This window comes from Panthera onca, chromosome A1, assembly GCF_046562875.1.
Source record: "Panthera onca isolate mPanOnc1 chromosome A1, mPanOnc1 haplotype 2, whole genome shotgun sequence".
NCBI lineage: Eukaryota > Metazoa > Chordata > Mammalia > Carnivora > Felidae > Panthera > Panthera onca.
The window spans coordinates 131251454-131323542 of NC_138339.1; the positions used below are offsets into that span (position 1 = coordinate 131251454).

The window sequence follows — 72089 nt, forward strand, 5'->3', positions numbered from 1 at the left end:
TAAGGCATCCTTAAAAGATACATAACTTACTTTCAAGCCAGGCAACGTAAATTAAATTAGACCTCTGTCCTACCTATTAGCTAAATATTTTTTATAAATTACTAAGCCTCTGCTAAATTCCCTCTTATCAAATGGAGCTTATAACACCTCATTAGGTGATTGTAAGTATAAAATGAGATAATGTCTTTAAAGTACTTAGTATAATACTTGTTACTTAGTGCAAATTTTAAATGTGGTTGGTTGGTAAGTATATGCTTGTATTGGTATATAAAATTCAGCATCATTGGCAAAATGAAAAAGGATGCCTTTGCCATCGAAACTAAGAATTTGTATGCCTGGGTAAGTTTGAGAAATAAAGGTTTACACAAGTGAAACAGATTTTTTTACTAAAGATTTCACAAAATTTGTATTATGCTAATATGCATTAGGAACCTACTAGAGAAAGCTATAATAAAAGTAATAATTAAAAAACATGGAGCTTCACAAATGCCAACCAGTCAGCTGAAAAGAGACACCGAAATGTTAAATCAACACTCAGAAAAACTGTCACACAGAGGGTTTCAAGAGAGGCCAGGCCAATTCTCATCTTCACCTGAAAGAAAAAGACCAAAAAGTCAGCAGAAAAAGCCCATGAGAAAGAAGACACAACAGATTCAGAGAAAAAGTATTCTAGGGCTGATTATCTAAACTGAAGTTGATGCCTAGCCCTGCACACTCAGTCCTTTCGGAAAACATCGGGTACACATATATGAGACAGGAAAATTAAGACTGAGAATTGTCTGGGGTATGCTACTGGGTACTGGAGCTCACTTTTCTCAGCGTAGAAACCAACTATTCAAATCCACTGGTGTGACACAGTGATAATTAAATAAGATATCGTCTTTCTTTAAACACCAAACTATTAGACATTTTTATATTGAACAAAAGCTGTGACCACTTAGCAAGAAACTGGTGAAGATAAGGCCAAGAATCACTCCCCAAACTACTGAAATAATAGAATGGGACCTTCTAGGGTCTCCTGGGTGGCTCAGTCAGTTAAGCATCCAATTTCAGCTCAGGTCATGATCTCATGACTTGTGGGTTTGAGCCCCGCAGTGGGCTCTGTGCTGAGCCTAAAGCCTGCTTCGAATTGTGTGTCTCCCTTTCTCACTGCTCCCTACTCACACTCTGTCTCTCTCTCTCAAAAATAAACATTAAAAAATAAATTTTAGAATGAGACCTATTCAAAGTGTTGTCTATGGACCAGAAGTCTCAGCATAACAGCATTATCTGAGAAACTCCTAGAAAGTTATCTAGACCTATTGAAAAACGATCTGCATTTTTAACAAGACATCTAGGTGATTTGGATACACGTTAAACTTTGGGGAGTATTGGCAGAGTAAGTTGATAGAAGTTAGCACTGAAACCCTGGTAGAACCTGAGCATAAGGAAATAAAGCTAAAAGTAAAAGAAAACATGGAAACTCAAAAAAAATCTATGACAGAATTTTAAAAACTCTCTTAAATTCCTCTCTTATCAAAGAGGAAATACAAATATACATTGCAGAGTATTTAGAAAAAGATTAAGCATCATGTAGGCAGACCCTCTGAAATACAGGTGAAGTGATAAAAAAAAAAACCAACATGCTTAAAACTGATAAAAGATAAATATGAGGGGCGCCTGGGTGGCGCAGTCGGTTAAGCGTCCGACTTCAGCCAGGTCACGATCTCGTGGTCCGTGAGTTCGAGCCCCGCGTCAGGCTCTGGGCTGATGGCTCGGAGCCTGGAGCCTGTTTCCGATTCTGTGTCTCCCTCTCTCTCTGCCCCTCCCCCGTTCATGCTCTGTCTCTCTCTGTCCCAAAAATAAATAAAAAAACGTTGAAAAAAAAAATAAAGATAAATATGAATCTTAACTCGGTTAAAAAAATTCTAGGACTTCAGCTTCTGCTTGGTTAAAAAACTATAACCTTAGGGATAGAAGATAACTCCAAACATCTTTTCAAGTTGAGATTAAGTGTGTGTCCCCTAGATGATTCAGGGGCACCAAGGAGGTATATCCTTTGTAAAAGGTTGAATGAAAAATAAATTCTAGCTCAGAAAAGAACAAGGAAAATTTCCTCCATCAGTCTCAACATAGGATGAAAGAACAACAAAATAAACAGAAATGAGAAATATAAAGTAGAAAGAGCTAAAAACCTGTCAGTAATCATTTTGAATATAAATTGACCTTCTGCTTATCTAAAATGCAAAGAATACTGGATTGGATATTTTATAAAATATCAAAATATATGCATGTGATGTTAAAATTACATGACTAAAACATTAAGACCACAAACGATAAAAAATAAATATCTTAGAGACAGGTATTTTTTCACAGAGACTAAGTGATAGGGGTGGTATCTTTCTTGATGATTATGTTTTAAAAGGATGGCTCCCAGGTCCTTGAGAAAGACATTCTTTGGTTGTAAAACTGGCAAGAAGCTTAAAAACTTTTACATCTGAAAGGGGCAGAGAAATAAATTACAATGACAAGATTTCTAAAGTAAATGCTCTAGGCAAAAGGATGTTAGGGTCCCAGAGTTAGGAAGAATTCTATCTAGAGGTCAGCCATGCTGAGGGGAACATTAAAGCCTTCTCAGTCAATGGTAAGAGAGTGAGAGCTAGAGTAACCAAAAATAGTCATTAAAGACATAGAATACTTAAACAATAGGATTAACAAGTTTAATTTAATGATTATATAAAAATTGCATGGGCCAATTAGAGAATAAATCTTTCCAAGCACTCTCAACACAGTAATATAATTATATATTTTTTTCTAAGGCCATAATGCAAATCTCAAAACATATCAAAGGAATGGTAAAACATATGGTAAATGGTAAACTGTAAAACAACAGATTCTCTGACCACACATAATGAACATAGATATCAATAACCCAATGACAACTAGAAGAACCCAAATATCAAAAATTTTTAAATACATTTCTAAATAACTCATGAATTAAAATGAAGTCATAATAGGAAGTAAAAAGTGTTTAGAAAGGGATTAAAATGATATTAAACTGTGGGAAAGAGCTAAATATTTAGGGGAAACGTATCCTTGAAAGCTTACATGATTAAAGAATAAAGGCTTAACATTAATGAAAGCACTATATAACTTAAGAAATTAGAAATAAATAAAAAGTAAACCAAATAAAGAAGAAGAAAAAAGGTAATAGAGTAAAATATAGACTTAATAAAATAGAAAACCAACAAAACACAGAAATAAAACAAAGAATGAAGGCTGCTTTTTTTTGAAAAGGCAATTAAAATGTTTAAAAAATCTAGCCAGGTTAATAAAAAGAGAGAGAGAAATTACAAAGAAGCAATGAAAAAGGGATGTGACCACAGATGCCACAGAGGTCAGACAGATGCAAAGATATATTAGGACCAAATTTGTTCCATTTCAGACTCACCAAATTGTCAAAAATTAAAATTTTATACCATAGTGTGTTCAAATATATGAAGCAATGGAAACTCTTAATACTTGTGTAAATGTAAACTTTTTCAGCCATATTGCCAAATAGTTTTAGTATTAAGCCTGTAAATGGTATGTGGTATACCCTTAGTGGTTTAAAATAAAAATAAAAAATGAAAACATTTGGGGTGCCTGGGTGGCTCAGTTGGTTAAGTGTTTGACTTCGGTCAGGTCATGATCTCACAGTTTGTGAGTTTGAGCCCCGCATTGGGCTCTGTGCTGACAACTTGGAGCCTGGAGCCTGCTTCGGATTCTGTGTCTCCCTCTCTCTGCCCCTCACCCGTTCACACTCCATCTCTCTCTCTCTCTCTCTCTCTCTCAAAAATAAATAAACATTAACATTTTTTTTTTAAAAAATGAAAACATTTGAACTTACACAAAGAGACATGTACAAGAATGCTCATAGGAAGATTGTCCCAAATAGCAAGAAATAGGGATTTAATCCAAATGTTCATTCAGGGTAGAATGGCCACATTTTGGTATATTTCTCAAAAAAATTTCTTTTTGAGAACTCAGAAATGGACCCACAAATGTATAGCCAACTCATCTTTGACAAAGCAGGAAAGAATATCCAGTGGAAAAAAGGCAGTCACTTCAGCAAATGGTGTCAGGAAAACTGGACAGCAATAGGCAGAAGAATAAACCTGGACCATTTTCTTATACCATACACAAAAACAAAATGGATGAAAGACCTAAATGTAAGACAGGAAGCCAACAAAATCCTAGAGAAGAAAACAGGCAACAACCTCTTTGACCTTGGCCACAGCAACTTCTTACTAGACATATCTGTGGAGGCAAAGGAAATAAAAGCAAAAATGAACTACTGGGCCCTCATAAAGATAACAAGCTTCTGCACAGCAAACAATCAACAAAACTAAAAGGCAACAGATGGAACAGCAGATATTTACAAATGACATTTCCGAAAAAGGGTTAGTATTCGGAATCTATAAAGAACTTATCAAACTCAACCCGCAAAACAAACAAACAAACAAACAAACAAACAAACAAATCCAGTAAAGAAATGGGCAAAAGACATGAACAGACACTTTTCCAAAGAAGACATCCAGATGGCTAATAGACATATGAAAAGATGCTCAACATTGCTCATCATCAGGGAAGTACAAATCAAAACCACAATGAAATACAGCCTCACAACTGTCAGAATGGCTAAAATCAACAACACAAAAAACAACAGATGTTTATGAGGATGTGGAGAAAGGGAACACTTTTGGGGCACCAGAGTGGCTCAGTTGGTTGGGTGTTGGACTCTTGATTTTGGCTCGGGTCATGGTCTCGCAGTTCATAGCATTGAGCCCCAAACTGGACTCTGCACTGACAGCACGGAGCCCGCCTCGGGATTCTCTCTCTCCCTCTCTCTCTCTGCCCCTCCCCGACTCTTATGCACATTCTCTCTTTCTCTCAAAATAAATAAGTGTAAAAAGATTTTTAAAAAGGGAACACTCTCACACAGTTGGTGGGAATGCAAACAGTCACTCTAGAACACAGTATGGAGATTCCTTAAAAAATTAAAAATAGAGCTACTCTATGACACAGTAATTGTACCTCTAGGCATTTATCCAAAGGATACAAAAATGCTGGTTCAAAGGGGAACATGCACCCCGATGTTTACAGCAGTGCTATCAACATAGCTAAATTACGGAAAGAGCCCAAATATTAATCGATGGATGAATGGATAAGGAAAATGTGGTTTATATATTCAGTGGAATATTACTTGGCAATTAAAAGGAACGAAATCTTGCAATTTGCAACAACGTGGATGGAACTAGAATGTATTATGCTAAGCAAAATAAATTATTCAGAGAAAGATAAATATCTTATGATTTCACTCATGTGGAATTTAAGAAACAAAACAAATGAACATAGGGGAAGGGAAGGAAAAATAGGATAAAAACAGAGAGAAGCAAACCATAAGAGACTCCTAAGTATAGAGAACAAACCGAGGGTCTCCGGGGGGAGGGGGGGGGATGGGCTAAATGGGTGATAGGCATTAAGGAGGGCATTTTTGGGATGATAACACTGGGTGTTATATGTAAGTGATGAATCACTAAATTCTACTCCTGAAACCATTCTTAAACTATAAGTTAACTAACTTGGATTTAAATAAAATAAAAATAAATAAATTAAAGATCAAAAATATTTTTTTGCCCATTAGGAATGGTGTTCCTAATAGTTAAAATGGGAAAGAATGTGACTTTACTCACAGTTAAATGTGTCAAGGTGGACAAATTTTCTTATACCCTCCTAGGTTCTTTGGCATACTAATTAAATTGATTTTAGAACAGATTAATATGAGAAAAACAAATTTAATTTCATAGGCATGGAAGCCCCATAAAAATATGAGACCCAAAGACAATCAGGCAACTGAGGCTTGTAAGCCATCCTGAGCTAAGAAATGAGACAGGGTCCAGGGCTAGAAGGCGAACAGAACAATCCATAGGGAGATAAAGAGAACAGACAGGTAATGAGATGTTTGCCCTGCCATGCAGGTATGTCTTTCAGATAAAAAATTCTCTGGTAAAACTTCTCTTTCTGGGCTAGGCCCCCTATCTAAATTCTTTCAGGCAGTTAAGAGAGAGGTAAAAGTTTTTGAGTCTGCTGGGTCTTGATTGCTTCCAGCTCAAAATAATCCACATATAAAAGTGGCACATTTTGGGGTCGCTTATTCTGCTCCTATTCAAATGAATACATTCTGGTATACTCATTCTTTGGAAAATATATAGCTGTGAAAACAAGTGAACTCAAAAATATAATACTAAACAAACGAAGCTAGTCTTAGAAAAATACAGCATAATTTCATTCCTATTATGTATAAATGGTGGCAAAATTTACCAGTATATTACTTAAGGATAAATATACAGGTAGTAAAACTATCAAGCAAAGCTAAGTAATGAGTACCATAAACTTCAGGACTGTGGATTTTGTTAGGGGAAAAGAAGGAGAAAAGCACCAGAGAGGTTTATTCAGTGCCTTTCTAAGATATTAATAAAATTAGGGGCACCTGGGTGGCTCAGTCAGTTGGGCTTCCGACTTCAGCTCAGGTCATGGTCTCCCAGCTTGTGAGTTTGAGCCCCGCACTGGGCTTTGTGCTGACAGCTCAGAGCCTGGCACCTGCCTCGGATTCTGTGTCTTCCTCTCTCTCTGCCCCTTCCCCGCTCACACTCTGTCTCTCTCTGTCTCTCAACAATAAATAAGCCATAATAAAAAAGAAGGTATTAGTAAAATTCTATTTCTTATCCTGTGCAATAAATACATGTGTGTTTATTATTACTACTTAAATTTTTCATGTACATTTATATTATTTATGCATATATGTTTAGCAGATAAAAAGTAAAACATAGTTTTACATACAAAGAGGAAAATAAAGATGTGTGAATCCTTTTTCCAGAAAAAAAATTATGAATCTAATAACACTGAAAAAAATAAAGATAAAAGTTGAGAATATTTATGAAGAATAAAACAATACAACCTTATATTTTGTAAATCAATAAAACATGTTACAACCTAATCCCAATGAAAAAAAGGGAAAGATCAAGTACACAAATTTTTAAATAAAAAGAGAACGGGAAAATTGCTAATGAGAAAGTTTAGTTAAGGGTTTTCCTAGATGTCACCAAAACTCTACCATGGCCAAAATCCCCACCATCATCTTTCTTATATATGAGATTCAAGTATACATGTATTGGAAGGTAATGGAGATAGTCACAAAGTAGGATCGGTAGAAGACTTCATCTAGATGTTCCTCTTAGTTCTCATTTGGATCTACTCACTTAACATAAACAAGGCAGCTTTCATCACCACAGAAAAAGAAGAAAAGCATTCTTGCACGACAGCGATCACTCACATCGACAGAAACAACATACAGTGGTGGGTACGCTGGAGGTACCTTAACGGTCAATTGGCAATTCTGGAGCTCAACAAGGACAGTATTATTTTCTTGTTTAGTTTTACAGTATCTGCAGAACCAGAAAATTAACACTCAAAGTGGTACCTGGATTCTTTTTAAAATAACGGTGGAAACATCTCATTGTATATTTGTCAAGAAACATATACAACACAACAAACACAACACAAAAGTGAACACTGATGTAAACCATAGACTTTAGTTAATGATGATGTCTCAGCATTGTCTCATCAACTGTAACAAATGTATTGCACTAACAGTGGGTAACAAAAGGGGACACTGAGGAAAGTGGTGAGGCAGTATATGGGAACTCACTCTCCTTTTGTTCATTTTTTTGTAAATTTCAAACTGCTCCAACAAAGTCCATTTATTATTTTTTAAATTGTATTGAATAAATTAACCAGAGCTGGAGATGGGGAGAAAAATGCAAAAGGATGCTCAGAAAAAGATGCTATATATCATAATGATAGATATGGAGGCTTAAACACAAGGCTGATTTAGGAGGTCATCATAGGTCTTGTTCCCTTTATTTAATATTTACAAAGAAATAAGTATTTCATAAATATTTTTATTTTTTAAAAAGTGTATTTATTTTGAGAGAGAGAGAGAGACAGAGAGAGAGAGTGTGTGTGCATGGCAGAGGCACAAGGAGAGAGAGAGTGAAAGTGAATCCCAAACTCCACGCTGCCAGTACAGAGCCTAATGGGAGCTCAAACTCATGAACTGTGAGATCATAAACTGAGCTGAAACCAAGAGTCGGACACTTAACCGACTGAGCTACCCAGGTGCCCCTCATTAATATTATTAAGGAAAGACAATTATTTGCATCCAATGTAAACATGCATACTTTGTAGTTACAGTCCAAGAGTACAGACTGAAATTTATTCCATAATTTGTTCTGATTCAAGCAGTTGCAGCAGTGATAGAAAATAAATAAATGAAGTCATTTCCAACACTGTTAGCTCATGGAACTAGCCAAGGATGGCAAGCAACAGAAGAAAAGGCTAGTTAAAATTATACATTAAAAACCCAGTCAGTGCTGGTTTCATGTGCTATGTGCTAGAGCACTAATTCCTCCTGGCTGAAGGAGTACAGGGACATCACAGGGATTGGTTGGCAAAGAACTTTACCTGCTGCAAACTGCAGTGAATTCAGTCCAGATTAGCTGACCTATTTACTTCATAGGTTACTAGAGAGGCTCAGGTCTTTGTCTCTGCTAATGTACCACACACTGCAAGGAAACAGAGTGACTTGTGAAAAGCTCTCCAATAACAAAAGGGGACTTGTTTCTAAAGATTTTGTTCCGCTCCATTAGCTCTGCTTGGTGTAGGGTAATTTCTGATTACGGTATAATGTGTTATCAGATGCCAGGCTTTGGGAAGTGCTGTATCTTTTTCCTATGGCAGAGAAAGGCAGTGTCACAGGATCACTTGGGTTGCTATTTTTCTAATGAGAGAGTAACAAGGTACTCAGGCCAGCAACTTTTTTCAAGATCCTAACAGTGAATGAATGTGAAACATGGCTCCTAATGTGTCCTCGCATGTTTTAACCCAGGTGACTACAGACTGAAAAAACCTTGCAGTACTAGAAACAAGTGACCTACTGCTTTGCCTTTAAGCGACTCCCTCAAATTCTTGGGCTGATGATCTGGAATCATTCCTAAGCACTTTTTCTCCCCTCCCTCAAAAGATTTTCTGAGCAGTTGCTGTCATTCTGCGCTGCCCTTTGGGGCATTAGATTTTGGAAGATTTTTGCCACTTCTTGGCAAGAAATGGAACTGAAAAGAAAGAAGAGCAGACATCCACCTATAAACTTTGCCTGGCCACTCCATTTGCTAGCTTTTCTCATGAGCAACCTCACGACACATGGAGAAGATTCTTCTCAACTCCATGCCATTACTATAAGTTTCTAAAACGAAGCATAATATTTATCCTGACTAATCTAAACCAATTAATTACAGAGATTTGTTTAATCTTGTATCTTCAGAAATTCACTGGCCCTTAAAATGATATAAAGGTCAGAGCAAATTCAATTTCTTTGAATCCTTTATTCCTTTATGGAAAAAAAAAATTTTAACACACAAAATGAAATAAAAACCAAAATAAGCAAATATTCATTTTTATTAAATAAATAATGTTACAGAGGGATTGCTAATCTTCCAATGGATTTTGAGTAGAAGAGCACAGATTAAACATAAAAACGAAAGGGTGGGGTACCAAATGTTTTGAATGGTTCTTTCCGAAGCACAGACATCTTCTTTCTTGTTTATGATTGCTAAGACATTGTGTACATATCAACCTTTCCAACATCTATCTTAGATTTGCCTGAAGTGCTAATTAGAAAATTATTAAGACATTTATTTTTGTTTCCTTCAATAACAGCAAGTTACTTTGAGTGGAAAAAGCCAGGTGAGACCATTGGAAATATAATTATAGAAATGAGGATATCAGTCTTTCATAGAAGAACAACCAGTTTGTCATAGTTACCAGCTTCAAATGCCATCATTTAATAAATAGAAAATATTGCTATAATATTTGAAAAACTAGTCAATAGCCATAGGCAAAATGTTCTAAAACTAAGCAATGAGGAAACAGTCTTAAAAAACTAGCTCAAGAATGGCTCTTCTCAGGTCTTTAAAATAATGGACTAGACATAGGCAAATGGGATAGTCACAATGATCAAATATTTTCCAAAATGCTCTAAGTTATTGTGATATTTTTCTTTAGAAGCCTGGCTAGATATCTTCCTGCCCTAACCAAACATCTGAAAGAGGTCTTGATTAGTTTTTGATTGCTGTGGAACAAATTACCACAAAGATAGTGGTTTAAAAACAATACAAATTTACTGCCTCACTTTCCTTGGGTCACGAGTCTGGGCATGGCTTAATTGTGTCTCCTGCTCTGGATGTCACAAGCCTCCAATCAAGGTATTGGCTAGCATGCATTCTCATCTGGAGCTCAGAGCCCTCTTCCAAGTTTATCTAGACAGTTGGTAGAATTCAGTTCCTTGTGCCTCTAGGACTGACGCCCTCTGCTCCCAGAACTTGCCCATTTCCCTAGGTGGTTCATGACATGGCTTTTTACTTCTTCAAGGGTAGCAGGAGAGCTTTTGCTTTCAAAGGGATCAACTGATAAAGTCAGCCTTATTTGCAAAATCCCTCCACCTTTTCCATATACTTTTCCTTTTCCATTTACTACAACATAACTACTGGAGTGATAACCCATCATACATAGTTTCCATGCACATTCAAAGAGAGGGGATCTCCACTTATAGGACATGGTCATTTGGGGTTATCTTAGGTCTATGTCAGGCCCCTGCTAATGAACTTACTACTGATTTCTATCCCCTTCCTCGAACATAAGACTTCAACATACTATAGACCTCCTTTCTTCTGAGCCACACATCTTTTTAGCCAGGTGAATCTGTCACAGAGAGACTATATATCCTTCTCCTACCCTCCTACTTTCTCTGGTTCCCAACTCAAGTCCTTCAAAATTTACTGACTCTGGACTTTCATACACTTCTCTGTTGTTCTACTCACCTCCTGAAATAACAATCCACCTCTCTTAAATTGCTATCCATTCTGTTTCCACCAGTTTCCCACATGAGTATTGCTATGGCCAGGCCACATGTGTTCATGCTGAGCAGAATTTGCTACGTTGGGAATGAGAGACATGCACATTAATACTCCATAGTGTTTTATCAGGGCACTGTAACACTAGGAAACCAGAATCAACATTCCCTGAAACACTTGACAATGTAGATGTGATTACCAATTAATGACGGTAGGATTTCATGTCACTTCAGATATTTTTATATAACAATGAAGTAATTACTTCTAAGTTACCAATGATAAACTTTAAGGCTACTTTCTGCCAATATTCTTGCCTTTAATGGTGTTCTTTCAAACAAGAGCTAAATTTATTTATGAAATATGCTGTCTTTAAAAAAAATTTTTTTTAAATGTTTATTTATTTTTGAGACAGCACAAGCAGGAGAAAGTCAGAGAGAGAGGGAGACACAGAATCAGAAGCAGGCTTCAGGCTCTGAGCTGTCAGCACAGAGCCTGACACGGGGCTCGAACTCACAAACCACAAGATCATGACCTTAGCCAAAGTCAGACGCTTAATCAACTGAGCCACCCAGGCACCCTGCTCACTGTCTTAATATTTATCTTATTGTATACTTGAATGAATCATGTTTTCTGTTTCAGAATATACATATGAAATAAATTATAAAAATATGATAGAAACGTGGAACAGTAAATTCAAGATAATGGTTATTTATGGAGAAAGAGAGGGAAATGGGTTAGAAGAATATAGGAAGTAGAATACAGAGGGCTATGATTGCTTCTATGATATTTTATTTCTTAGGCTTCTTAGGGAATACATAGTATTCAATAAATTATTGAAGTCATTTTTTAAAACCATTTGAAGTCTCTAGAAATAATTCTAAAGATATAAAGCAAGGGAAAAAACACTTCTTTAAGAAAATCTATTAAAAGTAAGAACAGCAGTAATTTGTGCCTTTGATCCACAACCCATTCCCTTCTCCCTGCTTCCTTGGCCAATGTGACAGAAATTGCAATCCAAAGAACACAGGGCTCCCTTTTGGTCAAGCACGCCATCAAAAGCTACAATGTCTTCTCAAGAGGGGCAGAACATCCACATTTCTCATTGTACCCCACAGCTACTACTTGCATAACTAAGTTCCTATTAAGTGCTGCCAAGAGTTTGTGGCCTCCCTTTTTCTGCCCAGCCCCCATGTGTGGAAAGAAATGTTACATTTATGTGTGTATGACCCTAAGAACACTGGGGCCCCAGCCCCAGCTCATTCATAGGTCTGAGGTTGCAGGCCAGGAGAGGCAAGCGAAGAAGACCAGAGGCAACCACTCCCATCCTGTGCACAGTAACAAAAGCAGGAATCACTCAGACAAAAGCATACTACTATTCCCAGCCCCAGCTCTAGCCCCTTGTCTTACAGATTGTGCCCAGGGGAAGAGGCAGCCATAAATTAGGGAGCTCTGAAGTTCTATCCAAGAGAACTGACTATTTGAAACAAAATGTAAGCATGTTCAGGCCTGAGGGCACTCAAAAACAATGGAGGTTCTGGTGCAAGGTAATTAAGAGCAGGACAGTAGCTTCATTACAGATAGAAACTAATCCAGAGACCAGCTAGTTTACCAGAGGGAACCAGGGAAAAGAAAAGCTAAGAAGAGTCATTCTAGAGTCAGAACAAATCTCAAACACTGGCCTCAAATACTATCTCTGCAAGGGATCCTGATTAAGTAGATCAGTCTAGGACACAATTTATACCACAGAGCCTCATTGAAAACAATGGAGCAATCACCCAGCAATTATTGGAGCTTAACAGATTGATGCAGTCAGGGAAAGAAAGAGTCAAAAAGAACCTTGTCCAAACTATCTACTATAAGCATGCCCAAGGCTATATACTCTGAAGAGGAATGCCTGAGACCTTAAAGGGGTGGGGGAGGAGGGGGAAATAGAAAAAAATAATCCAACCAGTCACTAAACAAATAAACAATAACAGTCTCCAGAGGAGAGGGACCAGTACCCAGAGTTGCTAAAATGTCCCAGTTTTAACCAAAATTATGAGACCTGCAAAGAAACAGAAAAATGTAACTGGTATATAGGGGGTGAAAAGGAAGCAAAGCAACCTGCCTGGAAGAGCAATCCAATGTCAGATTTAACTGACAAACATTTCAAATTAGTGGTCGTAAATACATTTAGAGAACGAAAGGAAACCATGATTAAAGAAGAGTATGAAGACAATGTCTCATCAAATAGAGAATATCAATATAGAGTTAGAGATTATAAGAAAGAATCAAATGGAGATTCTGGAGTTGAAAAGGACAATAACTGAAATGAAAAATTCACTAGAGGTACTCAACAGTAGATGTGAACCGGCAGAAGAATGAATTAGCAAATATGAGTTGACAGAGATTATGTAATCCAAAGAATATAGAGAAAAGAGAATGAAGAAAAACAGAGTCTCCGATGTGGGACCCAATGAATTTAACAAAAATCCCCTACCCCTGGACAAGCAGAGCAAGACTAACTCCATTTTGTGCTACACCCACCATCTCACGTATAACCCCCACATGACCTACTTATTGCTTAAGACACTCCCCCACCCTAGTCAAGCCGCTGAGCACACCCTTACTGGAAACCGGCTCATACAGGAATACGGAACCCCTAACCCCAAAGAATGTAAACCCCGCCTTTTGCCCGCCAAACTTGTGCGTCAATTCTGACCAGAGTGATAGGCTAGTTCAAACAGTTACTATAGGGTAAATTGTAATTTAACTGGCCACCTGCGTGTGGACTGACATGACTATGCAACTTTCTGTGTGTGTTACAATCCAATCTCATTGGCCACTGGCCCCTATAAAACTGCTACGCCTCTTAACCTAGGGGTCCAAGTCCCTGCTCTGCTGTGTCGGGTATACTTGGGCCCAAGCTCGAGCTTGCAAATAAACGCTGGTGCGTTTGCATCAGTACCGGCTCCTTGGTGGTCTCTCGGATTTGAAATCGGGGGCATTACATCTGAGAAATGTGGGACACCATTAAAATCAACAACATACACAAAATCAAGTATTTAGAAAGAGAGAAAAAAGAGGACAAAATATTTGAAGAAATAATGGCTGTACATGTCCTAAATTGAATGAAAACCTACGTATCTGAGAAGCTTATTGGAATCCAAGTAGAATGAACAGAAAGAGATCAACACAGAGACAATTCCTAATAAAAATGCAGAAAGTCAAAGATAAGAAGAAAATCTTAAAAGTTGTAAGAGAAAAAAAAAAAAAAGTTGTAAGAGAAAAATGTCTTGTCACTTACAAAGGAACTTCAATGAAATTAATCATTGATTTCTCATCAGAAACAATGGAGGTAAGAAGTGCTTAAAGGTGCTCAAAAAAACCCCCCAAAAAACCCTGTCAACCAAGATCATAAATCCAGAAAAATCTTACTAGAGCCAAAATGCTCAAAGGAAAAAAAAAACCTGTCAAACAAGAATCATAAATCCAGAAAAATCTTATTTCAAAGGTAAGAGAAAATAAAAACATTTGAGATCACTAAAAACTGAAAGAATGTGTGTTGTTAGCAGACGTGTGTTATGAGAAATACTATAAAGGAAGTTTTTCAGACTGAAAGCAAGTAACCCTAGAGAGTCATTCAAACACCTAAGAAAAAACCAAAAGCACTGGTAAAGGGAGTTACATAATTATAAAAGACACTATAAACGTATAAATGCACATTTCTTTTCCTTTCTTCTCATAATTGACTTAAAAAGTAATTGACTAAAACAATATGCATATAATAAACATTTAAAAAAACTTCTTGTTTTTAAATGTTTGTTTATTTTTGAGAGACAGAGACAGAGTGTGAGCAGGTGAGGAGCAGAGAGGGAAGGAGACACAGAATCTGAAGCAGGCTCCAGGCTCTGTGCTGTCAGCACAGATCCCCATGCAGGGCTATCACCCACGAACCAATAGATCATGACCTGAGCCAAAGCTGAATGCTTACCCAATTGAGCCACCCAAGTGGCCCTATTTATACAATAAACATTTTTTGAATAAATCACAGATGAAAAGTAGAGTACAGGGAATACAGTCAATTATATTGTAATGATGTTGTACGGTGATGACTGGTGACTACACTTACAGCGACCATCGAGTAATGTATAGAATTGTTGATTCACTATGTCGTTCACCTGAAACTAATATATCATTGCATATTAATTGTACTTCAATAAAAAAATAAAGGGTCACAAAAGTGAAAAAAAAAATAGGTACTCAAAGGTAAATGTTCTTTTAGTGAAAGGAAATTTTAAATGTAAATAAACATCACTTAATTTACATGATTTTAACTGATAAATCAAATCATAAAATTATATGATTAAAAAAATTAGAGAATTAAAAGAACTGAAAATCCCCAATATGTATATAATCATATTGTTGGACTTATATAGAAATACAGCAAAAAGGAGAAGATGAAAACAAAACTGTATTGGACTAAAGAAATGACACTACATGTTAACTCGAATCCACAGGAGCAAGTAAAAAGAACCAGAAATGGTAAATAAGATACTTATTGCTAAATAAGATATAATAAATGCTATATATATATAATAAGTGTGTATATATACACTACACACACACACACACACTTGCTTTCCTTGCTCTCTTAGCTTCCGAAAAGATCCAAAATTATATAAAATAATAATTATAACAATGCATTGTTGATTTTGTGATACACAGAGATATAACATATGAAACCACAATAAGACGAAACAGAAGAAAATGGAGTAGAGCTACACAAACTGAGCATTTCTATCTCTCTTACTGGAATTAAGTTAATATAAATCTGATGAAGATTCTGGTAAGTTAAGAAGTAGCCCTACAGCAAAAAATAAGAAAACAACTCAACAAAAAATTATGAAAAATCATTAAAGGAATGAAAATGTTACATTAGAAAATGATTAAGCAAAAGAAAGCAGTGAAGGAAGAATAGAGAAATGAAAAATACATGAGACGTATAGAAAACAAAAGGTAACATTGCAAATGCAAATCCAACTATATCAATAATAAAACTAAATATGCATAAATTAAACAAACCAAGCAAAAAAAAAGATTGTCCACTGGATTAAAAAAAAAAACAAGCCCTAATATATGCTGTGTCTAAGAGATTCCTGTTAGATTCAAAGTTATAAATAGATTAAAAGTAAAAGGATAGAAAAAGATACATCATGCAAACAGCAACCATAATACAGCTACAGTGGCTACACTACCATCAGAGAAAATAGACATTGAAACAAAAAATATTACTAGAGATAAAGACAGTTGATAAAGGGTAAATTTTTAAAAAAATTTTTTAAAATGTTTATTTATTTTTGAGACAGAGACAGAGCATGAATGGGGGAGGGTCAGAAAGAGAGGGAGACACAGAATCTGAAACAGGCTCCAGGCTCTGAGCTGTCAGCACAGAGCCTGACGCAGGGCTCGAACCCACAAACCGTGAGATCATGACCTGAGCTGAAGTCGGATGCTTAACCGACTGAGCCACCCAGCCGCCCCTAAAGAGTAAATTTTTATAAAATGGTAAATCTATTAGGAATACATAGTAAGTTATAAACCTAATCACTGAGACATGTACCTAATAACCAAAGTCATGAAGCGAACACTTACAGAAAGGAAGGGAGAAATAAACAATTCAACAACACTTGTTGGAGACCTCAGTACTTCACTTTAAGTAATGGATAGAACAACTGTCAGAGGAACAAGGAAACGAAGACTCCTACAACACTATAAACCACCCAGACTTAATGGATATCTATAGAACCCTTCACCCAGCAACAGCAGAGTATACATGCTTTTCCAGTGCGTACGGCACATTTTCTGGGATAGACCACATGCTAAGCCATAAAACAAACCGGATAATATTCTCCCAAAATAATGAAAATTAGAAATCCATCAGAGAGAAATTTGGGGAACTCATAAATATATGTAAATGAAATAAAACACTTCTAAATAATCAGTGGGTCAAAGAAGAAATTAGAAGTGAGTTAGAAAATACTTTGAGATGAATAAAAATGAAGACATAGAATACCAAAACTTATGAAATGCAGCCATAAAAGCAGGGTTCATGGGGAAATTTATAGCTATAAATGCCTATAATAAAAAATAAGAAAAAATCCCAAATCAATAGAATAATAACCTTCCACCTTAACACACGGAAGGGAAAAGACAAACTAAACCCCCAGCAAACAGAAAGAAGGGAATAATAAAGATTGGACTAGAGATAAAAGCAAATAGAGAAGATTAATGAAACCAAAAATTGGTTTTTTGAAAACATCATCAAAATTGAGAAACCTTTCAAAGAGTATAAACTTCTCTAAGATAAGTATGTTCTGGAAATCTAATGTATAGCATAGTAATTATACTTAATGATACTGTATTCTATACTTGAAAGTTGCTAAGAGTAGATCTTAAATGTTCTTACCACAAAAAAGAAAATGATGATCATGTGATGTGATGGAAGTATAGCTAATACTATATTGGTGATCATTTTGCAATATATAAGTGCATCAGATCAACACGTTGTATACCCTAAATTTACACAATGCTGTATGTCAGTTATATCTCAATAAAGTTGGGAAAAAATGAACAAACTTTTAGTTACATTTACCAATAAGAGAAGAGAGAAAACTCAAATTATTAAAATTAGGAATGAAAGAGAAGAACATTATTACCAACCGTATAGAAATAAAAATGATTATTAAAGAATACCATGAACAATGTATGCCAATAAATTAGATAATATATTGAAATGGACAAAATTATTCAAAAGACAAAAACTACCCAAACTGATTTAAGAAGAAATAGACAAAATGAAAAGATATTTAAGAAGTAAAAAGACTAAATTAGTAATTGAAAACTATCCATAAAGGAAAGTGCAAGCCCAGATGGCCTCACTGTTGAATTCTGCCTAACATTTAAACGAATACTTAACGCATTCTATGAGGCTCTAACAACCCAGACCTGACAAAGTTATCATAAGAAACTACAAACCAACATCTCTTAAGAATGTAGGTGTAAAACTCCTCAACAAAAAACTAGCAACCCAAATCTAGCAATCTATAAAAAGGATTATATACCATGACCAAAGTGGGATTTATCCTAGTCATACACTTAATGGTGAAGAATGAATTCCTTCTCCCTAGGATCAGGAACAAGACAAGTATGTCCACTTTTACCACTTCTATTTAACATTGTACCAAATAAATTCAACAAGATTGCAGAAAAGAATTCCAATATACAAAAATTTATTATATAAATCTATACACTTACACTTTACAATACAAAGAGAAAATTAAGAAAACAATTCCAATTCTATAGTATCACAGAATAAAATATGCAGGAATAAATTTAACAAAAGAAGTGCAAAAGGTATACTCTGACAACTTCAAACCACTGTTGAAAGACATTAAAGATCTAAAGAGACAGAAAGGCCTCCTACATTCAGGGATCAGAAGACAATATTGATAAGATGGCTATGATCCCAGTTTGATTTACAGATTCAGTGCAATCCTGATGAGAATGTCCTAAAGTTATCTATGGTAAACAAGTGTATCACAAGATATTGTTAAGTATTCAGTGGAGACAAACAAATAAAAAAACTTTCTCTGGTCAAGGATATCTTGAAAAATAAGTTAACCAAAATTAAACAATGTTGTTTAAGCCAGAACTTTTTAGTAACCTTATATGCTTATAAGTACTCTGACTTGGCATTTTCTTAACTTATTTAACTACAGTCACTTTTTTTGGGGTGCATGTATTAACATATCAAGAGCAATTAATGTTCTCCAACACACATTTTGGGAAATGGTATCCTAAGGGATATTAATTCACTATGTTTGTCTAACTCCTCTTGTCTCCCTAGCTAACACAGTGAAGTAATCAGAAAGGAGATTCAGAAACTCAAGGCCATGCACGTAAGTACACATATCTTAGACTTTCACTGAATCAAAAACTTGAGTGTATTCATTTACTATGATCTCAACAGGATTACAGAAAAGCTTCATACAAACTGCCTATCTGAAACATACATACACATTCCTTTTCAGTGATGGTGTAAAATGCCTTTCATCATCTTAGAAATGACATGTAGAGATATTTATGAATGATGTTAGCTCAAGGTTCACAAGGCTTCCAAACTGCCAAACTGCACCCAAGGAAGTAATTAATACAGCAAAATTCAGAGGGTTGGATTTCTACAGATCAAACAACCTGGGTTATTCAATGAATGAAGAGCAAGGACATAAAAAGAAGTGTGAGGGAGCACTTGGCTAAAACAGACTTTAAAAATACCTTTTAAAATGGGGAAAATTAATTACAATGTTTAGAAATACACTAGTGATACACCCTTGGGTAATCATGTTTAAAGAAATGCAAAGAAATAATTACTACGAAAATCAGAAGTGTGGTTACCTTTACAAAGGAAAGGAGGTCATGTGATTGGGATAGGGAATGTGGAAGAGCTTCTGGAGTGGCTGGTTAAACTCAATTTCCTGAACTTCGTGATGATTCACCTGTTAATAATTCATTATGGTATAATAATTCTTTTTTTTTTTTTTTTTTTAATTTTTTTTTTTTTCAACGTTTTTTATTTATTTTTGGGACAGAGAGAGACAGAGCATGAACGGGGGAGGGGCAGAGAGAGAGGGAGACACAGAATCGGAAACAGGCTCCAGGCTCCGAGCCATCAGCCCAGAGCCTGATGCGGGGCTCGAACTCACGGACCGCGAGATCGTGACCTGGCTGAAGTCGGACGCTTAACCGACTGCGCCACCCAGGCGCCCCTATAATAATTCTTTAAGCTGCATATAATAATCTTTGTGTTATATTCATTATGCTACAAGTAGTTTTCTTCATCTGTGTTTTGTTTTATAAAGAAGAATGTTTTTATTAAAAAGTATGCACCAAGGAGTATATATATCCCTATTACATTCTTGCAGAAAATTGTGGGAAAAGCAATAGATCTTAGCATGCTTTCTCCTGATATTCAATACCTTCCCATGTTACCACATTAAGGCACATAACGTTTCCACATTCACCAAAAGACATGTGCATATACCCCTCTGAGGACACTGCTTTCTTGCTTTTGTTCTTCACACATAGAACTAAAGTATTCCTATATTGTGAAACTTAAAAAAAAAAAAACTGTTCTAAATAGTTCTTTATGGAAGTCATCAAAATTTATTACAAGGCTACACATTTCTTCAGTACAAGACATTCATAATACGTTCCTCATGAGGTATGCAATTCAATTTTACCTTGTAAAATAATTAAATTGAATTTCTGACACTGTGAATAATTAAGTACTAAGAGATGAAAGGACAAATGATTCAACAGTTGACTGGGATGATTTAAAATATCACCAACGTTGAAAAATGTGTTGCAAAATATTAAAAAACAAACACATTGTTATGATACTCATTAAAATAAAATGTGACTTGATCTAAATACTATCATACATACTCAAAAATTCTTAACATTAAGTTCTGTTAAGTCCAATGAACACAGGGCTTAGACCACAGGAACTGAAGAGAAATAAATAAAATATGCTAAACTATGAAACACATAATTACCAAACTTCTTGCTAGTTCTTAGATATATATGATGTGACCAGTTGACAATATGACTAAATATTCACCATCTAAATTCAACCTCAAGTCTCTATTATCCCCACTAGAATGCAGGCTGAAATGAGATAATGTGAAAGTCATTCCCTTCTACTAGAAAATTTTCAATAACCAGCGGAACTCTTTAGTAATGAAAACTAGGGGTACCTGGGTGGCTCAGTCAGTTAAGCCATGGACTCCCGCTCAGGTCATGATCTCGTATTCTGGAGTTTCAGCCCCACGTGGGGCTCTCTGCTGTCATCATGCAGAGCCTGGTTCAGATCCTGTCTCCCTCTCGCTGCCTTCCCCCTGCTCATGCTCTTTCTCTCTCTCTCTCTCTCTCAAAAATAAACATTAAAAAATATAAAATGAAAACTACATCAAGAAGAGTAACACACTAGCCTATTAAGATTATATTATATATTAGCTATAGAATTTAACCTTCTAGTCATTGACAAACAAGAGGCAGAGGACAGAAAGGAGCTGGGGGAGGGGAGAGGAAGAGGTGATATTAAGCAACATAGCCTGGAGCAGGAAACACTGTATTAGGATGACCTAAGCAAGGTACATTGAAAAAAGCTCTGGAATAGGACCACATTGTATGACTGCAAGGGTTCTCATTCATATTGTAATCTCTGTAACTGGTATTTGTTGGAAAAATTCTATTGAGGTTTGAGACAGAACACTGGGGTCATGCCCTGGAAGGCAAATTTGGAAAGGATGGCATTGTGCTAGTTTGGTAAAGGGAAGCAGAGAAGGTAGATAGGAGGTTACAAAGACAAACTTCCTCTCGTTGCCTATGTCACAAGGCAGCAGTGGACCTCCTTCCATCCCTTGCCATTTCCGTAAGTGCACTCTCTTAGTAGTATCTGCAATTAAGGGCTTAGTTTCATAAAAAATTATTGTCTCTTACTCCTGGAAAAGCATTTAGGAATCCTGAGATCTGGAACATTTAATCAACAAGAAACTCTTCAGAACTCAACGGTTAACTGAAGCATGCCTATAAAAGAAAAGGTAACCACAAAGACATCTGCTTTTGGCTTGGAGATGTGGCTTGCAGAAGGCCAATGCTCCCATTGAGAATAAATAGAAAAACTGGACAAAAGACAGAAATGAAATATTTGAAGGAATCACACTGATAATGAATCAGCCAGGACATGAAGGTCTACACTGCAGAAAGATGAGAAGCAAGTTGATAGAAGAACAATTTCCTTCATGCCACTTTTCCTCTTGGGGGATGTGGCAATACTCAGAAACATGTATCAGGCTTATGAAACAAAGGTGACAGAGAAGTCATTAGAATTTTTAAACAAACTCAGGAACAGAGAGAGAGAATTTGAGGCTTGAGGCTACTAAAGGAGGTAAGATGCGGGGCAAGCATGTAAGGCAGACAATATTCCTGGGACGTAAGGACACAGAGGAGTGTAACCAATATGGAACACTAGTCGTCATACAGGCTTGTACTGATGTGGGGCAAAAGGCTAACAGGCAGAGCTAAAAGTAGTTAAGAAGCACAGTGAAACTTTTTATAAGCTCAAGTATTGGAGATATGAATATTAGAGTTCATGGCTTATAGAAAAAAAGGTCCTTAGGAAGCACCCTAGGCACTTAGTTGGAGCCTTGGAGGGCTTCACCCTGGGGGTCAGGGAAGAAACTCAAAGACTCATACAAAGACTGCAAAAGAGCTTCAAGTTGGCTTGGGTTCTCAATGAGTTGAGATAACAAGCCCCTCTGCCACTAGCAAGAGGATAAAATAAATTTCCCAGGAGGAAGAAACATCATCCAGAGCCTCAAAATGTGTATATGCAATGCCCAAATTTATTCAAACATACCCCATGCAGTAAGAAGCAGGACCAAGAAACAAAAGAGATAAATAGGGGCGCCTGGGTGGCGCAGTCGGTTAAGCGGCCGACTTCAGCCAGGTCACGATCTCGCGGTCCGTGAGTTCGAGCCCCGCATCAGGCTCTGGGCTGATGGCTCGGAGTCTGGAGCCTGTTTCCGATTCTGTGTCTCCCTCTCTCTCTGCCCCTCCCCCGTTCATGCTCTGTCTCTCTCTGTCCCAAAAATAAATAAAAAACGTTGAAAAAAAAATTAAAAAAAAAAAAGAAACAAAAGAGATAAATAGAAAAAGATACACGGTTGACTCAAATATTAGAGTTATGAGTCACTGACTTTAAGAACATTGTGATTATTAATGTATTCAAGAAAATAAATTACAAAATTTCAAATGGAAACTGCAGAACAGGAAAAACACAATGACTAAAATTTAAAACTCAATTTAGTGGGTTTAGGCATATGGAACTCAACTCAAGTGACAAAAATGGTGTGATCTGGGAAAAAGGTCAGTAGAAAATATCAAAATTTGTGAACTACATAAAAGAAAATAAAAACAGAGCATTAAAGACATATAGAGTATGATACATGGGGTGCCTGAGTGGATCAGTGGGTAAAGCAGCTGACTCTTGATTTCAGCTCAGGTTATGATCTCACTGTTCATGAGTTTGAGCCCACATTGGGCTCTGTGCTGACAGCATGGTGCCTGCTTGGGATTTTCTCTCTCTCCCTCTGTCTCTGCCCCTCCCCCTTTCCCATTCACGTTCCCTTTCTCTCTCAAAATAAATAAACACTTGAAAAAATACAGAATATGATACAAACTTTTAATATGATGTAATTGTAGTCCACATGGGAGGAGTGAGAGAATGGAGAAAGAGCAGTAAGTGAAGAGACTTTGGCTGAGATTTTTCCAAAGTGTAAAAAGACATTAAGTGAGATATTTAAGAAGCAGTATGGCCTCATGCAGTAGCTTATATAACAACAAAGAAAACCCACTTAGGTACCTCATAATAAAACTGCTGAACATTAAAAATTAAGTCAGTGTTAAAACCAGCCACGGAATAAAAGACACATTTCCTTCAACAGAAATGATGGAAGCCACAGGATATGGTGGGATTCTCTAAAGTTCAGAAGGGGAATAAAAAGCAAAAATGTCTTTTAAAAGTGAAGGAGGAATGAAGACATTTCCAGAAAGAAAAAATAATAGAGAGCTTGTCAAGAGCAGAAATGTACCAAAAGAAATACTAAAGGGAGTTCTTCAGGGAGAAGAGAACTGGTTCTGATCCAAGATGGAAATATAAAATTGTAGGAAGAGATGAAGACCAAAAGAATGGGCACTGATATGCATAAATCTAAAGGAATATTGATCACACAAAACAAGATTAATATTTGGTAGGATTTAAGAAATATATATAGAGGGGCACCTGGGTGGCTCAGTCGGTTAAGTGTCTGACTTCAGCTCAGGTCATGATCTCACAGTTTGTGAGTTTGAGCCCCATGTTGGGCTCTGTGCTAACATTTCAGAGCCTGGAGCTGCTTCAGATTCTGTGTCTCCCTCTCTCTCCGCCCCTCCCCTGCTCATGCTCTATCTCTCAAAAATAAATAAACATTAAAAAATTTTTTTAAAAAGTTTAAAAAATATATGTAGAATTAAAATTACATACAATAAAAAATTTTAAAGTCTGTAGTAGTAAATGGTGATAGAAGGATCTGAAGCTCTAGTATTTTCTAGGATGTGGTAAAAGTATTAATTTCTATTAGGTTCTAAGTTAAGGACGAATTATCTATATTCGATTCTAAAGTTAAGGATTCATGGTATAACCTCTAGCGTAAAAAAAAAAAGAAAAAAGAATAAATGTAAAGCCAATGAATAGTAAAAGAATGGATAACAAGAGAGGGAAATTAACAAAAATGTAATAAAAGCAAGGTCAAAAAGGAATCATAAAAGGAACTTGCAGAGGTGCCTGAGTAGCTCAGTCGGCTAAGCGTCCGACTTCAGCTCAGGTCATGATCTCACGGTTCATGAGTTTGAGCCCTGCGTCAGGCTCTGTGCTGACAGCTTGGAGCCTGGAGCCCGCTTCAGATTCTGTCTCCCTCTGTCTGCCCCTCCGCTGCTTGCACTCTGTCTCTCACATTGTCTCAAAAATAAATAAACATTTAAAAAAATTAAAAAAAAAAAAGGAACATGTGAAGGTAGAACAGAAATCAAATTATTAGACAACAGATATATAGCAAAAATATACCAGGAGGTACATCAATTGTAAATGATCTGAAAGCTTTGATTAAAAGACTTTTCAGACAAGCAAAATATACACATCACAAACATTAACTTAAGAAGCCAAAAGGAAGCTGTTGTAGCATTTGTAAAAATAAAGAAACAACAGGCATTTCTGGAAATAAATAAATAAAAGAATCCTTTCATAATGATAACAGGGCCAAACCACCAGGAAGATGTAATAATTCTAAATTTCAAAACACAAAAGGTAAATTGTGCCATAATAAAACCTGATAGAACTAAAATCAGAAATAGACAAATACACATATAAAAGGAATTTTAGCACATCTACCTCATAAAGTAATAGAACAAGACAAACACTGCTAAAGATAAAATCAGTTTGAATAAGATTAACAAATGTGACCTTTACAACTGACATATATGAAACATTATGCTTGATAATAAAGGAATAGACATGATTTCCAAGTATGTTTCAAAAGCTTGCCAATACCGATCTTATCCTGGGCCATAGGAAAAATTGTCACAGTTTTAAATAATTGAAATAATTCAGAGTGTTCTGACCATTGTGGAATGAAGCTAAAATTAATACCAAAAAAAAAATCTAAAAATGTTCTAAATACTTCTACATTATTCAAAATAATTCTAAATCACACTTTAGAATTATTAGGTCAAAGAGGAAATTGTAATAAAAATTAGAAAATATGTTAAACTGAACAATGATAAGAATATTTCGTATTAGTTTTTGTGGGGTAGAGCTAATACAATGCATAGAAAAAAATTTATGTCACCAAGTGTATAGAGGAGGAAAAGCCTAAAAATCAATTATTTAAGTATCTGATATGAAGACGTTTGAAAGGAAACAAATTTGATTCAAAGAAATTAAAAGGAAGGCGATAATGCGAAGAGCAGAAATGAATAAAATAGAAAAAATGCACAAATGAAAAATTCAACAAAAACACAAGGTTTTTTTTTTTTTTGCAAAAGACTAATGAAATTGATATTACTAGTAACACCTCAAAAGAGAACAAAAGAACACACATATTACCAAAATCAGGATTGAAAAAGAGGGCATCATTACAGATCCTGTAAACATTAAAAGGATCACAAGAAGATTTTTTCTTTAACTTTATCCACAAAATTTAAAAATTCACATGAAAAGGACAAATTACTTAAAAAGGTCCACTTATCAAACCCTACTCAAGAAGATACAAAAAATATAAATTGCCCTATATTTGCTTTAAAAGTTGATTCTGTAATAAAAAAATGAAACCTCTACTAATGGAGTTTAATGATTTCACTGGTAAAATTTTCCATGTAAAAATAATAGTGTTTTTCAGGGAATAGAAAAGAAACAAATACTTCCTAACTTGTTACATGAAGATAATCTTGTTACAAAAACCTGTCCAAAAAGAAAAGAATACTAAAGGTCATTCATTTTAAGAGCATAAATACAAACATTATGAAAAAAAGAAGGTATCAGGGGTGCATGGGTGGCTTGGTCAGTTAAGCGTCCGACTTCGGCTCAGGTCATGATCTCACGGTTCATGAGTTCGAGCCCCGCTTGGGGCTCTGTGCTGACAGCTCAGAGCCTGGAGCCTGTTTCAGATTCTGTGTCTCCCTCTCTCTCTGCTCCTCCCCTGTTCATTCTCTGTCTCTCTCTGTCTCAAAAATAAATAAACGTTAAAAAAAAAATTAAAAAAAAAAAAGACGGTATCAAACCCAATAACAAATTATTTTAAAAAGTATATCACGGGGCACCTGGGTGGCTCAGTCAGTTATGCATCCAACTCTTGGTTTTGGCTCAGGTCTTAATCCCAAACTGACAGTGCTGAGCCTGCTTGGGATTCTCTCTCTGTCTCTCTGTCTCTCTCTCTCTCTCTCAAATAATAAATAAATAAACTTAAAAAGAAAGCATATCATAACCAAGTGAACAGGATTCACTCTAGCAATGCAAAGTTGGTTTAACACTTAAAAAGAAGGGGCACCTGGGTGGCTCGGTCAGTTAAGTGGGTGACTCTTGATACTGGCTCTGGTCATGAGCTGATCGTTCGTGGGATCAAGTCATGCATTGGGCTGTGCACTGACATTACAGAGCCTACTTGGGATTCTCTCTCCCTCTCTCTCTGCTCCTCTCCCACTCACACACACATACACACTTTCTCTCAAAATAAGTAAATAAACTTAAAAAAAAAAAAGCAAATGCAATTTATCACCTTAACAGGATAGAGAAAAATCATGTGATTAATTCAATAGATATGGAAAAAAGCACTTATAAAACTGAACACATATACATGACTAAACAAATTTAAAAAACCTCTTAGCAAACTAAGAGTAAAAGGATAATTTTCTTTTTTTTTCTTTTTTCTTTTTTTTTTAATTTAATTTAATTTTTTTTAAGGAGAATTTTCTTAAACTAGTAAGTAGTACTAACATAAAACCTACAGAGAACAACAATGGTGAAATAATAAAAGCTTTCTCTGTGAAACTGGAAATGAGATCATGATGCTTGATATCACTACCTCCATTAAACTGTGCTGGAGTTTCTAAGAAATGATATGAGCTAGGAAAAATAAAAATTATAAGGGTTTGAAAAGAAGGAGTAGTCATAATTCATAAATTACATATTTTCTATGTGGAAAATCCAAAAGATTTACAATCAGGAATTAAAGGTGATCTCAGGAAGTACATTGGATGTAAGGCTAATATAAAATACTGATTTTTTAAACAATTAGAAAATAAAACTTTAAAAGATATACTATTTATAACAGCATTAAAAGTCTTGAATATTAAGGAATAAACTTAATGAAAGAATTATAAAACCCCTACTGAGAGAATTCAATGAAGACCTAAATAAATAGAAGATTATGTATTCTATGTACGTATGGCCATGTATTAGAGATCTTAATATTATAAATATCATTTCTCCATAAACTGATCTATAGATTCAATGCAATTTCAATCAAAATCCCAGGAGGTAATTTTATATACAATGATAAGATAATTCTAAGATTTAGATAGAAATGCATAAAACAAAAAGAGCCAATATTTATTTATTTATAAATTATAAATCTGAGTATAGTTGATACACAATGTGACATTAATTTCAAGTATACAACATAAGTGATTCATCTTCTCTATACTTCATGTTATGTTCACTACCAGCTTGTCTACCCTCTGTCACCATACAATGCCATTACAATGGCAGTGACTGTATTCCCTATGCTGTGCCTTTTATTCTTGTGACTTATTCATTTCATAACTGGAAGCCTGTATCGCCCACTTCCCTTCACCCATTTTGTCCATCTCCTCACTGCTCTCCCGTCTGGCAACCATCAGTTTGTTCTCTATTTTTATACTTCTGATTCTGCTTTTGTTTCCTCATTTATTAATTCATTTTGTTTTTTAGATTCCACTCATATGCCAATTTGTCTTTCTCAGTCTGACTTATGTCACTTAATATAATACCCTCCTGGTCCATCCATCTTGAACCAAATGGCAAGATCTTATTCTTTTTTTTTTTTATGGTTGTCTAAGATTCAGAATAGCCAATATTTAAAGAAAATATGTTGAGCATTATTTTTATTTTACATGGCATTATGTTGATATAGTATTATTACTTTTTTACCATAATGGCAGGTTTAATTCCTTTCTTCTGAGTCTAATGCGGGAACATAGGCATAACTTAAATCTTAAGGAGACGGTTGGAAGAATCCAGAAGTCCTAATCTATGGGTTGACTTATTCAGAATCTGTTAACTCAGTTTGGAATCTTACAGAGTATAAGCAAAGGAACAAATAAAATCTTTAAGGTTTCATAAAACAACCAAGGTTCTTGTAGACGGTTGTAAATTTGGATTTGAGCTTTGCCACTTAAAGGTGTATGACTTGAGCAAGTAATTCAATCTCACAGGGTCTCATTTCCTCCACAGTAAACATGAGATTTATTATTCCTCCCTAGAAGGACTGTTATGAGGTAAAAACATAAGATTTTTAAAAATACAGAAGATATTCATGTTGACAAACAAGATATTTAATGTTACTTACATCTTCCCCCTTCAGATCAACATACTGACCTTGCTGTAGTTGCTGAAAATGATCAACTAAATAGCAATGCATTATCCAGGTTGAGTGGCAATTAAATCTAGCTTCAAGTTGGGTGTGAAAAGGAAAAATATGCCCCAATTTTTGTTTCCTCTTATTGCAAATTCTGCTAAGTAGTTTTTGCATTTTTAGGGAAAGGGAAATCTGTGTGCTTTAAAATTTTATCAGTTTTGCTTGGGGGTCCAGGTTTGTAGGTATATCTTTGGATCTCAGATGCTGAGTTTCATTCTTGAGAGATAATGAAACGTTGAACCAAAGAGCAAAAGGCTTTTAAAAAATTTTTTTAAACATTTCTTTTAATTTATTTTTGAGAGAGAGAGAGAGAGAGAGAGAGAAAGAGAGAGAGAGAGAGAGAGAGAACAAGCAGGGGAGGGGCAGAGAAGAGGAAGACACAGAATCCGAAGCAGGCTCTAGGCTCTGAGCTGTCCATACAGAGTCTGACACAAGGCTCGAATTCAGGAACTGCAAGATCATGACCAGAGCCGAAGTCTGAGGCTTAGCCACTTAGTCATGCAGGTGACCCAAAAAGGCTTTTATTTTAGTGCCACCACTCATGAGTTGATGGTGGCTACCTAGAGCATGTATGGAGAAGCGTTCTTAGACTGAATTTGAACTGACCAAAAAAAGAAGCTACATCTGCTATGAGCTGTGGGAGGTAGGATTAGCAGTATAGGCCATTTTGCTGAGAATCTACCCTACCCTCCACAGTATACATCATTTCAGAGTAGGAGAAATCCTCTCAATGTAAAAAAATGTTTTCAAGCTTCCCCATGATAGAAAAGTAGGGCTTTGCAATTTCTCTTAAACACTAAAACAAATTATGACCAGAAATCTGGGTTTCTATAACCTATATGCTATAAAATGTCCTCTATGCAGTATTTTTCAAAACTAAGAAAACCTGTGGATGTTTAATGGATCAAAAATAAAGTGAGATTTTTAAAAAGTCCATAGCACCCTTATGTACAATGGTTGTTTATATAGGATGTTTGCATGCAGACTTATTCACCTAGCAATATTATGATTTAGGTTTATTTCACAATGAAAGAGGTGGTCTCATGTGATAGAAAATGGACAGAAGGTATATCATTAGGGGTGTATATGTGATTGCAGAATATAAGTATTTAAAATTCCTACTTTCCTTCTTTTCATCAAATACGCACATGGCTCTTTCCCATTAGTCCAAGGCATTCTCACCCAGAAAGCACAGGTACAGCAATACCATTCAGGAAGTGGATGGGGCACATTGTGTAAAACCACACAAAATCAGAGGCACAGATCAAAAGATGTCCCAAATGCCAACCAATACAATCATACTGTGTTGTTACCAAGTTCATCTGCATCTCTACTAACAAGTTCCAGAAAATAAAGCAAATCAAGTCAATATGGATAGTTGGTCCTTCTTTCAGTGCTATGATTTATAAATATCAAAATTTATGTAATCTTGGCTCCATGGTAAGATGACGAATATAACACATTTCTTCATACACTGTAGGAGTTTTTGTGTTAACACGTCAGCACATTTTTAGTTACTTAGATGTAGCCATGAAATATCTTTTTTCCCTGTTAGTTGGCAATGTGAGGTAGAATTTTTTTTTAAACATTCCTCAATATCGTCACTTCTTGCACACCAGCCTAATCTGAACTTAAACAGAAAGCAACATTGCCAAAGCTAATAAACCATGACTCTGGAGACATTAGCCAATGAACAGTTCAGTAGTTTATGTTAAGCATCCACAAATGCTCTGGTTTTGGGGGGTGGGTAGAAAGAAGTTCATGTCTTCACTCTTATTTGTTTTAGTTATCCTACTCTTTGCCTGTGCAACGAGGCCCAGGAAAAGACCTGATAAAATTCTTGGTTCCCTTATCCAGCTATAACATCCTATTTTAGTATCGGTGGAGACTGTAACTTCCCTATTTCATTTTCTTGTTGCTGTTTTAAATACAGCACCGTGCCAATTTCAGACCTCAGTGCAAGGCTTCTGATTTTAAGATTACTAGCCAGGAGTTTCTCTCTTTTAGATTCATTAATCATTGATAGAGCTACAACACTTTGGAGCTGAAAAAGTTAAGGTGCCTGAGAACTTACAGGTATTCCAACTTCTTAACTATACGTAAGGCGCTGTGCAAGAGGCCAAAGATGTACGTAGATAAAATATGGTTCCTGCCCTCGGAAGCCTTCCATATGCCTGTCATATTATATCATTAAATTCAACAACGACTCATTGAGCATTTACTATGATAGGACATTTTACAAGACTGCATGAGATACTCTGTTCTTGCTGTCAAGTTGATTAGGATCTTTTCTGTTCAAATAGTTTTAAGATGTCTAGTGAAGTAAAAATATACATAGAATATTACAAGTGTTCGTGATTCTAAGTAAGTATGTAATGTACATTCTTATCTTCTCAAATGGAAAGTTTTTTAAGGCAATGACTTTGTGATGCTTGTTTTTAATATTTCCAATACCAAGCCTAACCCACGGGGATATACTTAAAGAGACTACATGACTACTGTGGGAAATATACATGAAAAAATTTTTTTTGAATAAAGTATGGTAAATGCCATAACAGAGGTATTATCAGGTACCAAAGAAGGATAAAGGAGAAATAACTTATTTGAAAGAGTAATAAATGCCAGTTGCATAAATGAATAAAAATATTAAAGTGAAATTGCTTGCAATATAGGAAGTTAAATTATTACTTTTCATTATACCTTATAAAATAGCCTGGGTATGATAGTGCTTTTTGGAGCTAAGATTATTATTTTTATGTACACTCACACCGTATCTTATTGTTGTATTTCATTTTTCTTCAACTGCAACAATGATTATTTGTCTTCAAATCAAAGAAAGCATAAAGTGATCCATGGAACCAAAGACATGATCTCTTTGAGATATTCTTCTGAATTGAAACTTTAAGAATTTTGTGTTAGTGGAATTGCTTTAGATAGAAATGTTTTGAGAATTTGAATCAGGCATCAGTGGAGCCATCAGAGGGTGCCAATGGAGGGTGGGTTATCCCATAAATATGCACTATTATGTGCTAGGCACCCCAGTAGACACTGGTGAAGAACACAGGCTAATACATTGGTTCTGGCCTCAAGAAGCTCACAACCAATAGATATATGAATGAGCAGGGAAAGAACAAACTTAAAATCTGGGCTACATTTTGCTTTGTTTTCATGCAATAAGGCAGTATTTACTGTAAGCTAGTGGTTCCCAAACTATGGAACCTAGACCTGAAGCATCAAGTATCCTCAGCAAACTTGTCAAAATGCAAATTTTCTGGTCCAGGTCACATTTAGTGGTCATAAACCTGGGGGTGGGGCCCAGCAATCTGTGTTTTAATAAGTCCTCTAAATGAGACTAATAATGCACACTACAGTTTGAGAACCCCTCACATAGCCTGGCTCTTTCACTTCAGACATCAGTACTGCAACTACAGCTAAAATCCTATCTTCCCAGTCATTATGTAAGTGAAGAAAGTGTGACATGCTTATGTATATTGAACATGAGCCCCCAAATTTAACATTTATTAATCATTTAAACAATAATATTTCTCCCCATCTATTTATGGTCTTGGCACAGTTTATGTGGTAGTCTTTGTTTTTTCCTCACCTTCTATGATACCAGTCAGAGTGCTTGATACTGGATAAAAATATAAAAGAAAGTGGTTTTAAAAACCTCAGAGATCTCTTGTATATTCTTTGCTTATAAACTTAACTTCAGCCCAAAGGAATTATGACCATAGTACAAAGCTCTGGCTTCCTATAGACTGGTAAATGTATATATGGAGAGGAGGCAGACATAAAGAGTACATAGTCAGCTAAATCTAAGATTATTTTCTCCTCCAAAGTAAGGAATATTTAGTGATGCCATTCTATTCCCTCATCAGTAGTGGCAGCAGCACCTCTGATTATTCTTCAGACCACTTTAAAGAAGAAAAGTGGCACTCTATTACAGCTGATCAGACATCAGTTTATTTTTTGAAGTCTTTTGGGTGTTTTATGAAATGGGTGTGTGCCTGTTGTCATTAGATCCACCCCATGTGACTGTCTAGCATAAAATACCTGTCTTAGAGGAGAGAAGCAAGAAGCACGATGGGAACTTCTGTGCATCTGCTGATTTCTCAGTCACAATCTTGTTGGCGAAACTAACAAGGTAACCTCACTGATTTCCTCTGAGGAAGAATTGAAAAAAATTGCTAGAGATACATTACACAGGAGCTGTCCCCGAGGAACCTCATCAATTCCTCCCAGGAGTTCAGAGGTGAGTAGAAAAGTAAAGAACTTGGGATCTGAGACAATGCGCTTTCTTTCTAGTCTCCTTCCATGGCATTAATTCATCAGCCATATGGAACTCTCAGCCAGAAAGGAATGAACACAATAAACTGGCCTAAATAGGATTTCCCTTAACAAATACATTTAAGTAAGCAAAATTTAAACACACAGTTTATTCCAATATCTTCTACTTAGGAATTCTTTCTGTTTTGGGTCATTTTGTTATCTTTCCTGGCTTCCTATTTTGTGTGGTTCAACTTTTTTTTTTACTTAACTTTTTTATTATCCCTCCACATCCAGTCCAAGAATTAAACATTTTGTAGGATACACCTGTGGCAGTGCCAGCGTGTTGGCTACTCTATGGTCACCCTTCTTCGCTATAAACAGACCTTTTTTTTTTTTTTTTTTTTTTTTTTTTTTTTTTTTTTAAAAGACACATTTATTCAGCGTCATGATCAGACTATTACATTTAGCAATCAACAGCATGGGTGCAAAAAAAAAAATCTACATTAAAACCCTTTGTTGGAATGCTTTACACTTTCCACAGAACAGAAACTAAAATAACCTGTTATACAATTAGTCACAAATACAGTCCTCGAGTTTTTTGCCCATACACATGAGTATTGTCTAAAACATGTCTTCTTTGTAGCAGCTAGGCCCTGCCACCACTATGCTTGGCTGAGTTCACAAATCTGTTGTAACCTGTAGCTTCCCTGTCACTTCTCTGGCTCTCCTCTCCTGCTAAGCTTTGTTTCCTGGCAGTAATTAAAACCTTCTGCCACTGCCATAGCTACTGCTGCTGCTGGAACCGCCATAGCCACCTTGGTTTCGTGGTTTGGCAAAGTATTGGCCTCCACCACCATAGGGGCCAGAGCTTCTGCCTCCAAAATTTCCTCCTTTCATGGGTCCAAAATTTGAAGATTGATTGTTGTAATTGCCAAAATCATTATAGCTTCCACCACCTCCAAAGTTGCTTCCATCGTTACCAAATCCGTTATAGCCATCCCCACTGCCACCATATCCACCACCACCTCGACTGCCGCCAAAGCCACCTCGCCCACTGAAGTTTCCTCCACGGCCAAAGTTGTCATTCCCACCAAAACCACCTCCACGACCACCACCGAAGTTCCCAGAACCACTTCGACCTCTTTGGCTGGAAGAAGCACTAGCCATCTCTTGCTTAGATAAAGCTTTCCTTACTTCACAGTTGTGGCCGTTCACAGTATGGTATTTTTGAATGACAATCTTGTCTACAGAGTCATGGTCGTCAAAGGTTACAAAAGCAAAGCCTCTCTTTTTGCCACTGCCTCGGTCAGTCATGATTTCAATCACTTCAATTTTCCCATACTGTTCAAAATAATCTCTTAGATGATGTTCTTCAGTGTCTTCTTTAATGCCACCGACAAAAATCTTTTTCACAGTTAAGTGGGCACCAGGTCTTTGAGAATCTTCTCTCGAGACAGCCCTCTTTGGTTCCACAACTCTTCCATCCACCTTGTGTGGCCTTGCATTCATGGCTGCATCCACCTCTTCCACAGTGGCATAGGTGACAAACCCAAAGCCTCTGGAGCGCTTGGTGTTTGGATCTCTCATTACCACACAGTCCGTAAGCGTTCCCCATTGCTCAAAATGGCTCCTCAGACTCTCATCGGTTGTTTCAAAGCTCAAACCTCCAATGAAAAGCTTCCGCAGCTGTTCAGGCTCTTTGGGAGACTCTGACTTAGACATGACGGCGGTGGGAGGGGAGACTTTCACGATGCTTACTCGGCGGCGTCCACGGGCAGAAAGCAAACAGACCTTTAACAAGTAGTCTCAGGAGAAGGAGTCCCCACCCACAGTTCAGGAGGATGAATCATAATTGGTCTAGTTAGTCATGGGAATTTCATTTAATTTGCCAGTAACTGGTCTGGAGTCAGCCCATTTCTGACTAAGGAGATACAATAGACAGTTTGAGGAAGAGTTTCCTTTCCGAGAAGACAAAGAGCTGTCTTCTTTGTTAGAATATTTGTGTGAGGATATCTCCAAGAGATGACAAGGGCAAGAATTAAAGGCAACAGGTAAGGATAGAAGAAGGGAAGGACAATAAGAGCATGGGGGTCTTGGTAGTATCTTTAAGCAGTTGAACCAATACCTACAACCACCCACATCTGACTTCTTGCTTGGGGAACAAAACAAATTGCTGTTTGTTGAAGACATCATTGATTAGGTTTCCAGTTATATACAGCTTAACGTTTCTGGCATTATGAAGTATATATTTCAAAAATATTTCAAAGCTGACTTTATTTGAAGTCCAAAAGCAACATCCACATTTCCAGGATATACACCCTATGGAACTGGGCAACATCTTTCCACTAACCAGAGAAAGGGCAGTTGAGAGCCTTCTGGAATCCAAAAATGGGGTTCTAGGAAGTTGTGCCATAAATGTCTTTGCCACAAGCATTTTTGCCACATACATTTTCACTGTGTAACTAAAATTATGAGGGCTACTATTTACATAATATAAAAATGGGAGTACCACATCAATGTAAAACTGAAACTGACTGTCAAATGGTTATTTTGGAAGACGGAATTGCCTTATGGTCAATTAGTCATGTAGTGAAACTGCTTGTGGCAAAGGTAACTGAAGTGAAAATTATGGACATGCAAAAATGGTTCCATTTTATTTATTTATTTATTTATTTATTTATTTATTTATTTGGATTAAAAAAATGTTCATTTATTTTTGAGACAGAAACAGAGAGAGAGAGAGACAGACAGAGGATCTGAAGCAAGTTCTGTGCTCACAGCGCAGAGCCTGACATGGAGCTCGAATCCACAAACCATGAGATCATGACCTGAGTTGAAGTCGGACACCAAACTGACTGAGCCATCCAGGAGTCCCAAAATAGTTCCATTTTAAAATAATGTGGATATTTATTAATTATGAGGTAATAGCGAATTTCCATTTTATCAAGTCCCATTGGGAATTTTCAAACTTTTCAACTTGGTAAACTTACACATCACTCTATAGGTTTGTATTCATTTCATTTTACAATCTTAGAAATTGTCTTAACTTTGTCTCCCAAATCTTTTTATGTTTTATTTCAGTAATTTTATTCTAATTTCTAAGATCTTCTTTCTCTTTGTTTTTATCTCTTCTTTTCCCTGCCCCGCCCACCCCCCTTGGTTCTTCCCAGATCCCTTTTAGAGAGGTTTGGTTTTTTTTCTTTTATTTTTTATTTTTGTATTTATTTTTTACATTTACATCCAATTTAGTTAGCATATAGTGCAACAATGATTTCAGGAGTAGATTCCTTAGTGCCCCTTACCCATTTAGCCCATCCCCCCTCTCCCACAACCCCTCCAGTAACCCTCTGTTTGTTCTCCATATTTAAGAGTCTCTTATGTTTTTGTCCCCCTCCCTGTTTTTATAATATTTTTGCTTCCCTTCCCTTATGTTCATCTGTTTTGTATCTTAAAGTCCTCACATGAGTGAAGTCATCTGATATTTGTCTTTCTCTAATTTCGCTTAGCATAATACCCTCTAGTTCCATCTACGTATTTGCAAATGGCAAGATGTCATTCTTTCTGATTGCCCAGTAATACTCCATTGTATAGATATACCACATCTTCTTTATCCATTCATCCATCGATGGACATTTGGGCTCTTTCCATACTTTGGCTATTGTTGATAGTGTTGCTAGAAACATTGGGATGCATGTGCCCCTCTGAAACAGCATACTTGTATCCCTTGGATAAATACCTAGCAGTGCAATTGCTGGGTCATAGGGTAGTTCTATTTTTTATTTTTTGATGAACCTCCATACTGTTTTCCAGAGTGGCTGCACCGGTTTGCATTCCCACCAGCAGTGCAAGAGGAGGTTCCCCTCTCTCCATATCCTCAACACTTGTTTTTTCCCGAGTTGTTAATTTTAGCCATTCTGACAGGTGTGAGGTGGTATCTCATTGTGGTTTTGATTTGTATTTCTCTGATGATGAGTGATGTGGAGCATTTTTTCAAGTGTTGGTTGGCCATTTGGATGTCTTCTTTGGAGAAGTGTCTATTTAATCTCTTTTGCCCATTTCTTCACTGGATTATTTGTTTTTTGGTGTTGAGTTTGATAATTCTTTATAGATTTTGGATACTAACCCTTTGTCTGATATGTCGTTTGCAAATATCTTCTCCCGTTCTGTCGGTTGCCTTTTAGCTTTGCTGATCATTTCCATCGCTGTGCGGAAGCTTTTTATTTTTATGAGGTTCCAATAGTTAATTTTTGCTTTTATTTCCCTTGCCTCTAGAAATGTGTTGAGTAAGAAGTTGCTGCATCCGAGGTCAAAGAGGTTTTTGCCTGCTTTCTCCTTGAGGATTCTGATGGCTTCCTGTCTTACATTGAGGTCTTTCATCCATTTTGAGTTTATTTTTGTGTATGGTGTAAGAAAGTGGTCCAGGTTCATTTTTCTGCTTGTCACTGTCCAGTTTTCCCAGCACCACTTGCTGAAGAGACTGTCTTTATTCCATTGGATATTCTTTCCTGTTTTGTCAAAGATTAGTTGACCATATGTTTGTGGGTCCGTTTCTGGGTTCTCTATGCCAGTACCACGCTGTCTTGAGGATTACAGCTTTGTAGTATAGCTTGAAGTCTGGGATTGTGATGCCTCCTGCTTTGGTTTTCTTCTTCAAGATTGCTTTGGCTATTAGGGGTCTTTAAAAAAATTTTTTTTAATGTTTGTTTTTGAGACACAGAGAGACAGAATGTGAACATGGGAGGGGCAGAGAGAGGTGGAGACACAGAAAATGAAGCAGGCTTCAGGCTGTGAGCTGTTAGCACAGAGTCTGATGTGGGCTGAGATCATGACCTGAGCTAAAGCCAGAAGCTTAACCAACCAAGCCACCCAGGCACCCCCCTTTTTTTCGGGGTCTTTTCTGGTTCCATACAAATTTAGGAATGTTTGTTCTAGCTCTGTGAAGAATGCTGGTATTATTTTGATAGGGAATGCATTGACTATGTAGATTGCTTTGGGTAGTATTCACATTTTAACAATATTTGTTCTTCCTATCCAGGAGCATGGACTATTTTTCCATTTTTTTGTGTCTTCTTCAATTTCTTTCATAAGCTTTATATAGTTTTCAGTGCATAGATTTTTCACCTCTTTGGTTAGATTTATTCCTAGGTATTTTATGGTTTTTGCTGCAATTGTAAATGGGATCGATTCCTTGATTTCTCTCTCTGTTGCTTCATTGTTGGTGTATAGGAATGCAACCGATTTCTGTGCACTGATTTTATATCCTGCAACTTTTGCTGAATTCATGAATCAGTCCTAGCAGTTTTTTGGTGGGAAATCAAATTAGTAATCAAAAATCTCCCAAAAAACAAGAGTCCAGGGCCAGATGGCTTTTCAGGGGAATTCTACCAAACATTTAAAGAAGAATTAATACCTATTCTGTTGAAGCTGTTCCAAAAAATAGAAATGGAAGGAAAACTTCCAAACTCTATCTATGAAGCCAGCATTACCTTGATTCCAAAACCATTCATAGACCCCACTAAAAAGGAGAACTATAGACCAATTTCCCTGATGAACATGGATGCATAAAATCATCAACAAGATATTAGCCAACCAGATCCAACAATACATTAAAAAAATTATTCACCACGACCAAGTGGGATTTATACCTGGGATGCAGGGATGGTTGAATATCCACAAAACAATCAAACAATCAGTGTGATTCATCACATTAATAAAAGCAAGGACAAGAACCATAGGATCTTCTCTAGATGCAGAGAAAGCATCTGACAAAATAGAACATCCTTTCTTGATAAAAACCCTCAATAAAGGGATAGAAGGATCATACCTCAAAATCATAAAAGCCATATACGAAAGACCCACCGCTAATATCATCCTCAATGGGGAAAAACTGAAGCTTTTCCCCTAAGGTCAGGAACAAGACAGGGAGGTCCACTCAGCACTGTTATTCAACATAGTATTGGAAGTCTTAGCCCCAGCAATCAGACAACACAAAGAAATAAAAGGCATCCAAATCGGCTAGGAGGAGGTCAAACTTTCACTCTTTCTCCACTTCTTTAGAATGTACTCTAGGTTGTGATTCCTCCACTACTTTTTTATCACTCCATAGCAACCTCTCAGTCACTTTCTATTTCCCAGAAGTTTATTTCTTTCCTTTACTATCCTATTCCTTTACTTTCTTACTGGCAGTTCCCTCTGGATGCCCTGCTCCAATCCTGATCTATGGGATTCCTATCTCCCCTTCCTTCTGCTCTGTTCTCCTGATTTTTTTTATTACAGATGCTCAACATGATCACTTTTGCAGTATTAAAACTGTCTTCTGAGGATAGGTGGAAATACTCAGGGGAAGAAACTAACCTGATACAATTATAAAATTACAAGTGAAGGGTAAAGCGATTGGCATGAGGGAACATATATTTCACAAGGCGGATCCACGGCAGTGATTAGCTGAGAGGGATACAGAAGGCTCTCAAGACACATAGGGTTTTTGTTTTAGCTTTTAGTACATAGATCGGACTGCCACTGGCTTGAAGTTGTGAAGTAGTTTGAAGATTTCAAAATACAAAGCAATCTACTATGACTCCTATAGTGTTAAGCTTTTCAACGAAGAGAATAAAAAGACCAGACATACCATGCATAGGACTAGAAAGCAGTGTTCAAGTGACTGAGAAGATATGTAGGCTTTATTCAGAAGGCCTAAAACAATACCCAGGAAACTGACAGCAGTACTCCCAGCCAGCCTGAGGCCAAAGAGTGAGCATGGAAGAACTCTGGAACCTTCAGCCTATCGTCGAACAGGAGCAATCGTTTTCCTCCTATGTGTTGGACACTCCCTTGTTTCCACCTACCCTGAACACTTACAAAGTTGCACACTGGAAGTGAACGAGCGAGACCTTCTGGAGCAAACCTCCCTGTTTAGAATCCCAGAGGCAATCACCACTGTGTCGTGCTATCTTGTGTGCAAAGTGAAGGGGTAGGATGTGAAATCCTTATCGTAAGGCTCATAGCAGCAGGCATTTCATCAGAATTTGCGGTCACCCCCCTGCTTAAATTACATGAGCAATACACACTCTCAAACACTGACAAAAATGGATGTCCTTGTTTTGCAGAGAATTTACAACTGTGTCTAGCAAATTTAACAAAGATCAGATAAAGTCACTGATTTACAAATAGCAATATAGATAGGTAATGCCTATTGGATGTATCTACTTTAAAAAACTTTGGCCTTTCCTTTTGGAAATAGTTTTTTAAAAAATAAGTTAATTTCTCTTTCAAAATGATCACTAGCTCATCAAATTTAATTTTTGCTTTGGTTTTTATATATAACTACAACATAATGTAAAACACTTATTCCCATAATATTTACTGAAGATCTAATTTGTACCACTGATGGTAGATATAAACATAAACACAGGGAGTCTCTTATTGAGAGGTACTGAGCTTGTTTTCTGTAGCCAAAAGGATTACTACAGGTCCTTCAGGTTAAACTATCTGGAGATTTGGGTTTAAGAATGCCTAAAGTCTGTCTCTAAACAGAATTCTACATGTAGTCACATCACCTTATGTGTTACCAAATTTTCTTTTCTTTTTTTAAAAGTTTATTTATTTACTTTGAGAGAGAGAGAGAGAGAGAGAGATGCAGAAAGAGAGGGAGAGAATCCCAAGTAGGCTCTGTGCTGTCAGTCCAGAGCCCAACGTGGGGCTCTATCCCATGAAGCATGAGATCATGACCTGAGCGGAAGTCGAGTCGGAAGCTTAACTGACTGAGCCAGTCAGTTTTACAAAATTTTCTTTTCACCTTTTATCAATTTGCCAAAGTCTTTTAATTCCTATTAGGGAGAAAAATCTAGAGATTTATTTCTAATCCGTTGTTTTGCTAAATTATTTCCAACAATGCCACATAGCGAGAATTACACGAGAGAGCTGACAATTAATGTACATGTTCAAAAACTATCTGTCTAAAGTATACAAAGAAATCTTAAAACTAAACAATAAGAAAATAAACAACCTAATTTAAAAATAGGCCAAAGACCTTAGTAGAAATCTCATCAAAGAAGACATACAGGTAGGAAGTAAGCATATGAAAGATGTTCAGCCTCCTATGTCACCAGGGAAATGCAAATTTAAACAACAGTGAGATGCCACTACACCCCTATTATAATGACTGGAGTCTAGAACACTGAAACACCATATTCAGGAACTCTCATTCATTGCTGGTGAGAACACAAAATCATACGGTCATTTTGGAAGACAGTTGGGTGGTTTCTTGCAAAACTAAACACTCTTTCCATAGGATCCAGTAACTGCTCCTTGGTATTTATCTGAAGGAGCTTAAGCCTCATGTGCACCCCAAAACCCGCACATGGATGTTTATACCAGCTTTATTAATAACTGACAAAACTTGGAAGGCAATCAAGATGTCTTGATTGAATGGGTAAAACACAACTGTAGTACATCCAGACAGTGGAATATTAGCACCAAAATGAAACGAGCTATCAAGCCATAAAAAGACATGGTGGAACTTTCAATGAATATTACAAAGTGAAAAAGGCCAATGTGAAAAGGCTACATCCTGTATGATTCCAACGATATGACATTCTGGAAAAGATAAAACTATGGAAATGGTAAAAAGAACAGTGATTGCCAGGGGTTGGTGGAATAGGAAGAATGAATAGGTGGAGCCAAAGGGTTTTAAGGCAGTGAACATACTTTTTATGATATCATTATGGTGGATATATTGAGGCTCTAGAAAATAAAATCTCCTAAAAAACTCAAATAACTCATTCACCATGACAAATGAGTTGCTTCCAAATATGAAAAATGAAGTCCCTCCTGAAATTAGGGCAGAATGATCCCAACTCTCTCCTACAAATACATCATTTGTAATATTCTGAAGACAAGTGAATCCCATCAAGCCTCTGGAAACAGAAAACTGCTAATGGCCAAGAAGAAGATGCCTTGTTCTATTCCCATTCTGGACAGTACTAGTCCTCTAGGGTGGTAAGGAATGGACAGGAAACTAAACAGCAAATAAGAGTTGTTCCAGTTCTGGGCAAACCTACCTGGGGCCCCAGAATGGTGAGCTTCAACTGTTCTCCAGTGTAAAGTTCTTCCAGGAAGATGCCACTGAAAAGAAAAAAAAATGATATAGAAAGGCAATTACATGATAAATTACTTACACAGACTTTGAAACAAAGCTAGCGCCCATAAAACTTTCTCTTGATTGACTTTTGGGTAATAACATTCTTTTTCATGAGATTCAAATTCTTTCCCTTTGTGGGCTCACCACTTTTTTATATAAATGTCTCTCAAACTCTTCCCCACATACTTAAAAATTTGTAAAGAAGGTATATCTTATGTTAACTATTTTATCATAATAAAATACATAAATAGGGTGGATGGAAACTTTTGGAGGTAATGGATATGTTTATGGAATTGATAATTTCATGATGTACACTTATGTCTAAACTCTTTAAGTTGTATCTATAACTTAAGTATATATAGCCTTTTGTATGTCAATCATGAATTTTTTTAATATCTCAAAACAAAACAAAACTTCTCCCCAAATCTTTTCAAAACAAACAGATGGAACCATATTTAATTCTGTGTCTCATTATCATATATATTGTTTCCAAATAGTTTCTCATTTTTATCTCATTATTATGAAATATATCCCATCAGGAGTGGTACATTCTAAATTTTAGGCTTTTTTTTTTTTTTTTTTTTTTTTTAATTTTTTTTTTTTCAACGTTTTTAATTTATTTTTGGGACAGAGAGAGACAGAGCATGAACGGGGGAGGGGCAGAGAGAGAGGGAGACACAGAATCGGAAACAGGCTCCAGGCTCCGAGCCATCAGCCCAGAGCCTGACGCGGGGCTCGAACTCACGGACCACGAGATCGTGACCTGGCTGAAGTCGGACGCTTAACCGACTGCGCCACCCAGGCGCCCCTAAATTTTAGGCTTTATTGAGAGGCCTGAATACTATGTGACAAAACTACTGTGTTCTTAAATGGCCTCAGTTTTGTGACTTCAATAAAGCCAAGCATTCTACTGTCCTGACTATATTCTTTCATATCTTATTTCTCACTCTCCCTCTCTCCCTGGCCCTAATACTGTTCCTTCTTTCTTCATAATATATATAATATATTCTCCTTTTTTAAAATAAATATATTCTCATTTTGATCAGTACAATCTAACTCAACTATTTTTTGTCAGCTTTATAGAGGTGTAATTTACATGCAAAATTCAACAATATTAAGCATATACCGAAATAAGTTTTGACAAGTATATACAATGGTAAGTGCCATTACAGTCATGATATGGAATATTTCCATCACTCTGAAAAGTTCCTTTGTTCCCTTTTGTGGTCAGTCCACTCCTATCACCCAAACCAGTAACAGATACTAATTGTTCTTTCACTATAGTCTTTTCTAAAAGCTTATACAATGGAATCGTACCATGTGTAGTCTTTATAGTTTCTTTCACTTAGCATGATACTTTCAACATTCATCCATGTTGCTACATGTGTCCGTTGTTGGTTCCTTTATATTGCTGAGTAGTATTATAATGTATGAATATGTCAAAGTATGTTTATCCATTCACCATCTGATGACATTTGGATTATCTCAAGTTTGGGATAAAGTTTATTAATAAAGCTGCTAAAACATTTGAGTACAAGTCTGTCAAAATGTTTTGATTTTTCGTAGATAAACAATAAGGGATAGAATTGCTGAGTCATATGGTAAGTATATGTTCAACATTTGAATAAACTGTCAAGCTTCTCTAAGTGGCTCCAATGATCCTTCTTGAAGTATCATTGTGCACTAAGACGAGCCACAAATGGGAGTTTCAGTCATCCCATATCTTTGCCAACACTTTGTATTGTCCGTCCTTTTAATGTTAACCATTCAAGTGGGTATGTGGGGGCAACTCAAAGTGGGTTTAAATATACTATCTTGCTATTTGCTTTTTATCTGTCCTATTTTTAATTTGTTCCCTTTCCCTTATGTTTGTTTCTGCCTTGTTTGGATTTACTGATTTGGTTTTTATGATATACCTAAACATATCTCAAATGAATTCTGATTAAGGTCAATGGCTTATGACTCTACAGACTTTATTCACTCAGTGGAAACTCAGTTTATTTCATGACCCACTATCCTAAAATGGATCTGTGGACTTGATCAAACATGGTGAACTTAAAGAAGAAATGGCTGGAGTTTGTATTCAGGGAAGAGCTAGAATCAGTATAGCGGTGATGAGGGAAGCACAGATGTGAAAACCAAACTTTTGCAAATTCAGCTGTTTGTTTTTAAAGCTATTACATAGTCTTGGAGCTGTTTCCCTTTAAGAAAACTATGCAGGCAGGAAAAGAAAAAAAATTACTATTATTATCAACTGTATTCTCTACTGATGTGATGAATTTTATTAAAGGTAGGTGAAAAAGAAATAATCTTTAAATACAATAAAATACCTAAATACAAAGAATGGTGTCCTGATTCTTGGTAAAATATAGTGTAAATCCAGAGATTAAATTTATAGGGTAACTGAATATGAAGAACTATTCCCTATGAGTGTACCTGGAGGCGTAACAGCAGAAACCCACAGAAATTCAATATGAAAATGAGAGTGGTGGATGGACACATGTTCCTCCTCCCGCTGAGAAGGATGACTTTATGGTTGGGGAAACATCACTTAAGGGTTTGGGAGTGAAGCTGATAAAGCACAGGAAATGAAGAGAGAAAGAAAGGAAACAGTGACTCTGCTGAAGGAGGATGAGGATCTATACTTTCCGCAAAGCAGGAGATAGTTTTCCAACATTGATCATAACACATCTGTAACTACCTTTCTAAATAGCTCAGCTGTAGGCATGTTTATGAATAAAATCCATTATTTAGAGAACAACATGGAGAAGTTAAATGGCCATATTTATATACTTATGGGGGCGGGGGGGGGGGGAACCTGTGTTATTTTATCTGGGTGTTTATAGCAAATAGATCAAAGAAATTAAGTCACAGGGATTGGAAAATTTCCTGGCAAGGAAAGGACTCAGCATGAGTAAATTCTTTTTACTCTACTAGGTTTTTCTTTTTGATTTTTCTTTCTTTCTTTTTTTTAAAAGTTTACTTATTCACTTTGAGAGAGAGATAGAAGGAGCCGGCATGTATACGTGGGGGAGGGGCAGAGAGAAAGGGAGAGAATCCCAAGCAGACTCTTCCATCAGCCCGATGTGGGGCTACATCCCATGGAACCAAACCATGAGATCATCACCTGAGCTGAAATCAAGAGTGAGCTGCTTAACCAACTGAACCACCCAGGTGCCCCTCTTTTTCTTTTTTTAAGCAATCCCTACACCCAGTATGGGGCTCAAGTTCATGACCCTGAGCACTAAGAGTCTCATGCTCCACTCACTGAGCCAGCCAGGCCCACCCCCCTTTTTTTCTTTTTGTTCCTTTCCCACCCACACTGCCTCATTTCTCTTTCTTTTTTCAAGAAACAATGCTGTGCTGGTTCTCAGTAGTATTTAATTGAAGGCAAATATAGAATCAGTTAAATTCAATCAAAGAATGGATGTCTCAACTCTGTTAGAATAAAGTAATTTCTGTAAAATAGTCAATCATTTCTTTTGCTTTTGATTCTTGACAGACTCCTCTAGAGATATGTAAATTATTGATTCCATCTGGTTTATTGCCATCAGGGCTGCTTGAGTGTTTATTTTTTGAAGGCAGGTGTAAATAAAGCTAAGTTAATTTCCAGAAAAGCTGCAAAGAAGGTTATAAACCTGAAGTGTAATTCTCCTCTTCCAGATGCCACCCCAGACCTAGATATGTACACAGAGAAACATACTATCTTTTGGGGGCTGCTAAAGTGAGGAACTCAGGGGAAAATCACCAATGTACAGCTGAATGGCACTCTGAAACACTTTCTGAATGGCAAAGAAAAGTTGAGGGCATTATAATGTTTTTTTTTCTTTTGGATTTTTCTCTCCTCTTTTTGTTTTTCTTGGGTCAGGGTAGGTGGAGGGATGTCCGATGTAGCTGCCCTGTAAAGTGTTTTTCCTTAGTCTGAGGTAGGATTGATTGTCAGGGTATATTTCTTCTCCCACTACTCTCCTCATTTTCTTTCTCTACTTACTTTCTGCTCCCATCATCTTCTGACATGAAGCTTATCTGCCTCAATACATCATTTCCAATCTAAATGGAAAATATTGAAGAGGAAAAATCTTTCCTTAAGCCTCCTTAAATTTCCAAATTAGCCCTAAATAAACTTTATTTATTTATTTTTTTTAAATGTTTATTCACTTTTGAGAGAGAGAGAGACAAAGCACCAGCAGGCAAGGGGCAGAGAGAAAGGGAGACACAGAATCTGAAGCAGACTCCAGGTTCTGAGTTGTCAGCACAGAGCCCGCGCAGGGCTTGGACCCACGAATTCCAAGATCATGACCTGAGCTGAAGTCAGATGCCCAACCAATTGAGCCACCCAGGCGCCTCAGCCCTAAATAACCTTTAAATCAGTTCTAAATAAAAGAGTTATGGACGAGACTCAAATCCTACTCACTTCCCCAGGCCTGTGGCATCTCTCTGCTCTAATTAGAAAATGTATCGTTTACGAATTAATGGTTTATTCATTGAATTAGCAGATTATAAATCATATTTAGATACTCAAACTGAAAATAGTAGTCAGATGTGGAAATACTCATCTCTGTTAGTACTTTTAAGGCATATCTATAGTTTCTGCATTGCCAATGCATACAAAAAACCGAGTTTGTGCTGGGCAATGGTCCAGGCATAATAAGCTCTGAGTGTTGCTAATTAGCGAGCACAAAATAGATAATGTACTATGTAAAATATCAAAGAATGTCAGATGTGCCATAATAATCTAGAGGAAAAAAAAAGTAAATTCTTACACTTATGTTAAGCTTCTAAGATTTCTCAGTCAGTTATTAGTTGCAATTTGCCAGGACTTTATTCTGGGACATTAAGTTCCTATTCTCAGGTAGTCTCTTCATGTTCTGTCAACAAACATCTTGGTGCCTCCTTGAACTATGGAATCATCTTGATGAACTGACCTGTTAGAAAAAAATCCCAACATAGCCAAAATGAGAAAATGCAAATGCAAAATTACATTCATTTTGGTGTAGTATAAAAGGTCAGAGATTTAGAACCAAATGGATATGGGTTCTAGCCCCAGTCTATGCCAGTTACCACTTATGGGGTCCTGAGAAGTCTATTAATTCCTGTGGGTCTCAGATGGCTCATCTGAAAATGAGATTGTTGTGGGATTGCTCTGGGGATTAAATAACATGAGGTATGCATAGCACCTGTGTAATAGATGGTCAAATAATGAATGACAGCTCTCTGCTTCCACTCCATTTATATTTTCAGCCTCCTCAGTAAAAAAGGATAGTTGGTCTTTAAGGATATAAGAGGGGTGCCTGGGTGGCTGGGTGGCTCAGTCGGTTGAGCGTCTGACTTCAGCTCAGGTCATGATGTCACAGTTCATGAGTTCAAGCTTGGCGTGGGGCTCTGTGCTGACAGCTCAGAGCCTGGAGCCTGCTTCAGATTCCGTGTCTCCCTCTCTCTGCCCCTTCCCTGCTCATGCTCTGTCTCTCTCTGTCTCTCAAAAATGAATAAAAGTTTAAAAAAATTTTTTAAAAAGGATATACGGAATCTTTCTCTCTCTTCTCTGAAAGCATTCAGCAGATCGGAGGTGCTCAAAAAAATGTGAGCTCCTTGTCAAATGTTTGTCTCATCAGACTGCAGGCATCCACCGGGGTATAACCCTTCACAAAAATTACCTTACTCCATCCACACAGCAACTGTGAGGCAGACCAATTCTGACTTCCTCATTTCTCATTCCAGAAGCAGTGAGTCAGGCTGAAAGAAATAGTGGAGTGCGTAAGTATTTGCAGATCTAAGATAAACAACACCCATTTCTGGGGGAGATTAACATGAAAGTACTGGTGTAGATACATGTATTAACAGAGGATGACATTTCAGGATTTGTGCCCTCTTGTGTTTTGGTTACACATCTTGTTTTGACCACGACTAGAAAGTTACCACTGTAATTGTGGGTGAAGGTAGTGCTCATAAAAAATGATGTTCTTTTAATTTTTCAAGGTCAAACTTCAATGAATTTGTGTACTATACTCAGAAGTAATAAAAATCAGACAAGCAGAAAGGAATATAATTTGGCATTTCTTATTCAGAAAATTTATACAATGTATAACCCTATAAAGTTAAGGATCTTTAGCCTCACATACTCTGCTTTATTTGGGTTATTCATCAATGGATATGTGAATAAAAGTCTATTTTAAGACACACTGTTCAAAGTAACATTTTAAAAGGGATAATGCCTTTGAAAATATTAAACCAATGTATTTTTTTATTTACCATAAATTCACTTCTCTATGACTCCTCACCCATTAGATGAGTAATACTCATTACTTCAGATGTTTCCTAGAACAAGTAAGCCATTATTCAATTCTGAGCTTCAAACTAGATTATTCCTGAGTTTATAGCTAGATGATAGTCTTGTGAACCAAGCTTTTCGGGGAGTAATATGTTTTCTAAATTTCAAAATATTCTTTTTACACTGAAAAAGCTAAACAAGAGAGTCAGAGCCTGGGTTTTTACTGTCAGCCTCAGGGCACAGAGGAGGAAGGCTGCCAGGGAAGGCTCTGACACACAGCAAGAAGAAGCCATCCTACTGCAGACAGGACGCTGAGAGCTCTGGAGGAGATAAAATTAGGGTAACTCTGCCTAGATCCCTGAGGTGATGTCAGATACCCATACTACCCCGGACCAAAGATAGGAGACAGAATGAGATAGCAGGAAGTGAAAAGCAGTGGGAACAAATCCTTCTTTCCCATTTCGGCTATAGCCAGAGAATGCCTCAGAGGCATCTTGTAGCCATTGGCATGGCCACAGAAGAGCAGACACAGTCTAGGACAGGCTCTGTCAGTGCAGAGTCTGATGTGGGCCTTGACCTCACAAACCATGAGATCATGACCTGAGCCGAAACCAAGGGTTGGATACTTAACTGACTGAGCCACCCAGGTGCCCCAGTGTACGACATGTTTACACACAGGTGGCTCCCACACCCTTGCCACCATGTGGCATGTAAGAGGTTTAGACCTAAAAGGCTCTCTTGGTGAACTGGGGCTGGGAGTGGGGGCAAGATGGGGGAGTTGGCAGGTAGCTAAGAATTAAGGAGCAACTTGCCATCCAGGGGCACTAGGGTGGCTTACTTGGTTAAGCATCTGACTCTTGGATTTGGCTCAAATCACGATCTCACATTTTGTGAGTTCAAGCCTGGCGTCAGGCTTTGTGCTGACAGCGCAGAGCCTGCTTGGGATTCTCTCTCTCTCCCTCTCTCTCTGCCTCTCCCCTGCTCATGCTCTGTCTCAAAATAAATAAATAAACATTAAAAAAAGGGAGCAACTTGCCTTCCAGTGGTTTGAGGGGAGAGGAAATGGAAAGTGCTGGAAGGCAAATGGAAAATGCACTGAGTCTCAGAGGTGCAGCCATTCAAACAAATACTAAACTGCTACACCCCAAACTGAAGTTGGTGAGAGCTATCAAGAGGTCTAGACACTTCCTTGCCTACCATCACAAAGTTATGTGAACTCTCCCTTGTGCCAAGAAGCCTCTGAGGGAGAAGGGGCAGATGATGGGAAAGATGCCTTGAAATACTAAGTACCCTCTTCCCAAAGGAAAGTCTTTCACATTAAAAAAACCAAAACCAAACACACACACACACACACACACACACACACACACACACACACACACACACATACACACACACACACAAATAAAAAACCCCCTGAGTAATCTTGAATGGGCTATTTTGTTTTGGAGATTGTTAAGTGTTTGCTACTGAATGGAAAAGGGGGCTGTTAAGCAACATGATGTAAGTGATAGAAATTAATTTCCTACATATCTGAATTGTGCCCTTTGCTACTTTTTGGAGGACCAGGTAAGAAATTCTGGTTTGTCCACAGCTCAGGGCTTGCACTGTATGAATTAGGAATTAGAAACACCATTTGCTTACTCACATTACAAGATTATAGAGAGTGTCAGAGTTTTCAGAAGTAGAAAATAGTCTTCAATGGTCTTCAACCATAACTGCTATTAAGTATTGTACTATGCATTCATTTTAATTTTTTTTTTAACGTTTATTTATTTTTCAGACAGAGAGAGACACAGCATGAATGGGGGAGGGGCAGAGAGAGAGGGAAACACAGAATCGGAAGCAAGCTCCAGGCTCTGAGCCATCAGCCCAGAGCCCGACGCGGGGCTCGAACCCGTGGACCGCGAGATCGTGACCTGAGCCGAAGTCGGACGCTTAACCGACTGAGCCACCCAGGCGCCCCTATGCATTCATTTTAAATTGTCTATGTGTGTGTTGTGACTCTTGTGTTTTGGGGCTTCAATTCGCAGAGAGGTCAAATCAAATGTACCTTTTTTTTTTGTCCACAAGAACCCAGAGGCATGAATATGCAAGGATCCCAAATATAACCATTTTAACACCTACAGCCCCAAAGTAGCAGGCTATGCTAGGGTTAATTTACATTCCACAGCAGCAGCATGAGAACTCCAGCAAGACAGTACTTAAAAGAAATCAATCCGGCAAAAGCAAAACACATATCTGTTTCAAATCCAACACTATCATTCTAAAATGAGCGTTTGTTTTTAATTCTGTAGATCCTGACTGAAATGTACTGAGCATTCTCAAAAGCAACTCATTAACTACAACGTACAACATGATGACTATAGCTGACATTGCTGTATGATATACAGGAGCTGTTAAGAGAATAAATCATAAGAGTTCTCATAACAAGAAACAATTTTTTTCCTTTTCTTTCTTTTCTTTTTATTGTATCTATATGAGAAGATGGATGTTAGCTGAACCTACTGTGATAACCATTTCACAATATTTGTAAATCAAGCCATCATGCTGCATGATTTAAACTTATACAGTGATGTATGTCCACTATTTCTCAACAAAACTAGAAAAAAGTAACCCACAGAAACTGGTGACTTAAAATGAGTTTCCCCCAAAACAGACGCCGAGATTTGAGCGCAAGTGGTTTCTTAGGGAGCTGATCTTAGCAGGACTGCAGGGGAGTGGTAAAAAGAGACAGGGAATGGAAGGGAAGCAACGTGGAGTAAGATGATGTGCAGGTGACCACTGTGGGAAACTGAGGACCACCCACTGGGAACCTTGGAGTGAAGAGATAATTCCACAAAGTTATAATATATGAAGGATGAGGTAGCCACCATTTATTAGCCAACTCCCTCTCTCATTAGCTGAGAGCTGCTCTTGGAGCATCAACTTCCAGCACTCTGACCTGCCCCAGGCAAGAGCCAAACACATCAAGGAAAGTAAAAACTACATGCAGTAGGAAGCTATCAGTGTGTGCATAGAAAAAGGAAAGCTAACGGGAATCTGGGTGACTCAGTTGGGTGAGCATCCAACTTCAGCTCAGGTCATGATTTTACAGTTCGTGAGTTTGAGCCCTGCGTCAGGCTCTGTGCTCAGAGCCTGGAGCCTGCTTCAGATTCTGTCTCCTTCTTTGTGCCCCTCCCCCACTCACGCTCTGTCTCTTGCTCTCTCAAAAATAAATAAACATTAAAAAAATTTTTAAAAAAAGAAAAAGGAGAGCTAACAATGTTAATTAGGCATCTGGGCAACTTAAAAGAAGAAAAGACTGAATCAGGGATTGTTGGAAGCAGCAAAAACTATCCATGTTATTAAATGAAGGTGAACACTAGAAGGCACTAGGGTTCTGCTAATGTCCACGCAAAACGTAACCTTGTAATATGTAGTCTTATCAGAATAGATGTGCTTAGCTTGTAGATTTAAGCTACCATTTTGTCTAATTATTCTTTGACATTTCATTCAACTGAGTAGATCCACGAGAAGTTTGCAAAAGACAAAAAAATATTTTTTTTAAACAAATTCACTAGTGGAATCCAAAGCAAACTGTGAAAGCTAAAATCCTCTGTGCACCCCTACTAACATGAAGGGAGGGGTAGACCAGTTATACTTAAGAAATGAGAAGAAAACAACTTTTAAAAACCTTTGGTTTCTTAGGTGCTTAAAATGATAGCACTGGGGAAATACAAGTTCTGTAGCTTTAGAATTAAAACTCAAGTTGTGGTTATTAATGATTTAAGAAACATAGCTCTCCTCTCAAGTAATTTAAATTTAATATACAACTATGGTTGAACATCAGTTAAAGAAGACTGCTTAATTAATCTCCACAGAAGGGCAATCAGTTTGGAACAAGTTCCTAAGAATGTCTCAAGGGGAAAAGGGTGTGTGTATGTGATTCCTTTTCTTCTTCTTCTTTTTTAACTAAAAAAAAAATTTAGTTTCAGCATTGACCTCTGGTCACAACATTATCTCTGAGGTCAGTACAGATGTGCTTAATTTATTTCAAGGCTTTATTTCAATTATTTCAAAGAGAAGAAGTGAGGCCTGGAATGTATAAAATGTAATATTTTAGATGGCGCCCATGGAAAGAAGGAAGAGAGACAAAATCTAAAGAGATATTCAAGAAATATGCTCATTGTCCTTCCCAGTAAGTAGACTGACCCAGACATTTAGGAGACAATGACAACCCAAAGAGAGACTGAGCATGAGTAAGCCCTTAGAAACCAGACAAGTTCTAGCCACTTTGCTAAAAAAATGTGTACAGTTCCTTATATGGAAAAAGTAGCAGTTAGTTACTAGAAGGGGACAAATACAGACAAGTCTGAGTCAAGCAAGTGCCTTAATGACATCTGCTAATACTAATATTCACTTATAATAATCATTTTTAAAACTTTGGCTAGTATACATATACAAACATTAAATGCTTCTTTTAATGCAGATACTTTAAAAATGAGTATTTTTAATATTTTTAATGTTTATTTGTTTTTAAATTTTTAATGTTTTTATTCATTTTTGAGACACAGAGACAGAACACTAGTTGGGGAGGGGCAGAGAGACAAGGAGACACAGATCTGAAACAGGCTCCAGGTTCTGAGCTGTCAGCACAGAGCCTGACCTGGGGCTTTAACTCACCAACAGTGAGATCATGACCTGAGCTGAAGTCGGATGCCTAACCGACTGAGCCACCCAGATGCCCCTAAAAATGAATATTTTTTACAAACCTACATTATGTAGAAAAATAATGTCATAAAATAAAATAGTAATTACATCTTTAAAACTGCCTTGAATATTGTTATGTCTTTTCAATGCAGGTATTTAGCATATATAAACAGTATATAAACAATTAATAGGGATATAACATAAGCAGTATATAAACAATTAATAGGGATGAAGGAGGAGTGCTTGGGTGGCTCAGTCGGTTGAGAGTCTGACTTTGGCTTAGGTCATGATCTCACTGTCTGTGAGTTCAAGCCCCGTGGCAGGCTCTGTGCTGACAGCTCGGATCCTGGAGCCTGTTTCAGGCTCTCCCTCTCTTTCTGTCCCTCCCCCACTCATGCTCTGTCTGTCTCTCTGTCAAAAATAAATAAACATTAAAAAAAAATAGGGATGAAGGAAATTAGTAAGCAGGCCAGTGGAATGAGGGAAGAAAAAGGACTGAGGGCCAAAAATATTTTCTCATTGAAAGAAGTATATAGATAAACCTTATGGTACAGAGAGCACAACTGTGACTCCTGCTACTGTCCTCAAGTTATAGCAACAAGCAGATCCAAATGTTGTTCTATACTTAAAATAAAATAAAAACACTTAAAATTAATAGGCATTACAAATTTTTACAAAAAAGTTTTCAAACAACAATTGTTTATTTTTCTTTAAATTCCAGTATAATTAACATACAGAGTTATATTAGTTTCAGTTACTGATCACATGGTATTTCCATTCTTAATTTTTTGAGGAAGTTCCATAGTATTTTCCACAGTGGCCGCACCAGTTTGCATTTCCACCAACAGTGTATGAGGGTTTCTTTTTCTGTACAACCTTGCCAACACTTGTTTCTTGCAGTTTTTTTTAAACCTTTTTTTTAAATTTAAATTTTAGTTTGTTAACATTTCAGTGCAATATTGGTTTCAGGAATAGAATTCAATGATTCATCACTTACATAAAATACCCAGTGGTCATTACAAGTGACACCCTTAGTAACTATCACCTATCTAGCCCATTCCTTGCCCATCTCCCTCCATCAACCCTCAGTTTGTTCTCTATCATTAAGAATCTCTTGTGGTTTGTTTTGTTCCCTTCTCTTCTTTCCTTCTTCTTCCTATATGTTTATCTAGTTTGTTTCTTATATTCCACATATAAGGGAAGCCATATGGTATTTATCTCTCTCTGATTGACTTATTTTGCTTAGTATAATGCATTCTAGTTCCATCCATGTCATTGCAAATGGCCAGATTTCATTCTTTTTGATCGCTAAGTAATAATACACACCATATGTGTGTATGTATGTGTGTGTGTGTATATATATATATATATATATATATATATATATATATGTATGTATATCACATCTTTATCCATTCATCAGTCAATGGACGTATGGGCTATCTCCACACTTTTGACTACTGTTGATAATGCTGCTATAAACATTGTGGTGCATGTACCACATCGAATCTGTATTTTTGTATTCCTTTGGATAAATAATAGTGCAAATGATGGATCATAGGGAAGTTCTATTTTTACTTTCTTACTGTTCTCCATACTGTTTTCCAGAGTAGCTGCACCAGTTTGCATTCCCACCAACAGTGTCTGCATCCTTGTCAACACCTGTTTTTTGTTATTGTTAATTTTAGCCATTCTGACAGATGTGAGGTGGTATCTATCAGGATTTTGATTTGTATTTCCCTGATGATGAGTGATACTGAGCATCTTTTCATGTTTCTGTTAGCCACCTGGATGTCTTCTTTGGAAAAGTGTTTATTCATGTCTTATGTCCATTTATTCACTGGATTATTTTTTGTTTGTTTGTTTTTGTTGAGTTTGATAACTTCTTTACAGATTTTGGATACTAACCCTTTATTAGATATGTTGTTTATAAATATCTTCTCCCATGCTGTAGGCTGCCTTTCAGTTTTGTTGATTGTTTCCTTCACTGTGCAGAAGGTTTTGATCTTGATGAGGTCCCAGTAGTTCATGTTTGCTTTCATTTCCCTTGCCTCCAGTGATATGTCTAGTAAGAAGTTGCTCTGGCTGAGATCAAAGAGGTTGCTGTTTGTGTTTTCCTCTAGGATTTTGATGGTTTCCTATCTCACATTTAGGTCTTTAATACATTTTGAATTTATTTTTGTATATGGTGTAAGAAAGTGATCCAGTTTCATTCTTCTGCATGTAACTGTCCAGTTTTCTGAACACCATTTCTTAAAGAGACTGTCTTTTTTCCATTGGATATTCTTTCCTGCTTTGTTGAAGATGAGTTGACCATATAGTTGTGGGTCCAATTCTGGGTTTTCTATTCTGTTTCATTGACCTATCTGTTTGTTTTTGTGCCGGTACCCTACTGGCTTGATGACTGCAGCTTTGTAATATAACTTGAAGTCTGGAATCATGATGCCTCCAGTTTTGTTTTTCTTTTTCAGGATTGCTTTGGCTATTTGGGGTCTTTTGTGGTTCTGTGCAAATCTTAGGATTGTTCTAGCTCTGTGAAAAATGCTGGTAGTATTTTGATAGGGATCGCATTAAATGTGTAGATTGCTTGGGGTAGTATAGACCTTGTGTTTTTTATTTTAGCTATTCTGACAAGTGTGAGGTAGTATCTTATTGTGGTTTTGCTTTGCATTTCCCTGACAATTAGTGATATTGAGCATCTTTTCATGTTCCTGTTGATCATCTCTATGTCTGCTTTGGAGAAATGTCTGTTTATATCTCTTACACATTTTAAAAATTGGATTATTTGTATTTTTTTGGTGTTGAGTTATATATGTTTTTAAAAATGTATTTTGGATATTAACCCCTTTTGGATATATCATTTGCAAATATCTTAATAGGAGTTATTTTTAAAGTAACTGATTTCTTTTTTAAATTATTTTTTTGTTTTTATTTTATGTTTGAGACACAGGGTGTGAGCAGGGGAGGGATAGAGAGAGAGACACACATAAAATCTGAAGCAGGGTCCAGACTCTGAGCATCAGCACAGAGCCTGATGCGGGGCTTGAACTCCTCGACTGTGAGATCATGATCTGAGCTGAAATCGGATGCTTAACTGACTGAGCCACCCAGGTGCCCCTAAAGTAACTGATTTCATGCTTGAATTAGTAAGATTTTACTCAGACAAAAAGAAACATGTTTACTAATCATTAAAAATCATTAAAGTTAAAATATGGCAATAATATATATAAAATCAATATTCATCTGCATGAAATTTGAGGAAAATTTCTAGTAACTTCTAAAATAGTAAAAAGGCCATTTACAAGTTTTAATTCATTAGTATGCCTAAATCTCATGCTACTACTTACTAATTAACTGTCTGCCCACAGCAAACAGCCTAAGTATTCTAATTTGGGTTACCAGTAAATGATTCCTATTCTATTAGACAAACCCATTATTATTTTTTTTTAATATAAAAGCATTTATCACAGTATCTGGTAGGCAGTAGATATCCAAAAATGTTACTTTTACTTAAGCAAATATGTTCACATTTCTATGATAAGAAAGAGTGAAGTATAGAAAGATAGAAATATGTGTTACTGGATTCCACTTTTCATGAAATGAAGAGAGTTGCTGTTAGGTTTTGTCAGGTTTGGGTAGGTAAGGGAAGTCCACCAGGCTTTAACATTTTGACTTGTGGGAGCTTGTGAGGAAAACTGTTGTATCTAGAACTGCCTTATCAAATTTTACCTTAGCTAGGGTTACACAAAAATGTTATTATTTGTTCCTGATACAATGCTTTGACCACAAGTGAAACTTTTATATTGTGTGAAATACAAGATTTAAAAACACACAACTAACAGTCTCAAGTTTTGTGGATTATTTGATATCCCCTCAAATCTATAACACTAGTTTGAGATGTATTATGACTCTTATCCATCAAAATGAGCCTCGATATAAAGAAATTCACTAAGAAGTTACCCCTTCATTCATTGCCTAGTATGTATTAACCTAAATTAAGCTTCTAGGATAAAGGACTAAATGTGAAAGACAGGAGAAGTTTCAGTCTGCAATAATCTTTAATTATACTGGGAAGATATGTAATGAACAGATAAAACAAGAACACAAAGAAATTTGAGCTAGCAGTGAATATTATGAAGGATGATGTGATAGATACTACTGGAGACTAGAGTTGGGGATATAACTGAAGAAATTTATCAGATTAAAATTATAACCAATGGCATCGTTATAAACTTAAATAACTTGATGAAATAATCAGGACTTCTGAGAAATTACTGAAAAAGAAGAGATAAAACAGGAGCCGGCAGAAGTGAAGAAAGAAACACATAGTAACATAAATTGTAGACCTCACTGGAATAACTAACTCACTCTGAAACTAATAATAACTAATGACGATAATACAATGAGATTCATAATAGAATGAGAAATGTGAACAAAAAATTCAAATTATGAGTTCAAAATTATTAGATAAGTGATGAATGTGGATGATCCAATATATATGTAACTGGAGACTCCTAAAAGTTTCCATAAATAAAAGACTAGTTGAATTTATGGATTAGAAGGACTTATTATGCCATAGGAATATCATCATAGAACCATCAACACTGAAACACTAGCCTTCAAAAGCAAAGAAAGAATTTTGTGGATGTTTAAGAAACACAATTAGGTTATTTGTCAGGGCAGAAAAAAATCAACTTGGAGTATGATCAACAGACTGATTCAAAGACAGATGACTTGGAGAAACATCTAAAAGTCTTTGGAGAACAAGCAGGGAAGGGATAACCCAATAGTTTTATATTATGGCCAAAATGTCTTTTATGTGTAAGTTTCACATTCAAAAAATCAAGAAATCAACTTCTATGAGGCTTTCTTGAAAATATTATTAGGGTATTGTCTCCCATGAAGATCACTAGGTGACTACTGCCACATTTTGTATCTATGGCTTCCCAATTTTTAATGTTTTATTCTTACCACTTTCTATTATTGTACCACCACTAAGTAAGTAAGAATGAAGTCATTCTTACTGCTTTCTGAGACTCATTCCATGTCTCTGTTAACTAAAAGATAAATGTAAAAACTGAAGCAAAATGAAGTAATTTAGTTGAAAGACTAAGAATAAAACAGTTTTGGAGATTATAGTTCAGAAGAGAACACACTTTTTAAAAATATTATTGTTACTTGTAAAGAATATAGCTAACAACCATATGGAAAAAGAAGTAAAAGTTGACAGGCTTGCAAACGGGTTGATTTCCTTTAAAGATATGTCAACAGATTTTATGCTGACAAAGAAAGTAATGGAGTGTATCAATCAAGGAAGACTAGACTGGGTTGAAACATTTCCCAAATCCCAATCGTTTAACGTGATAAAGTTTTATTTCACACTCATGTGAAATGCCCATCATGGGTACACCGTGATTCTATTCTACATCATCTTTACTCCTACACAAACTGACAGAAAACCACATTCGGAAACATTACCAGACTTATGACAGAAGAAAAAGTCTCACATCAGTAATGTCATTTCTGCTCACAACTCATTGGCTAGAATTCATCACTGGAACTCTCCTAAACACAAGATTATCTGGAAAAGCAATCCTCCCACACGCTCAAAATGAGAGAATTGTATTATATGGCAAAGAACACTAACCGCAACCAGGAGGAGAGAGGGAAAAAATAATGAAGATAGGAAGAATGGAAGTGTACTCATAGATGGGAGTTAGTGAATACTGTTTAATGAAATAAAGAACTGAATATACCACAGATCTCTATTGTCCAATAAGGTAGCCACGAGCCACTTGTGAATATTTGAATTTACATTAATTAAAATGAATATTAAAAAATTCAGTTTCTCTAGCCATAGTTCAAGTTACTAGCCATAGTTCAAGTGCTTGATATCCAACATGTGGATAGTAGCTCCTGCACTAAAAAGCACAGACATATGACAGTTTGACAGTCTTAGAAATTTAAATTTCAATTCATAATGTTGCCATTGATATTTGTTGTTATAAATTTTTAAAAATAAAGGCCTTGTAAATTATGAGAACGGAAATACACATATAGAAAGTAGTCAAAGTGCAGCCAGATAGTAAAAGATAAAACAATAATTTGAGAAACAGAAATGACAATGTAATATATGATGACAAAGCTAAGAACAAAGATAAATGTCACACCAATAAATGTGACTACAATAATAAAAAATTCCAATATGATCATGTGTATAAACTCAAATATATGTAAACATAAATACAAATTGTTTATATTTTTTAAATGCTTATTATGAGCCAGGCAACTAACATAACTGTGTGGTACATATTATTTCAAGTAATTATCCTAATTAGTTATGGGCCAAATTCTTAGGCTTAAGTTACAACTCCTAAAACCTCAGAATATGATTGATTTGCACTAAATGGGTCTTTACAGAGGTGATTAAGTTACAATGAAGGCATTATGGTGAGGGCTCAAACCAGAATGACTAGTGTCCTTGGAAGAAGATGAAGAGACACCATAGGCACATGTGCACAGAGACGACTATGTGAGGAGGCAGCAAGAGGGCAGCCATCTACAAGCCAAGGTGAGAATCCTCAGAGAAATCCAACTTTGCTGCCATCTTGATCTTGGACTTCCAGCCTCCAGAACCATGAGAAATTAAATTTCTGTTGTTTAATCCACCTAGTAAGTTATTTTCTTATGGTAGCCCTAGCAAACTAATACAGTAACATTAATATATTTGTTTTATTGTGATAAAACCAAAACACTGAAATGTTATATAATTTAACAAAGATTACAAAGCTTGAAAAACAGCAGAGGCTAACTGTGAAGCCAGTCAGTCTGATTTCAGACCTTGTCCTCTTAACCCATTTGCCAAAATTGGTCATGTATGGAACATAAAGCAAGCCTTAACAAATTTCATGATTAAAACAATTCAGAATATGTTCTCTGACTCTGGTGGAATTGAGCAAGAAATCAAAAAAAGATGTCTAGAAAATCCCCAACCGTCTGGAAACTTAAAAATGCACTCTAAATAATTCATTGGTAAGAGAAAGATTTGAAATCCAAAATTCACAGTACTTTTAATGAATCATTAAGAAGACACTACAAATAAAAACTTGTGGGATACAACTAAAGCAGCATACATAGGGGAATGGGAATCCTTAGACACATGTATTCAGAAACAAGAGAGGCTTTGGGATGCCTGGGTGGCTCAGTTGGTTAAGCCTCAGACTCTTGGTTTGGGCTCAAGACATGATCTCACAATTCATGAGATCAAGACTTGCACTGGGGGCTCCCAAGCAGGCTCCATGCTTTCAGTGCAGAGCCTGATACAGGGCTCTAACCCATGAAACATGAGATCATGACCTGGGCTGAAATCAAGAGTCAGAAGCTCAACTGACTGAGCCACCCATGTGCCCATGAATCCATTAGTGAAAACCTTCTCCAAAGAAAACTTAAGACCTAGGTGTCTTCACTGATGAAGTCTTCCAAACTTTTAAGGAAGAAATAACACCAGCCACATATAAATTCTTCCAGAGAATAGAAAAAGAGAAAACTTCTTTGCAATAATTTTTATGAGGCCAACTTAACTTTGATTTAAAAACATGAGGGGTGGGTGCCTCATATTCTCTCCCTGTCTCTTTCTACCCTCCCCCTACTCACATTCTCTCTCTCTGTCTCTGAAAAAAATAAACTTAAAAACAAAAACAAAAACACTTGATAAGCCCATTACCAGCAAGGAAAGGTGAAGACCAGTTTCTCTCATAAACATTGTTGTAAAAATCTTGAACAACAGATTAGCAAAACAAAAATAGAGATATAGTAAAAAGATAACACATCTTGAACAACAGACTTTTATTCCAGTAATGCAAGGGTGGGTTGACATCTCAAATTCATCCTAAGTAATTTACTACACTAATGAAAGGAAGGAGGAAAAAAATAGAATCATCCCAATAGAGACAGAAAAAGCATCTGAGAAAATTCAACATCCATTTCATGATAGAAATTCCTTTGGAAACTAAAAATAGAAGGGAACATCCTTAACCTAATGAAATCTAGCTATACAAAAAAATCTACAATGAACATAACACCATTAAGATGTTGAAATCATGAAAGCTTTCTTTCTGAGATCAGATACAAAACAATGATACCTGCTATCACCAGTCAGGTTGTACTGGATGTCCCAGCGAATATAGGAAAAGATGAAAGGAAGAGAATAGCATAAACATAAATATAATGGCATAACACTGCCATTTTTGCAGATGATGTGATTAGAAATATAAAAAATCCACCACAATCTACAGACAGAATATTAGAACTGGTAAATGAATATAATGAGGTTACAGCATACAAATATATAAAAATCAGTTCTATTTGGGTTTACTTGCAATAAACAAATAGAAAAATTAAATTTGAAAATTTACATATGCTTTTTACAATATATTTTTAAAAAGTCAACTACCAAGGAATAAATCTATTGAAAATAAGATGTGCTGTATTCATTGACAGAGTCATTATTGTAAAGGTATCAATTCTTCCAAACTAATCTATAACTCAACACAATCCCAAACAAAATTCCAGCAGATTTTCTAAAGAAATTGAAGAATTCTAGAAGAAACAAATAGAAGAAACAAAATAAATGAGCAAAGGGAAAGAGAGAGAGAAGTACATTTTTGATGAATACTAGGTGATGTAGAGAACTGTTAAATGACTATATTGTACACCTGAAACTAATAAAACACTGTATACTAAAAAAAAGAAGTTACACGGAAATACACTCATCAAGGATTAGCTAAGGTAGTCTTAATAAGGAACAAAACTAAAGAAATTATCCAACCAACATTTACTGTATTATATTGTGCAGCTATAATAATTAAAGTACTCTGCTGCTAATACAGGACCAAATAGAACAAAGAGACACAATACAGAGTCCAGACAGAGATCCATACAGACATGATCACTACATTTATGACACTGCAGAGCAGAGACTAAGAGATGGTCTTCTCAATAAATGGTACTGGGTCAACTGGATGATTATACAGGAAAAAAATAAAATTGTGACCTTTAATAAATAGCATACTTAATTATTAATTCCCCATGAATGGTATATCTAAAAGTGAAAGGAAAAATAATAAAGGTTCTAAAAGAAAATATGGTTGGACCTACTCATGACTTCAGAATAAGAAAAGATTTTAAAAATAGAATATAAAAACTGCTAATCATAAAGAAAAAATTGATAAATTGGATTATATTAATATTAAAAAATTCTGTTCATTAAAAGATACTATTAAGAGAAGAAGAAGGAAAGTCATATGCTGGGGAGAAGATATTTGCAACAGATAGATTTGACAAAACACTTCTATCCAATATATAAAAACAAATTACATATATCAGTAAGAAAACAAAGCCTAAAGTAAAAAGGTGTTTGTTTTCTCTAGCTATCAAGAAAAGACAAATTAAAACCACAAGGATAATATCATTACATGCCCATCACCAAAATGACTAAAATGAAGAATAAATAAATAAAACAGATAACACCAAGGGTTTGTGATTATTAGGAGCTTCTGGAAATCTTCACTAGTAACACAAGTAAAATTGAAAGCACTTTGGAAAACTAATTTGTAACATCTATTGAATGTATGTCTAACTTATAATTAAACAACTCTACTCCTAGGTATCTAATGGATATGTAAAGGTATATGAACCAAAATAATATACAAAAATGTTCATAACACTATTCAAAACAGTTGTCAATTACCCAAATGCTGATTAACCAGTGAATGACTCCATTGGCACAGCCACAGAGTGAAATAGTGAAACAATGAGTCTGAATGACCTACAATCCTATCTGCAAAGTATGGATGTATTTCATCATCACATAAGGATCAAAACTAAGCCAGACACAAATAAAAAATATACTGTACAATTCCAAAATATAAAGAATACCTTTAAATAAATATGAAAAAAGGCAGACAACCCAATACAAAAAACGAATAAAAGACTTGCACAGGTAATTCACAAAAGAGAATATCCAAATGGTCACCAGGGAAATGCTAATTAAACGACCAGAATGGTAAAGATGAAAATGACAAAAAATACCAAAAGTTGGCAAACTGTGAAGAGGAACTAGAATTCTCATACATAGGCTGCTAGTAGTGTAAATTGGTACAACTATTGTCAGATTGTATCTACTCAAGTTAACCTAGGTATAAATATCCTGTGATCGAGCAACTTCATCCCTTGGTATATAACCTCCAGAAATACAGAAGTCCAACAAAAGGTATGTACCAGAATGTTCATAATAGCACTATTTGTTAACACCCCTTACCTGGAAATGTTCATAGTACCAAAATATCCATCAATAAGGGAACAGATATCTTAATTACAGTATTGCATATAATGGCATACTGTACAACAAGAAAGAATGAATTACATTTACACACTATATAGATGAATCTCACAAACATAATGTGGATAAAAGGAGTGAGGCAGAAAAGAGTACATAATGTATAAATCCATTTATAAAAAGTTAAAGAGATGAAACTACTCTATGTCATTAGAATTCAGAACGGTGATTACCCTTAATAGGAGGAAGAGAAGATAGGGTAGTGATTCAAAGGGGCATAAGGATTTCAGGCAATGTTTTGATGTTAATCTGGTTGCTACTTACATGGATATATTCCCTTTGTGAAAATTCATGAAGCTGTACATTTATGATTTTTATACATTTTTATTATTATTATGCATTTCAATAAACGGTTAGTATAAAAATACAGCGGGAGAATTAAACAACTATGGTATTGGGAAAGGAAAAAGTGGACTCGGAAGGATTTGGGGTCCTTTGATTTTAAATTACTAACAAACATTATACTAAGTCAAGATTGTACATTATATTCTCCAAACCAAAACATCAATTACTAAACAAACCTGAATGCTCACACCTATACTTAGAGAATGAGATTTGTCCACAAGGAGGAGCTTTCAAAGAAACTGACGAATGGTCCTGCCACCATTAGAATGGTCACAAACACTTCCAGTCACAAGACTGGGGTCCTCTGTTGAATGCTAGTACTCCAAATCAATGTAACTTGGAGCATTTCCTTCATGTTATTTTCCCTCTAACAAAAACCTCTACTCCAACTTCGTCAATGCTGATTATCTGAAGATATGTCATGACCCGTGGAAAGAAGATAACCATCTAAAATAAACGGTTTTTTCACCATGAACAGAACTTTGTGGACTTTATCATTAAATACCAGTTGTATGTTTTTGTTTGGTGATTCCATCCTCCTAAAGCCTCGGAGCTCCTGCCTTCCATGCAGGTAAGCTTTCCCCCTCCACGCTCCCTCGCCCCAAATGATGTCTTCTCTGAACCTTTCTTTGACAACACAAAACCCAAAGCTATGAGATTAAAGATCAATAAGTTTGACTATTTTGAGTTTCAGTATATTACCAAAAATCTCTCTGTCCACTTATCTATTTACATACTCTCTACCTCATGTGAAATAACGTGAGCACCAATTTTATAAATAAGGATTCATTAAGTAAATATTTGATTTAGGAATCTGGAGAAATAAAGATGTAGAAGAAAACATAACACCTGTCTTCAAAGAGTTAACAACAGATGGTGAGATAAATAGATAAATTATGAGCCAAATTATTAATGTGATGAGTTCTATGATATAGATGTACAGATGATGAATTCCCTTGTCCATGAGGAAAGGAAAAGCAAAGCAAAGAAATCTCTTCGGGAAGAATTTCAGTTAAAACAAAAGAATTACTAAATTAACATAGGACACAGAATAGAGGAATATTTAGCATTCTAATGGCAAGTAAAATATCAGGGGAACAATGTTACGAAGAATGGGCCACTTCTACTACTAAATTCATCACTATTAAAAGTTTGTTACAATTGTAAATGGGATTGAGTCTTTGATTTCTCTTTCTGCCGCTTAATTTCTGTATGTTGATTTTGTATTCTGCAGCTTTACTGAATTTGGGTATCAGCCGTAGCAATTTTTTAGTGGAGTCTTTTGGGTTTTCTACATAGAATATCATGCCGTCTGCAAATAGTTGGGACTTCTTCCTTGCCAACCTGGATACCTTTTATTTGTTTTTGTTGTCTGAGTGCTTAGGGGAGGACTCCCAGTACTGTGTTAAATAACAGTGGTAAGAGTGGACATCCCTGTCTTGTTCCTGACCATAGAAAAAAATATCTCATTTGTTCCACATTGAGGATGATGTTAGCTGTGGGTCTTCTGTATACAGCCTTTAAGATGTTGATGTAAGTTCCCACTATCCCTACATTGTTGAGGGTTTTTATCAAGAATGGATGCTATACTTTGTCAAATGCTTTTTCTGTATCTGCTGAGAAGATCTTATGGTTCTTATCTTTTCTTTTATTAATGTGGTCTATCATGTTGATTGATTTGTGAATATTAAACCATTCTTGTGGTCCAGGAGGAAATGCTACTTGATTGTGGTGAATGATTCTTTTCATGTACTGTTGCACCAAAAACCAGAAGATAGAAATAAACCTAACTTAAGAAGTAAAAGACCTGTACTCTGAAAACCATAGAACACTTACGAAAGAAATTGAAGATGACAAAAAGAAATAGAGAAACATTCCATGCTCATGGATTGGAGGAACAAATATTGTTAAAATGTCTGTACTACCCAAAGCAATCTACACATTTAATGCAATTCCTATCAAAATACCACCAGCATTTTTCAGAGAGCTAGAACAAACAATCCTAAAATTTGTATGGAGCCACAAAGACCTTGAATAGCGAAAGCAATCTTGTAAAAGTAAAGCAGGGTCACCTGGGTGGCTCAGACAGTTGAGCTCCAACGTTGGCTCACGTCATGATCTCACGGTTTGTAGGTTCAGGCCCCATGTCGGCTCTGTGCTGACAGCCTGGAGCCTGGAGCCTGCTTTGGATTCTGTGTCTCCCTCTCTCACTGCCCCTCCCCCACTTGTGCGCTCTCTCTCTCTCTCTCTCTCTCTCTCTCAAAAATAAATAAGCATTTAAAAAAATTAAAAAAGAAAGAAAAAAATAAAGCAAAGCTAGAGGCATCACAATTCCATACTTTAAGCTATATTACAAAGCTGTAGTCATGAAGATGGTATGGTACTGGCACAAAAACAGTTACACAGATCAATGGAACAGAATAGAAAACCCAGAAATGGACCCGCAACTATATGGTCAACTAATCTTCGACAAAGTAGTCAAGAATATCCAATGGAAAAAAGACAATCTCTTCAGCAAGTGGTGTTGAGAAAACTGGACAGTGACATGCAGAAGAATGAAACTGGACCATTTTCTTATACCGTACACAAAAATAAATTCAAAATGGAGGAAAGACCAGGACACCTGAATGGCTCAGACAGTTGAGCATGTGTCTGACTCTTGGTTTTGGCTCAGGTCATGATCTCACAGTTTGTAAGATTGAGCCCTGTGTTGTGTTCTGCACTGGCAGCGTGGAGCCTGCTCGGGATTCTCTCTCTCCCTTTCTCTGCCCCTTCTTCACTGATTCATTTGTGTGCTCTCTCTTTCTCTCAAAATAAGTAAACAATAAAAAAATGAATGAAAGACCTACATGTCAGACAGGAAACCTTCAAAATCCTAGAGTAGAACATAGGCAGCAACCTCTTTGACCTCAGCCATAGCAATTCCTTACTAGACATGTGTCCCGAAGCAAGGGAAACAAAAGCAAAAATGAACTATTGGGATTTCATCAAGATTAAAAGCTTCTTCACAGTGAAGGAAACAATCAACAAAACTAAAAGGCACCATCAGAATGGCAATGGATATTTATAAATGACACATCTGATAAAGGGTTAATATCCAAAATCTACAAAGAAGTTATCAAACTTAACACCCCCCAAAAAACAAATAATCCAGTTAAGAAATGGGCAAAAGACATAAACAGAAATTTTTCCAAAGAAGACATCCAGATGGCCAACAGACACGTGAAAAGATGCTTAACTCACTCATCATCAGGGAAACACAAATGAAAACTACAATGAGATATTACCTCATGCCTGTCAGAATGGCTAAAACTAACAACACAGGAAACAAAAGATGTTGGTGAGGACACAGAGTAAGCAGAACCCCCTTACACTGTTGGTGGGAATGCAAACTGGTGCAGTCGCTCTGGAAAACAGTATGGAGGCTACTCAAAAAGTTAAAAATACAACTATCCTATGAACTAGCAATTGAACTACTAGCTTTTTATCCAAAGGATACAAGAATACTGATTCGAAGGGACATATAGATCCCAATGTTTATACAGCAGAATTATCAAAAGAAGCCAAATTACAGAAAGAGCCCAAATGTTAATTGACTGATGAATGGATAAAAAAGATGTGGTGTATACATACAATGGAATACGAGCCATCCAAAAGAATGAAGTCTTGCCACTTGCAACGATGTGGATGGAACTAGAGTGTATAATGTAAGTGAAATAACTCACTCAGAAAAAGATAAATACCATATGATTTAACTCATATGTGTAATTTAAGAAACAAAACAGATGAGCATAGGAAAAAAAAAAGAGAGAGACACAAACCATAAACAGGCTCTTAAATATAGAAACAAACTGATAGCTGCTGAAGGGGAGGAGGGCAGGGGAATGTGGAAAATGGGTGATGGGTATTAAAGGGGTGGGGGGGGAAATGGGAAACAGGGTGATGGGCACAGAGGAGGGCATCTGTTGGGATGAGCACTGGGTACTGTTTGGAAACCACTTTGACGATAAATTGTATTTAATTAAAAAAAATAAACAGAATTCTAGAATGTAAAAAAAAAGAAGAAAAAAAGGGGGGGCATTTGTTTTCATGAGTGCTAGGTGTTACACGTAAGTGATGAATCACAAAATTCTACTCCTGAAACAATATTACATCATATGGTAATTGGAATTTAAATAAAAACTTGAAAGAAAGTAAAAAAAGGTTGTTATAAGATGCTTTTATAATTTTCAGATTTACAAAAAAGAGGTAGTCTCTACATATTTAATTATATAAATGCTCGTACCATAGTGTCAGACACTGAGCTAGATATTTAATGTAATTCTCATATATAAGCTGATTTTCACAAGGATTCTGAAAATTAGGAATCATTGTCATAGTCTTAAAGACAAGTAAATTGAGGTTCAGTGAATTTAAATCTGTTGCTCAAGGTGAAAGAGCTGGCAGTTGACAGAGTGAGGACTCAGACCCAGGCTTGTTTGTATCCAATACGTTCACCTTTTTACGCTACATCATGTAGCTGTCATGGTTCCTCACAGACATTTACATCATTCACGATAGAAATTAATACATCAGTGACATACTAGTGAAAGAAATTTGAAAGATGGAGTAGGGGGTGGTGGTCAAAGAAATAATTCTGTGCCCTTCAAATAGCTGCCTTGGCATGCAGAAAGCTGGTCCCATTACATTAAGGAGTTAAAATATATAGCCTGGGTACACTAAATTAAAAGGGGGTGTATGAATCAAGTGCAGATGGATTTGGAGGAAGGTGCATTTATTATTCTGTATACCTTGGCATGTGTGATTGATGTCAATTTGGGAAGTAAAAAGTGCTGACAAACAAGTGAGTCACTTTATTAATGTGCTATAAAAGGATAAATGAGGCTTGAGAAACTTTCTTTGCCCTAGACTCAGCACACTGGGAAGGCTGGCAAAGGTAAACGCCTCCTTGGGATGATCCATTGCTCCCCCTGCTCAGTTTTTCATATGCAATGTTCCTTTAAGTTTCTTAGAGGTATTAATTCTCTGTGTTCACAATTTCAAAATACTTGGTCTCACTTTGACACGTCTCAAAATACTTGGCTAAGTTATTATACTCATTTCCTACCCCTCAAGCATTTGACTCATCTCTTATCCAAAGTGAGCTCTCCCGAAAGGAAGACTAATTAGATATCTTCCTCAGGACTTCTAGAGAAAATGCATGAGAAATTTGTATACCTTGGGAGGAACAAATCAATGTTGTCACAATGGGAATCATGAGCCCTAGGAAAATCAATGAGCTTTTCTCACCTCTATCACCGTTATGTGCCTGAAAAGCTTCTTTGTAACATTAGAAATTCATTTCTATGTTTTAGAATTTTTTATTTTTCAAGAGATCTTTCTCAGAATGCAAATATCCCCAATCATAATTAAATGTATCTTGGAAAAGCCAAGAAAAAAAAGGGCAAAGAAGTGATAGGGTCTCTAGAGGGAATTCAAAGGCAATCCACATATTTTCCTGGACCAAGGACGAATGTCTTCTTAGGCTTCTGAAATCACCGTCAGTATACTTTTCCAACTTTCTTGGATCCCTTGTCACCCTTTCCTTTTCTTAAGAATAAATTTGTTTCTCCAGGCCATGAGAAATGGTACCCATTGACAGGAACTGTTCCAGAGAGAAGTAGGTATGCATTTAAGTCACACTTGGGAAAATAAACTGTGGAAATCTCAGCTTGCTGTGCTATTTAGGACCTCAGGGCATCTTTGTGCAAATTAGAAAAAGCTGTCCTTTCTGGGTGGATGGAACATGGTTTAGTACATAGAGAAAGAGTTGGATTTCAGCCCCTACTCCTATTCTTGCCAGGAACAATTGTGTAGTACACACAGAAACTGCACAACCATCCACAAGGCTCTCTAGGAGTACTGTCTTGGTTTACTAAAGTACTGTTCATAGGCTCTGAGACTAGGCTTTATGCAGATGTATTAATTAACTAAAATTAATTAACATTTTAATCTTATAGGTTAAATTCTAAGTGCAAATTTCTGAAAAGTTAATACTTGTTTGATATTTCCCTACAAGGCATCTTGAAATTCACTGAGGAAATGGACTTTTTTTTTGTTACTCTTTAAGCATTTTTGGTTTCATCTGCCTCTGCTGAACCTTTTACATGAATATACACACATTTAAACTAGACACACCCACAACCACTCAGCCACACTCATACCACATGCATAGCCACATATTCATATGTATGTATGCATACATGCATGCACTCAGACACACATTCACCCTGCCACATACTAGCACACACATACACATAATTGCATGCACGCAGAAATACAGCACATACTCATATCAACACATGTTCACCCACACTTCTAGCCACACTTCTAGCTCACCCACATGCCCATAAAAATATTCACATACACTTACCCATAACCATATACAAATTCTTCCTCCAATCACTGATACCTTCTTCTACTCACAGACACTCTACTATACTATAAATTGTTTTGCTATTCCAAATAATTTTGCTGAGGTATGAAGGAGGCTAATAAGTGATATTCCTTTTCCTGGGCAGATCAAAGCCTATTGAGAGCCAAAGTGTTAGGCAGAATTTACTGTAGATGAAACTGGACTGGAGGAAATGGTCTTGGAGAACAAAAAGGTTCCTAAAACATCCCTGTCCAGAATTAGACACCCACTATTCACAGGCAGCACAGAACAATGACAATCTTTCCTCCACATAAACAACAGCACACCAGACATTGCTATAGAGAGACAACTCTCAAGAAGGAAAGAAGTAGGCTAAGCATGTCTTGTTTCTTGTCCCAAAATCACCAATGAGGATAGAGTCCATTCTCCTCTCATTATGAGATGTAAGGGGCATAGAGGGGAAGAATGTCCCTCTATGTAGAGATATCAGGAGTAGGGAATAAAGATTTCCTTAGAACACTCCTTAGCTTCTCATCCATCTTTACTGCTTATGCTAACCCAGTGAACTTATGCATAACCAGGGGTGGGAACATCTCCCTAAGGGGAGGAGACCTACAGTCTGTTACAGTGTCTACTCTCACTTCTGTAAGAGCATTGGTTCATCCTCTTTGGACCACCTTGGTCCCAAAAGACACTGTATGTGCTAGAACCACAAATTAATTAAGTGAACCCCAAGGCTATTTAGGAATTAAGCCTGAAAATTTACTCTCTAGTCTACCTCTTATCCCAGGTTATTTCCAGTCTTGTTGTCTAACATAGCTTATCAGCTGTTTGGCAATAAGATCAAAAGCCATCATAAAGATATTCTGGTAATAATATAATGAATTGAGATGCCCCAAATTTAAACATAATCCCCTTACTGGAAGCAATTAGAATTCAATTATTAAAGTCTCAAATAAATTGAAGCCCTAAATTCTTATGTTAGTGTCCAGGAGGTCATTATTGATTAACTCCCCCAAGCCCCCAAAATACTAAAGCCCTACTCCAATTCTTATACTACTCAATTTCTGCCAGAAGAATTATTAGATAGAATCAGAAATTCCTCTAACAGCTAACAGCTGGTGTCATCCTCTAATGTGAGCTGTTGTTCTTTCAGTACCCTAGGTCTTGAGCCCGGTTACAAGAATATTCTAATGTGTCTGGCTTTTTGCAGAGTACAATGAGTTACTAAAACCCAAATGATGCCCGGCAATGACAAGCTACTAGCTTTAATAAAAAGCCATTTCCCAGTGATTAATAAATCATCTAATGCATAATTATGTTCTCAGTATCTAGTTATTCATTTTAGCCAAAGACTGTGGCAGAAACTCTATGGCTCTAAGAAAAGGAAGGTAGATGGAGATCTTAGTTTCAAGTTCATTAGGGCACAGGTAGGTATGGCAATGGCCTAGAGTTTATAATCTCTTATAACTTTAAGGTCACACTTAAATTCAAGTGATAAAAATCTTCCATTAAAAGAATTACATATGGCAATATTTAGCTACCTAATATGGAAATAAATTTCACTTATGCATACTATCTCTGTACAGAAATAGGCATTTGCTACACTTCACCTTCTTGGAAGCTTTAGACAACTGCAATCACGGCTGCCCCAATCATCAGATCTTATTTATGTTGCCATTTTATGTAACAGATTTATAAAATAAGCACCTCTCAATGTCCCAATATTGGCATAAATTTGTTCAGTGGGGTTAGTTCTTACCC

At 36.5% G+C, this 72089-nt stretch overlaps 1 protein-coding gene across 1 annotated transcript; it reads right to left on the reverse strand.

Moving 5' to 3' along the window:
- Positions 1-33502: 33502 nt before the first annotated feature.
- On the reverse strand, positions 33503-34853 carry LOC145715363 (heterogeneous nuclear ribonucleoprotein A1). The gene has a single exon (XM_081795275.1). It carries the CDS (start codon positions 34790-34792, stop codon positions 33830-33832), a length of 963 nt encoding a protein of 320 aa, XP_081651401.1. The 5' UTR covers positions 34793-34853; the 3' UTR covers positions 33503-33829.
- Positions 34854-72089: the final 37236 nt, after the last annotated feature.

Coding starts and splice junctions, on each gene's coding strand:
- LOC145715363 (XM_081795275.1), bottom strand. CDS start 34,792: ATGTCTAAGTCAGAGTCTCCCAAAGAGCCTGAACAGCTGCGGAAGCTT.